This window comes from Dermacentor andersoni, chromosome 6, assembly GCF_023375885.2.
Source record: "Dermacentor andersoni chromosome 6, qqDerAnde1_hic_scaffold, whole genome shotgun sequence".
NCBI lineage: Eukaryota > Metazoa > Arthropoda > Arachnida > Ixodida > Ixodidae > Dermacentor > Dermacentor andersoni.
The window spans coordinates 54,837,721-54,901,885 of NC_092819.1; the positions used below are offsets into that span (position 1 = coordinate 54,837,721).

General features: G+C 48.0%; 1 protein-coding gene across 1 annotated transcript; it reads right to left on the bottom strand.

Annotated features, from left to right (window-relative positions):
- Nucleotides 1–15,977: 15,977 nt before the first annotated feature.
- On the bottom strand, nt 15,978–43,113 carry LOC140219062 (uncharacterized). Its single transcript, XM_072288928.1, has 2 exons — nt 39,963–43,113; nt 15,978–16,088 (listed from the first exon to the last, which is right to left on the bottom strand). Exons 1-2 carry the CDS (start codon nt 41,748–41,750, stop codon nt 15,978–15,980), a joined length of 1,899 nt encoding a protein of 632 aa, XP_072145029.1. The 5' UTR covers nt 41,751–43,113.
- Between the last annotated feature and the right edge of the window lie 21,052 nt (nt 43,114–64,165).

A 64,165-nucleotide genomic window follows, 5' to 3' on the forward strand; every position in this document is an offset into this window, starting at 1 on the left:
CCGGACCAAGGTTGCGGTCAGACTTGCGACGTGGCGGAGGGTGCTGAGAATCTCCGGATCCTGACAGCCCGCCACTAAAGACTGAACGTGGCAACATTTAACACGCGCACCCTTTCGAGTGAGGCTAGCTTAGCAGGACTCCTTGAGGGATTATCAGGCATTGCTTGGAATATTATTGACCTTAGTGAGGTTAGGAGAACTGGTGAGGCTTATACACTGCTTACTAACGGCCACGTTCTCTGCTACAGAGGTCTTCCAGATAAGAGAGAATATGAGGTAAGACCTCTAATCCATAAGGACATAGCAGGCAACATTGATGAACTCTACAGCATTAATGAGAGGGCAGCAGTCGTCGTAATCAAACTGAACAGCAGGCATAATAAAGGTAGTGCAAGCTCCAGTCATGATGACGAAGAAATAGAACAGTTGTATGTAGATGTTGAATTAGCAATGAGAAAGGTGCAAGCTCAAGGAAAAGCAGGGCGGGGAACAAGCAATCGGCAACTACGGCATCGATTCTAGGAACGCTAGAGGAGAGTTGTTGGTAGAATTCGCAGACAGGAATAAGCTCCGAATAATTAATACCTTCTTCAGGAAGCGTAGCAACAGAAAGTGGACCTGGAAAAGTCCTAATGGTGAAACAAAAAATGAAATAGATTTCATACTTTCTGCCGATCCCAGCATAGAATACTGTAGAAGTGTCAGGTAAGGTAAAGTGCAATGATCATAGGCCAGTGAGGTCAAGGATTCACCTCAACTCGAAGAAAGGAAGAGTAAAATTGGTCAAGAAGAAACAGGCCAATTTATACCCATTAAGGATAAAAACCGACGAATTCAGGTTGGTGTTCGCAAATAAATATGCAGATTTAGAACAGGAAGTTAAACATGACGTAGAGGCAGTAGATGAAACCTTAACTATATAGGCTGATTTTAGAAGGAGCTCAAGTGGGAGGTAAGGCACCAAGGCAATAAGTAGATAAGCTCTGCCAAGTAACAAAGAAGCTAATAAAGAAATGACAAAGCATGAACGCGTCTAACTCAAAAGACCAGATAGAATTCGCGGTACTGACAAAACAAATCAACAAGAAGAAAGCAAGGGATATTCGAAGTTATAAAGCAGGAAAGATTGAGGAAGCAGTAAAAAATGACGGCAGCATGAAACCACCGAGAATAAAACTTGGCATAGTGCAAGGTAAGATGTATGCACTGAAAAATAAGCAGGGCGTTGTCATCAGTTATTTAGATGATGCAGTAAAATCAGCAGAAGAATATTATACTGACCTTTGCAGTACCCAGGTCAGCGACGCTACCTACATTCGAAGTAGTGATGAACAAGATACAGAGGCTTCTTAGATAACTAGCGATGAAGTTAGAAAGGCCCGGCAAGACATGACCTGGGGAAAGCAGCAAGATAAGATGGAATAACAGTCGATTTAATCAAAGATCTCCGGAGGGGATAACACGCTTGAAAAGTTTGCGGCTCTTTATGCCTCACGACATCAACTATACCAGAGAGCTGGAAGAATGCCAACATTTTATTAATTCATAAGGTGGGAGATGTTAAATAATTGAAGAATTATAGGCCCATTAGCTTTATTTCAGCACTGTATAATATATTCACCAAGATAACTTCTAATATAATCAGGACAACACTTGACTTCAATCCACTAAGAGAACAGGCCTGCTTCGGGAACGGATATTCTACAGTGGATCACATCCATGTCATCAATCACGTAATTGAGAAATTTGCGGAGTATCATCAACCTCTCTATATGGCTTTCATAGATTATGAAAAGGAATTTAATTCAGTAGAGATACCAGCAGTCATAAAGGCATTGCGTATGAAGGAGTACAGGAGGGATACATGAATATATTGGGAAATATCTACAAGAATTCCACAGCTACCTTCGTTCTCTACAAGAAAAGTAGAAAGTTCCCTATCAAGGAAGAGATCAGGAAAGGAGACACAATTTCTCCAATGCTATTCACTACATGCTTAGAAGTATTCAAGCTATTAGACTGGGAAGGCTTAGGAGTGAGGATCAATGGCTGATACCTCAGCAACCTACGGATTGCAGATGACATTGTACTGTTCAGCAACGCTGATGACGAATGACAACAAATAAATGAGGACTTTAACTGAGAAAGTGTGAGTGGGAATAAAGAACTATATGCAAAAGACAAAGGTAATGTTCAATAGACTGGCAAGGGAACAAGAATTCAGAATCGCCAGTCAGCCTGTAGAGTCTTCACAGGAGTACGTTTATCTAGGTAAATTACTCATAGGGAACCCTGGTCATGAGAAGGGAATTTACAGAAGGATAAGAGTGGGTTAGAGCGCACACGGCAGGCGTTACCAAATCCTGACTGTGAGCATACCATTGTTGTTGAAAAGTGTACAATCATTGCATTCTACCCGTGGTAACATATGGGGCAGAAACTTGCAGGCTAACAAAGAAGCTCGAGAACAACTTAAGGACCACGCAAAGAGCGCTGGAACAAGAAATGTCAAGCGTTACGTTAAGAGACAGGAAGAGAGCTGTGTGAATCAGAGAGCAAATGTGGATTGCCGATTAATCAGAGAGCAAATGTGGATTGCCGATATTCTAGCCGACATTAAGAAAAAAGAATTGGAGCTAGACAGGCCATGTAAGGCGTATGGGAGATAACCGGTAGACCACTAGAGTTACGGAATGGGTGCCAAAGCAAGGAAAGTGCGTAGTCGAGCGAGGACTGCAGAAAACTAGGTGGGATGATGAAATTAGGAAACTTGCAGGGGCAAATTTGAATGAGCTAGCGCAAGACAGGAATAATTGGACATCGCAGGGAGATCTCCAAACACCCTTCGTTCCGCAGTGGACATAAATATAAGCTGACGATGATGATGATAATTACTACACTAGCTGTTACGACTGGCCTGACGTGCATTTTCGGCTCTAATGAAATAGTATAGTTCTAGTATAATAGCATGTGAACTGCTTTGTGAAGGTGGGCCTAAATGAATCGAGCGGCTCGGTATTTATCCACGTAGCTACCACATGAATTCAACAGGCATCGAGGTCAAGAGATAGAGAGAGAGAGAAATCGAAGGGAGGAATGGCAGGGGGGTTAACCATACGCATGTCCAGTTTTCCACCCTGCACTGGGGTAAGGGGATATAGGGATGGCAAGAGAGAGAGGCGGAGAGTGAGGGCATAATTTTGCGCAAATTTGAAGGTTCGCAGCGAGTCTACATACGGTCAACGAAACCTGTTGATTTGAGGTACTGCAATAACGCCTTCGTGGCTTTCTGTGCCATCGATGTCTACAGCCATTGTCCGAGGATCTTCATTTCCGAATGTGTAGAGTCCAGCTGGTTCAATGCTGTCCGGAGCGCTTCGAGGTCAAGGAAGCAATGGGATGAATGGACTTTTTTTTTGCTAATTATAGTGTCTAGTCTTGAGTGGATTACTTGCAGAAAAGGCATGGTCATCAGCTGACAAAAAATAAAATGCAAGGAAGTAAGGTTAAACAGAAAACGTTCAGTGACTCTACAGGCGACCTCAATAATTTTGTTTAGGAACAGTATGATCCTCGTGAATTTGGTTCTTGATTCTTCTTGTACATTTCCTGTTTTCCTTTCTTCTTTATTTCTCATTTCTCTCACCTCTTTCGTAATCTTTAGTTGTATTCTACTTTCTTTTTTTTTTCCTTGTTTCTGTTGTCATTCGTACATAGTCTTCTATTTAATGAGTGCGACACTCCGGAAATTGATCTAACGATGTTTCCTGGAGCGACCACGCAACTACTTATTTATTCGTACCGCCTGGTGTCGTGGTCAAGCTCGTACGAGGAAAAGCTCGCGTGGAGGGCGGAGGCCGGGGGGGGGGGGGGTGAGGATTGCGAAATATGCACCGTCATCTCCCCGTGTGACCAACTGCGGCGTCCGGCGCAGCAACCCCTTTTCATTACGATTCGGTTGGGATTGATTCTCGAGTTCCTGCATGCGTCATCCCAACTCCTGGCTCGCAAAACCGGGCGTGCGGTGGCTGCACGCAGCATACACGGCATATAGGGCATTGGCGCTCCTATACTTGCGTTCCGGGTTCCGTGGCAACATAAGCCGGGGGCAATTTATTTCCCCTTTACCCTAATCTCATCGCGAAGTTCCGAGAAAAGACGGGATTCGCGCTGCTGCTGGCACGGCCTCGGGATTACGACGTGGTTGCCCACTATTTATAAGACAAGGTGATGAGCTCGTTCGTCCGGAGCGGCCGGACGAGGTCGGTTCTCCGTGTGACACGTTCCCGGCAAGGCCAATTCTGGCCGGCTCTAGACTCAACGGAGTCAAAAGTGGTCAACGTGACGTAGTCTGCGCGATAACATTTAACTTGGATTCTGTAGTTATTGTAAGACTGTCGCGTGTACATTGCGAGTTGTGTTGAGCAATGTTATTCGTAAGCTTTACACATCGTGTTTATTTCCACTGTCTCCTTTTGTTGCCTGTCAACCTCGACCCTTGGTCCCTGAGGATAGAGCAGGGTATACAACAATACAACAAGATTGCTCAGGCCGAGTTCTCGGCTTTTCTCGCCTAATGAATCTATATTTTCTTCTAGTCTTTCCAAGAACTATGACACCCGCCGTGGTTCCTTAGTGGCAGCTCAACACCACATGTGGTGTTGGGCTGCTAATCACGAAGTCGCGGGATCGAATCCCGGCCACGGCGGCCGCATTTCGATGGGGGCGAAATGCAAAAATACCCGGGTACTTAGATTTAGATGCACGTTACAAAGCCCCAGGAGGTCCAAATTTCTGGAGTGCCGCACTACGGCGTGCCTCATAATCAGATTGTCGTTTTGGCACGTAAAACCATATAATTTATTTTTTTTGAGAGCTATGAGCAGACTGCCTTTAAACTTGTCATCCGATGTTTCGTTACGTCCGTGTGGCAGGGCTCCCTCGTCTCAAACCGCGACTGAACTTGTAAACTTGGGACGATCTCTGTTTGCAGGAGCTTTTGCCAGCTTGGTGCATCCAGACATAGTTCATATGGTCCAGCACACCACGGTCTTTCTATGGACCTTCATTCGGACATTTCTTATTTGTGCTTACACGTGATCATAGCGATTGAAAAATTGTTTTATCGTGTAGGTCCACAAAAATGAAGTCGCATGGGCTGAAGCTAAAGCTCCGCTATGCAATTGTTACCGAGAAGTCACCTGAGCGCATTCACACAATGAAGGTCAACGCGTTATTTCGAGAGTTTGGCATCTGATCTAAACAGCACCATGGTTTGCATGTCGGAGAGATTCTACGTTGCCTTCGTATATCCTGTTGTTGAACTTGTTGAACAACATCCTTTTAAAGACTGCCAGACATTAAAAATGGTCACTCATTGTCCGGACAAGTGGTAGTTTGTGAGTGGCCGAAGAATTTTCGCTTGCAAAGTGTACTATCATAGCGGTTTAGAAATCGTTGATGAATTTATTCATGTTACTAGGGCAAACGGCACCAGGAAAACTTCGACGCGTGATTGAACGTTTCGTGACACCAGCAGTTCGGCTAATTTTCAGCGGTGGCAAACGGTGGCATGCTTGTGATACGAGAGCACGTATCCGATCACGCCGTCTCCTGTGTCGCTCATGTTTACAGTGATGGACGTGTGACTATGTCCTACCATTACGCGAGAAGGTCTTCATATGAAAATTTCTATTCGTAGCGCTGCCCGAATTGTTTAACTCTTTTCCAATATTTTACTCGCTTAGAGAACTTTAAGCTGAGGTCGTGCTGAGCGAAAAACCCCATAACCTGAAGACGATATTGCCACTCAGCAGGCGCTGGAAAATGATGTCGCGAGCATGCCGACAGAGTGCTGTAATCGCGTGGCGAAGGTATCTCGTTGTAATGTCGGCATCAAACACGAGGCCATGTCTTTATCGCAGACTTTGCAGTGGTATATCCTCACGAGATGATTGCTCTATAAGACTAGCGGTGTAGCCCTGCGAGTGCTACCGCGACGTCTGAACAGGTCCGCGCATCTTGTTATTTTAACTAGTTTTTTTTTTTGTGTGTGTGTGTGTGTGTGTGCATTTTTTTCCTTAACAAGAATTAGTGCACAGATAAGCAAGAAAGTAAACGAAATTGCGAGAATGAGCGCGGACTATCAAGTTAGTTCATGACGTCACGATAGTATTCGCAGCCGCACTGAATGAGGTGCGCTGTAGCCGGCACAGAAGAAGCATTGTGTGCTACGTGACGTGTATGCATTCTGTCACGAAGGGCTATCTTATCGGACGTGTCAACCCTGCATAGACGTCCGGGCGAAAGTGACTACCATATGTTGATTGATTTGATTGACTGAGTTCGACATCCCTAGAGAACACAAGGCGTCGCATGCGAATGCCTCCGGACAACATTTCGTCATCCGGGTTCATTTTTCTTCTTAACTTTTTTTTTACCGTGCATCAACTATCGGTACGCCATCGTCGTGTTTCACCTTCATCGGCTGGAATGCGGTCTCCGCGGCCGCTAACCGAACCCACCAACTCCGGGCTCAGCGCCAACACGTCATAATAGCCACCGAACCACTGCGGAGAGCTCTCTTCCTAGTTCACTTATATGGGCTGTCATGTGACGTGCCTTCTGGAGAATTTTGGACACACACACAAACACGGGGTCTCTTTGTGCACTGCGGAGCCCGCGCGCGTCAGTGCCTCTGCTTCCGTCACACGAAACACAGACACGCCTGTCCTGGCAGGGCTTCCAGTCGCGGACGCGGCCCGCACGCTTATGTGGCACGTAAATAATACGAACGACGCGGAATGGCCTTAACGTGTACAGTGCGAGCGAGAGATCCGTATAGCTCTGCCGTCTCCGCCGCGGGATGCTCTGTCGCGCGCGCGTGCTTGCGCCCGGGGCGCGAAGCCTCCCACGTCGACGAGGGTGCATCGCACACACCCACCCGCTGCGCGCGTGCGTGCGAGACGCCCCCCCCTCCCCCCCCCCCCCCAAAAAAAAAGGAATGGATAACTAAGAAGAGGGCGCCTCGTTCATTTATCTCCACGTTTACCGCGTCCTGCGCGATATTCCTTTGCTGACGCGCCTCTTCCGTTATACGCGGGCAGCGGAGAGAGACTGTTGCTGCCGCCGGTCGTGGAGGATGTGTGAGCCTCATGCAGTGTGCGAAAAGCCCGCTGGCTTCCGTGGAGTTCGCGTGGCGCTCGCGTGGAGTCAGGTCATTACCACCGGCGAACACGCGCCGCCGTTCACTTTCGTACGGCAAGCGTGACTCGGAGGCGCGCGGGAGCTCGAGGTTCTAGCGCGAGTCACGCACGCTTCGGAGTTTTTTCTTCTTTTTTTTAATACGCCGCAGATCTGCCTGGCCCTCGTGGTGTGGCCACCCAATGTTGCCGTGTTCGCGCCATGTAGGGGGTCATTTACTTCGCTGTTTACTTGCAAACACCGCTACACGGGCACACATGCGGAGAAATTCCGCTGAAACTCGCTTTCACTTCGTGCTGACTACATACATGTGCCTGCATGCAAGCTGTGACAGAGCTTGCATGTAGACATGCTTGCTTTGACAGAGCTTCCTTGCTAACGCTGACTTCGGCCGCTCTGTGCACTCCCCCTCCTTCCTGCAACCCCCCCCCCACACTTTTTTTTATCCCGACTGAGTTTGGTCGTGTCGGGCTGTGTTATTAACCTGAATGTGTGGGTGTGCTTGCGCATGTGTGCATACGTATGAGCGCGCGAGCGTGCGTTTTTCAGGGCTAATTTGTGCGTTGGACGTGTTTGCATACGTGTGTGTATACGTGCTTCGAGCCCTGCTGGGCCTGCCGAGAATCACTAGTATTCCAGCGTACTTGTGAGCTGCAGGCCTAAGTACAACGAGAAAGAGCGATATATAGAGAGAGGAAGGATTGCGAAAAAGAATTAGTGAATGCGTCAGGGGCTAAAACCTAGTCTGTGACTGTCCGAATGCTGATATTTATGACAGCGAAGCTTTATAACTGGGTTGAAAGAGTCAGTAACTGCGCACACATATACGAGGGTCTTGGCAACCTCTCGTTGCTCTTCAAAGCTATGGCGGAACTTTGGCCTGAAGCAAGAACATGCAGAGTTAGAAGTGCTGTCGCTTCTTCCCCTTTTTTTGTTTCAACCTTCTTGCTGGCCATATATATTTGAGGCTGTTCGAAGTGGCTTTTAGTGACAATTATGTTCCGTAGGTTGTTAAGAGGTAGCTTTAGCTCGGGACCAACCCCGATTCCGCGTACAATTGATGCAGCAATGCTTTTTAGGAGAAAGCCCTAAGACTGATTTGAATGAAACGTGTTACATTTTAGGGAAAAAGTTCAATTCTGGTGACTGTATGAAACAGTATTTTTGTCTAGGACGCTGAATTCTTTGCAAGAATAATACAAGAAATTGAAATTATCCAGCAGATATGGAAGCACTAAGTTTACTATTCTGTAACGCTGCTGCAAGAACAAATATTGCGCACTTCTGTAAGCCTCGTCCGTCAGAGCAACCAAAGTGGACAAATTTGGGCACGCGAATGTACAGAGTTTAAGTGAATTCGATGCAACGTATTTATGAGGATCCTGCATACGTCTAACTCACGTATTGGCGGCACATATCGGAACGCTTCGTAGTACATCAATTTTGTCCGCTTTAGATGTAATATTAGGTGCAATTCACCAACTTGTGATATCGTTCTTCATTAGCCAGTTACAGAATTGCATACGTGGTGGTTTAGCCTGTTGGAAATTTTGTGCTTTTCAACAACTCTTAATTAAAAGAAAAAACGATGACGTAAGACAAAATTCAGCTTCCAACAGTCACTAGACATTTCTTAAAATGCAACAAACCTCAGCCAATTCGGTGCAGTGGTTGTCGAGAAAACGTTTTCTCTGTTCCCATGTAGGTAGGAACCTGCAGAGCGAACCTGTTCGTACATATATGCGTCTCAGAGTGCGAGCTTCACATGCCACGTCGCCTAATTGGCAAACGCGATTGCTCACGACTGCACCGAATTCGACTAAATGTCGCTAATACAAAGATACTTTCTATTTAGAATTAAGCGGATATCATCGCCAGTGTATACTATAACGTGAAATTTGACTGGAATACCTGATCCGCTTGATCCGCTCTTGCAACGTGTTCCTATCGGGAAGTACCGCGGCCCTGTAATGCATTGAACGTATACATCGGAAGTATTCCGTCTTGTGCCACGACACGTACACTTCGTCCGCGGACTGTGACACCGCCTGGGTCCCACGCCCGACGAAGGCGATTTGAATCTTTCTGAGAGACCACTGGTCTCATTAGACAGTTCGATCAGTTTACGTGTTGTGTGTATAGTGATGTGGGGTCTTGGGCTTGTTGTGTGTCTGAGACGTGCACTGTATCATTTCATGTTTCACCATTCCCATCTGGAGTATAGCAAGCTAGCCAGGCGTGGCGCGAGGTAAATGTCACCAATTTTCATTAAAGCGCCTCTCTGGCTCCTATTTATGTATGTATTTATTTATTTATTTATTTATTTATTTATTTATTTATTTATTTATTTATTTATTTATTTATTTCAGTACTATAAAGGTCCGAAGGCTTTACATAGACGAGTGGGTATCTTTTTATACACAAACATCTTCAAACATGGCGTTCTTGAAAGCGGTGGCATCAGTAATCGCATCAATGGAAGGAGGGAGAGGATTCCATTCGTTGCTCGTGCGTGGTATAAAGGAATGGGAAAAAAAACTGTTGATATGGCCTGTGGGAACTCCTACAATGGATTCGTGGTCACCGCGAGAAGAAACGTAGGTGGGAGGCAGAGGTAGCTGTGCTTTAGGAAAGGGGGGGTTAGTAAAATAAATCTTATGAAACAAGCGCAAACGAGGGGACGTGTGGCGTGATTCGAGACTACGAAGACCAAACATTTATTTCATAGAAGATACACTGGCTTCACATGAGTAATTGGATACAACAAAACGCGCGGAAAGGTTTTGGAGACTTTCGAGAGCATACGATTAGGTAGCAGCGGATGGATCCCAGACAGAACTGGCATATTCTCGAGCTTGGATCTCGCCATGGATATATAAAGTATAGTAGCTTCACATGGGTTCAGGGGCGGAACGGAAATTTCGGCGCAAATAGCCAGGCATGCAGCTGGCACTCCTAATTACAAAATCAAAATGCATATTCCAAGATAGTGTAATGTGTATCCTGAGCTATTTATAAAAGGAAACGACTGCTAGAGATGTGTCGTTGAAGGTGCAAGTGGCAGGCTAGATTGAGTTAAGAATGCGCGATACTCTCATTGCTTTGCACTTTGAAATATTGAGACTCATGGACATTTGATCACACCGAGACGAGAGCTTATTTATGTCACTTTGCAAAGTAAAAAAAAAAAAGAACACTGTAAGGTTAATTAATTTACCAATACAAGACGCAGTCATCAGCGAATGCAAAGGAATCACCTTCTCCCTCCAGATGGTTGGCAAATTACGATCCTGCAATGACTGCACAAAAAGTGCTGCAAGAAATATGGAGGAGAAAAATCTTTGGGTTTAGAGCGTCAACGCAAGCGGAAGCAGGTAGCTTTATATTTTCAATCAGGCTTTCAACACCCGTGCATTCAACGAATATAAGATCCTTAGGCAAGAAATCAAATTCAGGAAGAAATGGTTCGACATCAGCGGTGGCACGTGAAAATGATAAAGCAAATACATCGCTGGATATCTTGCAGCAGTCGCTGTTACCAACAGTTTGACCACCTGCGTCACAAAGCTTAAGGGCAGATAACGTCTTGCCACTGACCACACGCCAGAATTTCTGGGGATTATGTTGAAGAAGAGCTGGGAGTGTGCTTCCAAAAAACGCATCTTTCTCAAGAGCGGTGGCAGTTTTGTACTGTGGCGCTCTTGTACGCAGACCAGCGTTTCACGGTCGTTGCCTTTTTCACGTTGCGAAAACGCCTTTTCTTTTTATTCAATAAACGTTTCAAACTAGCATTAAACCATGGTGCCCCTGATCGAGAATAAAGTATATTTTTAGGAAAGTGATAATAAATGAAATGAAATTAAATGAAATGAAATGAAATATACCTATTGACTAGAACCAGTACTTGCCGTTTGAAAAGACACCAGTTTAATTGAACTGCCCCAGCATCAAAATCTGGCCCGTAGTCAGTTAATAAAGATTCAAGACCTTTATTAATTGGGACAAAATCAGCCCTAATAACTCTGCTAGACTTCGTCGCAGAGGAAAGGGCACACTTGATATTGCAATGAATAGGATTGTGGTCACTTACACTTGGGAGCAACATTATCAGATGAAAAGATATCAGATGAGCTCGTAAATGTCAAATCTAGTACACTAGATGAGTGTTCGGTTGAACGAATTGGTTGAGGAACAAGCTGACGAAGGTTTGAAATCAAAACACGTATTAAAAAAAAAGAAAAGAAAGCGATGTGCACTCAGAAGAACTTCGGAAAACACTGGGAGGATCAGATCTCTCATAGACGTATACGAACGAGCCATGCAGCGCAGCGTTCACCCGCTCCCCCGCCAATCAGCTGCCCCAGCCGTCGTCTGCACCTGCCTATTCCAAGCATACTGCTTGCTCTGCGGTGCTGCATCCCCCGAAAGGGCAAGCGGCGCCATCACGCACACTCGCCATATCGGAACCAAGCATACTTCGTTTCCCCGTGGAGTCATTCTCACGGGCATTTCCGACATTTCCTCCCCCTCCCCCATCCTTTCCTAATCCCGGTTCTCCATCTCATCTCTCCATCCTCCGCTTGCTATACGCAGCTAGTTCAGCGGCTGCATGCATGCTGCCGTCGCGGCGGCAAAAGTCCGGCCATTATTTACGCCCCCCAGCGAACGCTCGCCTCCTAATTGCTGGCACCGTTCCGCGCACTCGATTCCTAGGTGGGCCCGTCAGTCTCATCGTCGCCGCGCAACCGGCGGCCAACGCGGCGTGACTACACACGGCGCGCGCGCGCGCCGCACGAATATAATATCTCCGCTGGAAATCGGCCCCGCCCGGGAAAGCAAGCATCGCCTCTCGCACCCGGGGCCTGCAGGCGCAGCACCCTCCCGTTCGTCGCCCGCTGCCCGAACAACGCGATGCTGCTCCGCAGCACGTTGAGGGTCTCGCGTCGGGTCTGCCGGCTTCGTTTGTTCCCCATTTGGCACCGAACCACGACGACGACGACTACTCGAAGCGTGTCGCCCTGTGCGGTCCTCGCGTCAAACCGTCCGTGTGCGCCACGTTTTTATCGTTTCTCCTTTCTTGCTTCCTTCCGTTCTTCTTTCGTAGAGCGTCGAGGGATTGTATCTCTCCGTGCGAGTGGTCTTGGTGCGTGTGTGTGCGTTTATGTGCGTCCTATGTCTGTTTATGTGTGTAGAGCGGGAGCCCCGGAAGGAAGGGAGGGCGAGGTTGTTGGGGTGGAGGGGTGTGGGTGCAGGGGGTGGGGGGATTGTTGCAGCAGGTACACAACAGGGTGTGGTTGCGGGCGCAGCTGCGGATGCGTTTCGGTTAACTCGAATGCGCGCGCGTGCGCGGCAAGATAGACACACGTACCAACGGCAGACCGCGGCGTCTCGCGACACGCCATCCACGTTCTATGAATAGCCTTCTTTTCTCCCACCGCGGGTGCCTTTCCGAGGCGAACGCGGATAGCGCGAGTATCTGACTAATCATTCGAAAGAGCGCGCTGCGCGCGGAAACAAAAGGACAGAGATTCGCCCCCGTCACGTTACTCCTCGGAGAGACTGTTGTGGGGGAAGCGCGACGGTGCGTATACGCCTCGGCGCCAAAAGAGACACGAGAGACCTCCTCCTCTCCATCTATGCCTCCCACCCCCCTCACGTCATCCTAGCAACCCTCATCGTTCCTTGCACTCGGCGCGTTGCCCCGCGAAGCGTGCATATGGTCGCGTCGCGTCCGACGCGTGCCACGCATTCGCGGGCGCCACGTGAGAAACGATCTGGACGAGTGACGCGACATCTATACTTGCACTTATCTGGAAACGAGCCACGCTGTCATCTGCCGTACATTATGGGAGCGCGTGAACGTCGTGTCGCACGGCCCATTCATGTACGTCGATGAGATCTGCGTAATACACGTATACAGCGCGTTTGCTGTGGTCGCAGTTCGGCTCGTAGAATTTCTTGTCCCTCTCTGGCCCATTTGTGAGACAATGCGATCGTTATACAGGGTGGGCTCGGGAGTTCTCCGAGCTGAAATGCGTCCCGCCCGTCAGCCTGTAGGTGCAAGAGCGACGGCCCTCTTTGTTGGCAAATCAGTTCGGCGGAAGCCCGCAAGGTTGAGAAATTATGTGCAGTGTTTGCCTGATGCTCGCGGGCTGCGTTGGTTGCGATCACCGCGCTCATTGTACAGTCGGTTTAAAGGAGGTCCTGTTATATATGTCATAAGTTCCAATGCCCTCGGCAATGAAAACAACCTAACGTAACCTAACCTAACCTGTACTCGCCATCCACATGGCTGGAGAGTCAGGAGCACCGTGGGAACCGTATACCACACAGCTGAACGGCTGTGAACGACTGAACGACAGCGGGTGTAGGCATGGAGTAACCGGAATACTTTTGCAATAAGCTGTACACGAAACAGAATACAATGCAAGACGAATCAAGCTACGAAGAAAAAACCGTGCGGACTGCTCATGACGAGAGCTTCGCAGCTGAAGGAGAATTTGTCCCTTTCCGGCGTTCGAACCGGTGCTGTACAGTCGGGTTGGTGACAGCTTCTCCCCTTTCGTAGCCATATTTGCCGTCTCACGGTTCTCCGAGGCAATCGCAACAAGCCTCTTGAATTTTTATGTCATTTTGTAGCCTTTCGACCTTGCCCCAGTACAGAACAAATGACTTGTTGTTCTAAGATCAATATATAGCTGCTAGCTGTCGAACTTCTCAATGAATCCAGTGCGTCGAAGCCACGTTGGCACCGTTTCCGATCAAAGCAAGCTCCTGTATTGCGTATGGATTGAACAACCATAATTCTTTATGTTATTCCGGTGGTATGCTAGTCTGGTTCCTAAAATTCTTCAGTGGTGTCGAATTCGTCCACGTTGGCACTTTGTAAGCCAATCAGAGAGGTCATAGCCGCCATGTGATCCAATCAGCGCTGTTGAGAAAGCGAGTTCGACAATATGGGTGTGCTTCACAGGCACAAAATAGATTTATTGAAGACCTATATAGCAGAGCGATAGATGCCGGTAGCGCGCTAGAGGTAGACTTAGAACCTAGGTGTCAGTAGCACATACCGACTCTGGGCTGTTGCCGAAGAACCGGTAAGTTGAACCTAATAACGAGAAAAAGAAATGCAAAATAATGTGAACTATATTTGTGAATAGGTATACGAGAATTGATAGGCAGATTTTAGCTTATAATTTCAATAGAATGAAGGAATAAATGAAAAACAATACAGCTAATTGTAATCGATTTTGTAGAAAGATAACTGTCTAACTTTGGCGTCATCCTCTTCTCTGTGCCGAATTGGCGATGCTGCTGCTGTTGGCACTCATCTTCATTGCAATATACTCTGTAAAAAAAGGGGCATTTTCTTCTTTCTTGCCGTCGCTTCTCCTCCCTCCGCGTGATGTTCCTCTTATTTCCAACTGGTAATCTGGGTTTAGCGCTTACAACACCAAACATTTTGTTCCTAGGTGCCTGTCAATTAAGCAGAAGCCATGGGTTGACGATTACTGCTCTGCTTAAGTTCAGTGAAGCGTCCGGAAGGTGATGCTGCTAGGGCACCGACCGTGGGACACTTTATTTTTTTTTCTAAGTTTATGTACAGGTCTTCACAAAATGTGTGTTATCATTTAGTTGCCTATTGCTTCGTTTTGAATGTTCGCATTTCACCTTTTTCGTTTGCTGTTGGGTGTACGTTTCAATCCATCCAGTGGGCCCAATACCCCTCATGGGTATGAGCCATGTTTTGAGGCGGAGGCGGCGGCGGCGGCGGCGGCAACGACGACGACGACGACGACGACACAGGACAGGATAAGTAAACTTTATTGAAATAATAATCAGCATAATCGCTAATGTTCGGCGCCTCTAGTCCATGGCTCCGCTGGCTCTTGCCGTCTTTGCTCTCTGGATCAGCTTGAGCTGGTCGTTGAGGGCCGAGCTGGTCAGCAGGGCCTCCCATTGCTCCCTCGTGGTGTTCGTGTCATGGTGTTCTATGTTGTGTAGCGTGCACTCCCACGTAATGTGGTATAGGGCCCTGTAGGCTGTGGCCCCGCACCATGGACGGGCATTCGTCCCTGTAGGCTGTGGGGTGTATGCGATGTATCGTGTGTGGGTTCCTGTAAGTGCCTGTCTGGAGCCTATGCCAGGTAGCGGCATCCTCTGTCTTTAGTTTTCGATGGGATAGTAGATATCGCAAGCGACTCCCTCTGTGGTAGTTCAGGATGAACGAATCCTCAAGCTACTTTGTCGGCGTGTACCCGTGATGCCAGTGTGGCCCAGTATTCAGGTGACGGTTTGGTTGGTGATGTCCTCAGTGTCCTCCTTGAGTACTCGGGCCACGACTTGTGCAGCAGGTCTTCCGGCAGGCCTGCTGGGAATCCGTAAGGATCGTCAGTGGTTTGTTTACGTGTTGGCCTGCGCGGATGTTTAACGCAATGGCCAGCTCTTCGGCTTCCGCGCTCGTGCAGAGGCGGGCCGATGCACCAGAGGTAACGTGGCCTCGGCGGTCGCAGACCACTGCCCCTGCGTCCTTTTTCTTCGTCCTATACATGTCGGCAACCGTAAAACGGGTCGTGGTATGGAACCTGAATATTTTCTTCATGTGCTGAGCCATCGCTCTTCCCCCGCCGGAGTGTAGGTTAGGGTCCACGTCGCGTGGTATCGGGGCAAAGTGATACCTGTCCTGGACGTGACGAGGTATCGAGCAGGTTTCTTGGGTTCGTGTTGTTGTAGCTTGGAAGCGCAATAACAACAAAAGGAGTTAGCCTGCCGACTCAATCTGTTGAAACAAGCGAGTCACGGTAGAGCTTGAGGCGGTTGAGGTGAACACTGTCGTGTCCAGGAGGTGACGTCAGCGGTTCGATGATGTAGTCACCGGCGACGTACTAAGTGTAACAATGCGACAATGTTCCGCAAAGCGGGGAACAAGTTTCGAAGAGAGGCCAGCAGGGTGCTTGAAAGCTGAGCGCGTCAGACTAAACCTCCTTTAGAGTAGGCAGGTGGTAGAGCGTGGGCGCCGTAGGACCTGTATGTACAGCGCTGCTGCTCGGAGGTGGTAAAATGGCGTGCTCAGTGTCGGCATACTTAGGCACGACGTGCAGCTGTGGAGGACACTCACGTACACTCTGAAGAATGTCGGGGCTGTAGGGCAGTGTGATAGGGTACCCAGCACCTCCACCAATTCTAATGAAATTTGTTGAAGACTTATACATAGCTGTGGGTTGCATGCTGTCTTCTAACTTTAGCGTCAGCCCCGGCTTTGTGTCATTGGCGATGCTGCTGCTGTTGGCGCTAGTCTTTCTTTTTATCACACAGGGTTTAGGATGTCTCGCCCCCTCCCTCTCCCGGCTCTGGATTGACTAAACCCCAAAGGCGCATATATATCAGAGAGTGCGCTAGGTTGGTTTAATAGTTAGTCCCATTAGAAATTGAATGACCCAGAACAGAAGATAGGCCAGGAATAAGGGTGTCGAAAAAAGTACACTCCTGAAAAAAAAAAGAAGAAAAAAGGTAGTAAGAAGGTAGTAACCGCGGCAGTTATCACCACCTTCGAGGGGCCTTTACTAAATTTTCACTACATATTTACTAACATGAGTGATCCATGCAAGTGCATGGAGGCTAAGTTATTAACCCTACTACCTCTTCTTGGACGTTGTATATATTAAGCCCTATCGTGACAGTCTTATGCAAAATATAGATAAGCTATGTTTTGCATATATTGGATTAACAGTTATGGGCTATACGCCGTCACGCACTCATGTGCATATAGCGCCCCACATAAAGTTAGGTTTGTAGCTTCGATTATTTATCCTAACACATAGCTACTCACCGGCACTAGCTGTGCTTCCCCAAGGTAGAGGTATAAATACTCCCGGAATGTATTTACGACGTACGTGTTGCGTAATGCCGTCGTTGTTGTTCTGTATGTGGGCTGTATGTAAACTCTTGTCGTTCACTATTCGTTCACGAATTTCTGCGCAGTTACCCGACAATACCATAATGCATCTATTCTTGACCATACTGTATCATAACGAATGAATGTAACAAAAAGGAATGCGGTTTCCATTTGTTTACCCAGTTATGATTTTACAATGGCATCTACCTTATATGATAGCCTAAATGGCGCTTATACACAAAATAATCCCGACTGTATCGCTGGTAATCATCTTGCAGTTGTGTTGGTAGGGGTTACAAAGTTTTGCAGTTGGTAAATGAGCATATCAGTAAAAGTCTGCAGTTTTTCCTTTTTTTTTGTGAGTCCCATTAGGGACGGTTGCTACCATTCTGAGCTAGTAAAGTTACTACTGCCACTATTACCACCTGCATTTGCTACCCAGGTAGTAAATATTGCGACAAAACATTTGCTGCGACCTTTTTTTTCCTAAGAGAGTAGGTTAATTAAAATACAAACGGAAGTTCAACGAGTATAGGAATGTGCATCGTGAAAAGCGCTCACGCATGCAGGTCTACGTAGCAATCATGCCGAAGAAGGCCGCGTAGGTGTTAATGACCCTCGTCAGGATTGAGCGGGCTCTGTTATGAGCTGCAAAAATGACAACGAATTGTCGGTATGGTCGCATACAAGGAATAGTTTAGAATACAGAATATAAAACTTTGTGAACAATGTCAACGTGCGATGGGCCGAAACGTCAAGTTTTCTTTCTTTCTTTTTTAATATAATTTTTCTCATCTCGGTCGGCGTAGGTATAGGGTAGGGTTAAATTGGGTCTAACGGGAAAGGTTGGAAACTACGGCTCAGGCTACTTCGTTTTACTTCTATACAATAAATTTTGTTTATTTGTCTTCTTTTTTCTTTCTTTCTTTTCGTGGAGGGTCTATGTCTTCAGGAGCGCTGTCACGTGTGCGCTTCGCCTTCGTAGCTTTTCTTCCTAATCGTCCCCCAAAAGTTGTCCCAGCGAGTACGTAGAATAACATTTGTTTTTCCTTCACGCAACAATCCCGCGCTCTATACCAGCTCTCCCATCGATCGCATTCACAGGGTGGTGACCTCCACGGGAACAGATTCCTCGTCGGCTTCGCCGCGGGCCACCAGTGCTGCGTCACTGCTCCGGAATGCTTTCCCTTCGCAGAAAACGCAGCGAGGCGAAGCAAACTTCGATCGCTCTTCTCCGACGCGCCAGGCACCCCCCTTCGGCTCGCGCTAATTTCACGGCCCCTCGCGTTATGGCACCGCTGCCAAGCAAGCCGCGGCCGAGGCCCGACGTTGTATGTATGTGTACCCGCGAGCGGAATTCCGGGCGTGACAGCCATCGGGAGCTGAAGGCAAGGCAGTCGGCCGCCCAACCGCGCGCATTTCGCGGGACGAACGGGTTGAGGCCGTGCGGCGCTGTCAGGGTCGAGGTGGGGGCCGCTCAAAACCAGAGATGGACGAGCGCGCTTTTGTTTATTTGTTTGTCTGTTCTTCACTGCTGGTTTGTTTGTGTTACGTGCACGCGCTAAGCCGGCTTCGGTGTCGGCGCGAGACATCGAAACCGCTTCACTGAGCGCTCGTTCTTTTTACTCGAGGGGTAATTTCTCTCTCTCACTCATTCAGTTACTCTCTTTCTCGCACCCCCTCTCTCTCTCTCTCTCTCTCTCTCTTAGGAGCATTGAGCGCGGGTTTGCCACTGACAAGTCGCGTTCCCGCTTCGCAATATGCCATTACGCGCGACTTCCTCCTTTTCGCCCTCTTTCACCGCGTTGCACTCGTGCGATGTGTCCGGAAGGCGAAAAGTGCGATGAGCCGGGACGGCGGGCTTTCGGGGAAACCAAAGGCGGAGGTGGGGGGGGGGGGGTGCGGCAAGTGGGGAGAGGCGTTCGGCGGTTGAGACTATTTTTGCCGGCTTGGTGAGGAAGCCATATAGTAGTAACGGCTTGCGCGGCGTTTCGAAGTCGCCGAAGAAGCCGCAGCGTTGGTGAGGCTGCTTAATAACGTTCAGCTCCATCCGGCTGGCAAAGGAACACGTCCTGTCGACGTGGATGGATCGACGGCCTATAGCCCAGTAATTTGTCCGCGTTTGTCGGCGTAATGTGGTGATACAGGAGGTGAACGCCGATTGAAGAGTTCACCTCCTGTATATATATATATATATATATATATATATATATATATAGCGCACTTTGACCCGTTCACTCAGGGTTATGTCACTCGCGCCTTAAGTCGAGTTGTGGGCTCTAGTTTGAGATCGAGCTAAACTTATCCTTTTGCGAGCGAGCCTGGGGAGGGTAGTCATTGTTTCTTTACTGTTGCTCTTTAAACTCAACTGATGGCTATGTGTCACCGTTCAAGCAATTTTGATGCCGTCACTATACCACGGTTTGCTCTAACTGCTTGTAGGAGCGAAAGTGCAGGTGATGTTTTGAACTGTGGCACTGACTCACTTTCCGTCAACGTTATTTTCCCGTCAACGTTATTTTACTGTCACGCAGCTTGGCGGGTGCGTTGCAACAGGACCGACAGTAGAAACACCGCGATGGCGTGGACAGGTGCGCGTCCATTATAATGCTGTGGCGATGGGTGTTATGTAACCGGAAAGTATTGTCGAAAGGAATGAATGCAGAATCTACGCCCGCGTACTGGCACCGTTTACATTTCTTTTCCTTTCGTGTGCTTTTGTGCATCGGTGCATGTGGACGTATCTATCATATATAGCTCCTCAGACACTTGATACACGAATACAGCTGAGAAAATTTCTCGATATTTTCTCAGCGTGTTTCGATCACCAATTTGTAGAGCAAACTCGTGCTCAATGTGTTCACTTTTAAGCACGGGAAAGTGCGGAGCGCGGGTGACTTTGTGCATGGACGTAGTGTATTTTTGAAAATGCCGTGATACAGTGGGGGTTCGCCGCACGATGACAAGCAGATAAATTTAAAGAAGGAAAGCGCATTCTAGAACTTTTTCTTTGGGATAAAGCTTTCATCGGAATTTCGACTCTCGTTTTACGACCCGTGAGCAGCGCGCTAGAACGGAATATCAGAACTTCCTAAATGTGCCACATTTGCAAACTCGAGCTTGGAGTCCATTACCCCCAAGAAGAAGACATGTCTTTTTATGGTCGTTCTTTTCGCAGCTTCCTGCGTGAAGGCGCTGGCTTCGCTCTTTTCCGTGTCTTTGAAGAAAAGAAAATTTATGGTCAAGGTCGGCCGTTAAAAAACAAAAAAGAAAAGAAAGCATGAGCTCTTCTCTTCCACACCATCTGAGACGCTTTCGCGGTCTCGCCCGTGTTCACGCCGTGGCATTTCTGACGTTTCCAGCGTTTAGGGGCAAAAGTGAGCACTTTAGACAAAGAAACGTCAGCGTCCTTCCTGTCCCACAATATTTTTTTTTTTTTGTTTTTCCATGAAGTGTTTCCTTTTCTTCCCCCAAAACGCTGGAAATGTCTCAAATGTCTAGCTTCCAAGTGGCGTCAGCCTTCTGCCCTAAGATGCGCCTTGCTTCTCCTCAAATGGTGTAGGCTTTCTTACTATATATATACATTCTGACGGGGCTTTCTAGCTTTGCGAAGCAGTGACGTGGACTTCGCACGTAACAACAGGCGCCGAGCTACGCGCGGGGAATACAATACAAATAGATATAAACAAGATGACGAGACAGGGGCTTAGTACTTGTGTTCGCACTATCTCACTCTCGACAACCCCCCCCCCCCCCCACCTCCCCTCCGTGCTTGGTGTTTCGGAGCTCCTCCGTAGACACGCACAAACAAAGGTTCTCGGCTTACGGCGGGGAGAATTTTTTTACCGTGCAAAGTGGTGACGTAGGCTCCGCTCTCCTCGAGAAACAACACGCTCGGAGCAAAGCAAGAAGGAAAAGACAAAGAAGAAAGAAGGTGGTGGCAGCTGGGGCGCGCTGACGCTGCACTTCGACGTCCTTCGCACTCTCGTAGGGACAAGAATGGAAACATTGCCGTCGCAAACCATATACAGAGCGACTGTTTGACGCCGCGAGAAATGCGCGCCGCCGTCGGAAACTGGGGCTCCTCTCGCTGATATAGAAATGACGCAAGACGGTTGCTCCCTCCGCAGCAGACGTCGAGACGCCAAGGCAAGCGATAGGCGATCGTATATCAGTCAATCTACAGGAGTCTAAGAAGGAACGAGGGAACAAAAAACGAGAAATAGACGTTGACCTCCAGGCTGCCTACTGCTAAGAACAAGAATGGGTCCGGAGTACGGGCAGGGGAGTTTAGCGATCCCAGGTTAGGTGAGCGGTTGTTTCCTTTTTGGATGTTCTTGGAGGAAGTGACGATGGCAGTGCTGCAGACAAGCGCGGGCAGTGATGCTTGCGAGAAGCAACACCGTTTGCCTGGTTGTAAACAGAGGAGTAAACATCGATGTTCAAGGCCCGTTCGCGTTCGTCGGAAGGGCGTTTCTATTTCCAGGACTGAGTCGCAAGTTTTACGTGCAAGCCGAGATGTCTTGATTTCCTGCCGTGAGGGTGACAGCAGCAATATTTTCTCATTGGCACTCGCAGTAATCCACCGTGCGCGTCTTTATATGCGCTGCAGAAATTCGTAAATTTCTTCCTTCTACATTTCGATTTGATGAAGAGATGTGAATATCAATTGTACACCTGACAGTGATAGATGAATTAGTTTTTGTTCACGAGCTTCACCGAAGGAAGCTCGCTCTATCTACAAAAACGACTAGAAAGCGAAGCAGTTTCATGTTGATATAAAATTCGACACGATAAACGTTCGCGTTTGGGCGCGTACATGAATGTTTAGAATGCGCTCACTCTCGTAATCCCTGCCAGATAACGGTAATTAGAGACGCTTTTCCCGGTCGGGCCTGTTCTTTGTATGATTTCGTGCCTTTTCCAGCGCGCTCAGTATAAATAAACTGGCCCAGCAATAAGCAATGATGGATATTAGGAAAGCACAAGCGGGCTTCTCCGCACAAAGAGGGTTGTTGTGGAGAAGTCAGCTTTCAAGGCGCCAGCTACACGCGTGCAGACGCTCTTGAAGTCGTGTTGAGGTTCGTGTACGCGCAGGCGCCGTCGTCTGTAAAACGGAGTGAAATCCTCTGCTGCGTATAGGGTAGTTAAATGTTAAAAGTCTAGGGTAGCTAAATGTTCTCTTCAATTGCTTACGTTTTCACTGCTGGAACACTTACGTGGACATGTGCACCAAATGTCCTGTCGCGTCCTTTAGCATGCACATCGATTCAAGCACGCTGACGCGAAATGCTTCTGCGGAAGCCCGCAAGCCGGAGGAAGGTTCACAAAAGAGGAAAGGGTCGGGTGGAAGACAATTTTTTTCCTTTCATGAACCTTCCTCCACCTTGCAGGCTTCCGTAGAATTGGTTTCCCGTGTTCCCTGTCCGTGTGCTTGAAAACATCGATTAGTTCGCCGTAGTGCTGCAACCTACTAGCCTCCTAATTAACTCAAATGGTAGAGCGACAGCTGCGGGGCGGGAGAGCGTTGGCTCCGGGTTCGATCCCTGGAGCAGGACGTATGTTTTTCTTCAACCGCGAAGCTTTCTTTCCGAAAAACCCCTATTGAGTTATTTACCTTTGTAGCTTCGTGGTATACAGACGGATGGATAAATTTTCTTTTTTGCTTTCACGCTCCCTGTGTGTACGTGTGTGCGTACGTTCTTATTTTCTCCCCTATTCACGTAATTTCTGTATATTCATTAGACAATCGGACGTTGCGTTAAAGCCAGCGACGAAAGTTTCCTGTATTTCCAATGTCATCAAATGAGTCGAGTCAAATCAAATCGGGCACGGCCTTGAACAACCTCCCGGCCTTTCCTTCTTAATCGTCCATACTGCCACGCAAACGCTTATCCAAGTCCGCTGTCATGGCCGAGGACGAAAATGCATCGTGATGCGCTCGTCGCCAGAGACACGTTATACGTGGCGTGAGTTATACGTGGCGGGAGTTATTATCTTGCACTGCCTTTTATTGTCAGATCAGCAGTGGAGGCTCTGAGGGCGTGCAGAACGTTGCGATAACGGACTCAATACCACAATCGGGACAGGTGCCCTCAAGCGAAGAATTAATAACAAAATTAGCGAAACTTCTTTTTTATTAGCTAATTATCGTACTACAATTAGTCGCGCGCGTAACGTTCACCTCTTCAAGTAATTCGATCGCGACGTGGCGGAATCGCGCCATCTAGCAAACGATGCATTTAATGAGTGTTTTCCAACTATAGTCCACTCGTGTGCACGCAGTGCAGCGGGAGCGCAAATTTCGTACCGACTGAGATAGATAGATAGATAGATAGATAGATAGATAGATAGATAGATAGATAGATAGATAGATAGATAGATAGATAGATAGATAGATAGATAGATAGATAGATAGATAGATAGATACATACATACGTGCATAGATAGATAGATAGATAGATAGATAGATAGATAGATAGATAGATAGATAGATAGATAGATAGATAGATAGATAGATAGATAGATAGATAGATAGATAGATAGATAGATAGATACATACATACATACGTGCATAGATAGATAGATAGATAGATAGATAGATAGATAGATAGATAGATAGATAGATAGATAGATAGATAGATAGATAGATAGATAGATAGATAGATAGATAGATAGATAGATAGATAGATACATACATACATGCATAGATAGATAGATAGATAGAGAGAGAGAGAGAGGCCGGGAGCAGTACGCTCGACAGGCGTATAGAATACGATTTGCGCGCAGGGACGAAGAGCGCAGCGGCTCATCAATCGACGAGCGGTGGGTGCGGAACGTCTTCCTCTTCGTCGTCGTTTCAATCGTCGTAAGTTTCTTCGACGCTCTCAGTCGGCACGACAGCGTGCTCGTTTTAGCCACCGCGCATTCGCCACCGCGCCACGGCTACGCGCGGCCTGCGTCCGCTCTATCAAGCACGACAGGAGCCGCGCCAGCGGGCGGCCCACACAAAAGCAAAGCCGCCTTCGTCGCCGCCATAAGTATATACGCTTAAAACGTGTACGACGACGCTATGCGGTATTTACGCCGGAGCGCTTTCTTTATAGTTTGGCGACCTGCGCGTGCGCGAGGGGATTCCCCCGCCTGACCTGAAAGTGTGCCGCGATATTATTTCGGGCGTAGCTCGAGTAATTGTATACGCCGACGCACTCCGCCCCGTGCATTGTCGCTCACGCGAAATTAGTAGGCTCTCCATCTCCGACTCTCCCCATCCCCCCTCCTCGCCCCTCAACGCACCACATCTCTCGCATTTTCGACTCGCTGTCACTTCCCGCTGAACCTCTCGCACCTTTCCATCGCTTAAGAGACAAACGAACGAGAAAGGAATTGAAACGAAACGCTTTCTCTCCTTTTCTGATGAAGTCGACCTATACGACGTCGTTGGCTGTTGCTTGGATTTTTTTTTATCCTTCGTGATGAACGCGTATGTTCTTGTACACACTTTCCTCGCCTCCCCCCCTCTCTCTCTTCATCCCAATACCCCTTCCTCCAGTGCAGGGTAGCAAACCGGACGTGCGTCTGGTTAACCTCCCTGCCCCTTTCCTCTCTCTCTCTCTCCGCACAATTCCCATTACAAGCGCGCGCGCGCCCTGGCGGCTATTCTGGTTTTCCACTCTCGAGGAAAAGACTGAGACGTGTGTCTTTGCCGGAACTAGCGGGCGGTTGCCCGGCGTCGCGCGGCGTTTTCTGAAGCAGCAGGAGAGGCGCATCTTGCCCAGGCTCGTCAGACATCGGGAGCCTCGATTCGCGCGCGCTGTCGCGGCAGCGGTAGGGCTGGTCCCGCGGAGCTAACGAAGCAACTGTCACGAAGAGTAATGAGGGGGGGCGACCGGCGAACAAAGCGCTGAGCGAGAGAAGGTAAGTAATTAGCCGGGAAAGAAGAAAAGGGACCCGGCGTGCACAATGATGCGACCGTTATATAATACGAGCGGAAGAAAGCAAGCAAGCAAGAAAGAAAGAGCTAAGGAAAGAACGAAGCGAGGAAATAAAGAAGAGTAGAGCTGGGAATGTCGGATAGCGGATCTCTTCCTTTGTCCTCGACGCCTCTTTTCCTCCCCTTTGTCGAAAACCTCGCTACGCGTTTTCCCAGCATTCAACCGTATACGTGTATATACGTGCTGTGTAGTGACGCTCGTTTGGCGGTGCCAAGTATGGCTAGAGTCTGTTTTTGGGTGGGGACAGGTGTTCCACATGAGGCGGTGGTATGTATGTAAGTGTCAGTGACCTCGAGATCACAAGCTGCGCCGACATTAAAGAACGCACAAGCGGCTTCAAAAGGGAGGCTGAAAAGAAACACTAAGTTTAGCTGAATTGCTAAATTATTTTTCCGTGGTACCGAATCGGTCGCTCTCGGCGGCACGTGAAAGCTTTTCGGCAAGCCCGAGACGAGGCGGAGAAGTAAGACGGCATGGCGACAACGTCCTTGCATTCACGTACGAGCTATCCGTGCCCAGGTGATAGGGGAAAAAATTGGCATCGAATCTATCGATCGAAATGAATTCGTATACGTTATAGCGCCTCCGATTTATATACACGTATAACACATCACAGATAGGAAAAATAAGCGCGCATACGAAGAGAGGTGGCCTATCGAGTATCAACAAGGGGCAGGTTCACGAAGGCTTTCACTCCTAAGTTCATGTTCTTCGCCATTCGCTGGCAGCTTCCGCTAATAGTACGTCAAATAACACGGTTCACTCGCACCTTCTCTTGAAAACAACTCCAGTGCCAAAGGATCTTAGTGAATACGGGCCAAGCTAACGCATGGCCATGTAAGTTCACGCATAATTCAATATGAGATTTTCGAAACTGAAATAAAAATATACTTTCGTGTAGAAGACAACAGTTTGCCACTAGAATACGTTCTTTCTTTCGCGAGTTATGTGAGAAACCTCACAGCTTTCTCCGTCTCTCTCAGCGCACGTTACTATAGACTGTTGCAGTCGCAGTGCGGAATTTTCTAACCTTTGTACGAGCATAGCATTAGCACCAAGAAAAAATTTTACTTTGAGCCAGTTACACAGGAGCAGGCGGCGTACGCGTACGCGTCCCGACCAGTTGTGTTCGACCGTTCCAATGTCGGCGTGAGGCACAACACAAACAAGTCCCCAGCCGCTTCCCAGAGAAGGGCGCTCGGGTCTGGACGCCACAGAACCCAGATGGTTAATCCATCCACGGTGGTGGCTGCCACGCGCGCGAGCGCAAGGAAAAAGTCTCTCGAATCGCGCCGGACAATCGGTTCGGAGCGTTCGGGTGAATCACCCCCCATAACGGACTCCGCGTGTCTGTGTGTCGGGATAGACGCCCGACAAAAGGGTGTCTCAGTCCGTTACCCCCGCAGTCCGAGAGCACACCGCCGCCGCCGCTGGGAAACCACCAACAATGCAGCCCGAATCCTGTGTACTAAATAAGGCAGAAGCGTCCCGAGGTACACACGTAGTGGAGGAAAAGGCCAGCCCCTCCTCTCCCTATATAAGCGCTCGCCGCAGCTTCCCACAGAGAGCGCGCCTTGCGCGGACAAACAAACAAAACGGGTTGGACAGACCGGTGGGAAAGGAAAAAGAAAGAAAGAAAGAAAGAAAGAAAGAGAAGGAAAGCAAGAAAGAAAGAAAGAAAGAAAGAAAGAAGAAAAGAAAGAAAGACGTAACGGGATGATGCAGGGGACGAACCAGTCAGTGGACGTGACTCAGTTAGTACTTGTGAAGCTCGGCGCCTTGCATTGTGTGTGCTCAAGAGAAAGGGAAAAAGGGGACTGAACTGGCAAGCACGTTGGAGAGCACGCGGTTTTTGTGCGCGCAATGCGTCTCTGCGCGGCAGCTATATGCGTTGCACGGCCGAAGGAGGCAGAGCTGGAGCGCCGGACGATGCTTCGCACTGATTAGTGCAGACAGGCTTACTGCTGACGAGAATTGTCGTGAAAGAAAAAAAAAAGAGAGAAAGATGCAGATGCAGGAAGAGGGGACGAACACCTTTTCCTCTGCGTGAGTCTCTCTCTCTCTCTCTCTCTCTCTCTCTCTCTCTCTTTCTCTCTCTCATTTTTTGTTGCGTTAATTCTAGTCGACAGTTGTGCAAGACCAACCAGTCTACCAGTTAGTCCATATTTAGACTATATTGCTGACTGCTAAATATGGGGGGGGGGGGGTTACAAAAGTAACAAGGCGACAGGTGGCTGGCTAACAACGAGGATGTCTGCAGTTCAAGAACGTTAGCTGTGCGAGAAACAACTGATATTGATAGTTAAGGACTCACGATTCGGTCAGTCGTTGAACTTTGTTGTACAACTGACCAAATCAAGGCGAACGTTCGATGCGATACTTTACTGGGAAATTTTGAACCAGACGACAGTGGATCCAAAGGAAACGTGTAACATGAGCTTAGAGATGCTTACGTATTCAGGTGCTTTCCAACGTAACGAAGCCCTCCAGTATTTCTTGAATATATGGAATTGAGTATCACGCTACAGAGCATTATATGAAATTCATGTTTATTTAAAGTCACGCAATGAGGGAACATCTTGAACTATAAAAAAACGACGACAGCCTTGCTAGTTGATGCAAAAATTCAGGTCATGACCGGAGGGATGTCCGTTACTTATCTGCTCTGTCGCTACATCCGTGTCATGCTTCAACGCGCAGAATGCAGGTCAATATATCTATTTTTTTCCCGCTGCAGCTGCTGTGAAAAGGTGCCTTGAATTTATTGCTTCTGGAGAAGCCGGTGACACAAAAGCTGCGCTCATTTCTAATGCCATCCAAGTGAACCAGTGAAGAATTGAGAAAAATCCGCATCTATAACGTACCGCGAGAATTCTAGATTTTCGTATTCTGAATCGAATGAATAAGGTAAGAGCCCTCGATATTCTGAACAAGATCAGCCCGTAACTCTCTATGTAGGCGCCGATATCCTCCTTCCAACCGAACCGGAATTTTCATGGAAACCAGAGAAAGTTGAACTACCCCTACCGGTTTTCACGAGGGGTTGCCAAAGCAGCGCATCCAGCATATTCAGCACTGAAGCAACTTGCTTACCTCAAAGCAGCTTCTGATGTATTATTAACGCCAACGACTCGGACAACGAGCCGTTTGGATGATATTCACCTCTCTCTCTCTCTCTACCGGGTTCAACGGGCATCTACTCATACATAAATGTTGTATCATTATCATCATTCATTCATTTTTTCACTGCAGAACGTAGCGAAATAGAGTAGCCGATGTTCTCCGTAGCACGATCTCTCCACAACTCATGCATAATAGAACAGAGCAGATACAAAGAGAGTGCTTTCCAACGCCCAAATTACTAGGAGCGTATCCCCGCAGCCCACGAGACGGCGATCTAGTTTGACGTGGCAGAAGCGATGGCGCAAAGCCACGTCACTTGTCTACGCCTATCACGTTCGACAGGTGACGCCTGTAGCCGACCCGAAGCGACGTGCACTCCTCGGAACATCGCTCCTCGTGCCTGCCTCGCTGGCGCGACACGTTCGGAGGCGAGTCAGTATTGACAGGGTCGTGAACGAAACGTGACGTCTCGGATGCGACACGGTGTACGATCGCATCAAGAAGCGTCTCTGCAAGGGGGGTCCGAGTACGTCGCCTTACTTTTTGAATGGCTCAGAGTAGGAGTACACGTGAAGTACGAGGTAGCTTCGTGTGTGCAGGACCAAACGTGTCAGCGGCCAGCACATATGGACCCGTGATTGACCAGGCTGGCGTGTGTATCTATACAGCCGTGAAACTCGGAAGCGTTTTATGTTTAGGCTATATACTCAAGGAGAGTGGGTTGGTAGGCTAGTTGGTAAGACATATTATTTTGTGAACCTAAACTGCGCTAGGGACGAAACACGAGACAGGCTAGGGACGAGAGGTAGATGAAGACAGGACGAACGCAGACTAACAACTGGTTTATTGAAATCGCAAATCACCAGTTGTTAGTCTGCGTTCGTCCCGTCTTCTTCTACCTCCGTGTCTCGTCCCCAGCGCAGTTTAACCTAACAAAATATAGGCTCTATACCTTTATATCTAACCTGGTCCAGCAGATGTATTGGGGCTCAGGTCACACATTACGCTCGTTCGAATCGTAATACACTTTCAGCTTGGTACACGTCTAATTTTCTCGATATGCCCTGAAGTTACTTATAGCACGTTTCAATCCTGCTTTGGTATTCTTAGTTCTTGAGATTACCATCTGCTTTCTCTAGGCGTCCACAACAATTAGAATCGGCACCTGAAAAAGGGTATAGAAAATATTCACTGGAGGTCCTCTGGCATCCTTAAGTCATTGGGCTGGCTTTTCTGAACTTCGGCGATTTCTTTTTTTGTTTTTTTTTTATCTAGCCGCAATGTACAATGTAGAATACTGGTTTGAAAAGGAAAGCGCATATAATAACAAACGTCTCTGTGCTCCCGAGTAGACCATCTCTGAAAAGAAATAATTAACCTGCTTATGTGTTCTGTATACCCTGCGCTCTGTTTAATAGAAATCGAATACGTTTTCAATGTTTCCTGCTTCCTCCTCCTATTACGAAGTGGTATAACCTTTCTGTATAAATTTCTGCGCGCACTTTAGTTCGTTCTTTTCCATTCTAAATAATCTGATCAATTCTTGATACAATCTGAATTTGACAAGTTTTAATCCGCCTGCTGTAATTATTAGATTTTTAGTAATTCTTAATCCTTTTGTTACTGCTCTGGTTCTCAATAATGATGTGAACAATAAGGGAATCATTTAGTAAAGCAATGAAGGGGGCTAGTTGGTGAACGTTCATGATTATATTGCGCTTAGTGTTGCACTGACAATCTTAAGTGAAGGACAGGACGTGTACGTATGTAGCGCAATCTACCAACTGTTTAATACTGTTAAAGAACGCGCTTATATACAAGGAGATATGGCGCGGGGGGGGAGGAAAATATAAAAAATATATGACAAGGTGACGACATGTGATCATACTTTGGGCCAAGCATACATCGTTCACTTTCACCCGTTCGCCTTGGCAAACTCGACCTCAGCTTCAATAAGCGCGATAGACGGAGTGCTTACGCACATCTCTTTTTCTTTAGCTATCGCAAGCGCCTCCCATATTTCTCGCTCCGTTTTTGTTTTTGATGTGCCAATGACTGTGGTGCTTTCTAGTAGCGGAGCGCATTTGCATTGTTTGCAGTGTGCAGCCAAATTGCTAGGTGCTGTGAACGAACGGGTGCAAGTGAACGACGTATGCCTGACCCAAAGCATGATCACATGTCGTCACCTTGTCGTATCTTTTTATATCACCCCCCCCCCCCCCCCACACGCCATATTTCCTTGTATATAAGCGCGTTCCTTAACAGTATTAAGCAGTTGGTAGTTTGCGCTAAGTACGTCCTGTCCTTCACTTAAGATCGTCAGTCTAACACTAAGCGTATAATCATGGAGTGAATCATATAATAACATCTTGCCTTTCTTTTGAAAGGCTTGTGTGCCTTTTTGAGGCTGAGTTCCGTATTCCCAAAACTTTTTTATAAGTGGAAGTGTTTTTTTAATGGCCATTGCTCGGACGCCAATCACTCGTGGCAATTATCGGCGTAATTAAGGAATTGATTGCTGTGGTGATAGCAAATCGTTAACGGCACCTTGCACGAGAAAAGTTTTTTAAATAAAGGGCACTGTATTTCAGTTATCATTGTCGCTACGCCCCCCCCCCCCCCCCCCCCGAATAAATGGCTCTGCGCGCGCGCGCTGCGAGCACTGCTCGAACCAATTATTATTATTATTTTTTGTAAAGAAAAGAGGGCGGTGTCCCATTTTTTTAGCGCATTTCACCGACGCCGAGGCGGACGCGTACGCCGAAAACGGCAGCGCACCGCCTTTCTGGCCGGCCCTGTGAAATATTGATTGGCCGCGCCGCACGCTTCGGCTGCCAATGTCGATGCGCCGTCCCCTAACTCCTCTCCCGCTCTTTCTTTCCTCTCACATTCCGCGCTTCTCCCCATTTCCCCCCTCGGCGTTCCCGATTCCCCAGCCCTCCCCCGGATTCTTTCATCCATCCTTCGCTCCTGCTTTATTTTTGAGGACCCACGACGGGGATATCGATCGATGAACGGGAGCGACAGCTATGGGATGCAGGAGGCAGACAGGCCGCCCGGAGAGGAGGCGAGAGATTGCTAAACACCCTCCCTCCCCAGCCAGCCTCCTCGCCCGGTCACCGGGCGCGTTCCCCCAGATGCGTCCCCCCTCCTCCTCAATCCCTTCTCCTTTCTCTCTTCCTTTTCGAGATGGGTTGCTCGCGAGTCGCAAGCTCACTGCCACGTGGATCTGTCAGTCGATATTACATCGCGCCTCCCTTTTTTTTTATTCTCTGTGCGTTTCCCCCTCTACCGCTTCGCTTGGCTTCCTCTTCTTGCTTTCCTCGACCACTCCGCGTGCGCCGTCTCGAGCTGTTTCTCCCGAATTCCCCATTCCCATCGCCAAGTTCAACGTGTATATATATATATATATATATATATATATATATATATATATATATATACAAGGAGCGGCCCTTTCACTCATATGGACTCTTTGTTCCCGGCTGCGTTCTTTCACGTATTCTTTTGTCTTTTCTCTGTCTCGTATTCTCCCGATAACTCCTGTCAGCTTTCGCATCGAGAGTGTCTAGCTAAGTTGTATAGCGTGGTAGCTGTGTACCCTCTGTCGAGCAGAGGGGATCTGAGAAGTTCCCTAAGAGAGAGGCCTATTGGCTTTCTTCGTCCTTGCTACCCTCCCCTCCCTTGACTCGAAGATGGTAAGGGTCCGTAAGTATATTCTTTCTTTCCCTTCCCTTTGCCCATTTGTGTTCTTCGGTGATATTTGATTTTGCTTTTAGGCTTGCTTTTTTTTAATGAACGAGTAGAGAAGAACTTTCGACTGAGCCGGTTCGGTGATCATGAATGACGGTGAGCATCGCAAACAGATGGTGCCAATGGAAGGACAGTGAGAACACCTTAGAAAAGGACTATAGCGCTTATGTTATTTTTTCTTATAGCGTGTTCTCTTCCCTTATATCCCATGTACCAAATTATTTGTATCAGCACGCACGCTTCATCCTTAATAACATGCGAAAACAGCAAGGTTGAAAGAACAGGACACGATAGAAACGGGAACTGAGGTAATGGGTGCGGGAGGCTGCTTAAGCGTAAGTGAAAGGAGAAAAAAAAAAGATCTGGCCCTGTGATCAAGAAAAAAGTTCTTACGCCAGAACTGTTCGTACACGAACTGTACGAGCTGTTCGTACGCATTATTCCTAGGACCATGCATTATATACCATGTTTATGTGCATATATGTATATATTGAGACCATTTTTTTTCTTTTTCACATTTTGTTCACTAGTGCTTTGCGGTGTGCCTTTTACCTTTGACTTGTGTTGTACCCCCTTTTGCTGTGTGTGTGGCACCCTTAATCTTGTACCCCACTCCTGCGATAACCCTCTTAGGGTTGCAGTATGTATAAATAAATAAATCAAAAATAAATAAATAAAACTGTCAGCTGATTGTGTTGTTGGATGCACCAGCGAACGCGGTCGGCCAAAGGCAAGCAGCTCTTACGAAACAAAAAATTCGCAAGGTGTTCTGTTCGTAAGAACCAATTGCCTCTGGCCGATCACCTTCGCCGATGGTGTGTCCAACAGCACGATCAGCTGGTAGTTGCTCTTACGAACATTCCTGGCGCAAGCACGTTTTGTGAGCACAGGCCCTGGTAGCAGAAAGATGAGCAGAAGTCTAAAACATTAAAAAAGATGCTGAGTTTATATGCTGAAAGTGGGACACGAAAGGAACAACACGAGGTTATCATCAATAAAGCGCCATGGTTCCGCTTATGCTAGTCCAATCCGTCCCATTTGTTTGAGTTGCTCGTCGCGTTCATGACTGGAGCAGGTTGAGCACGCGATGTTGGCTACAATACATTCCTAAAGGCAACACCTTACAAGTTATAAAGGTAGTATAAATAATACATTTCCTCAAACACCTCGTAAACCATTGCTAATCTGATGCTTCAGGGAGACGTTGCGCGCTCAGAAAGGAGGTGTAGTCTGCAGTGCTTGACGCCATATGTCAACCCTAATCTTCGGTATAATGCTAACTCGTAATGTGACAGGAACAGAGAGAGAGAGAGAGGGGGCTCTGCAATATACGGCTTAGTATTCTACCCTTCATCACAGTTGACACGTAACGTCAAAACCCTGCAGACTATACTTTTTATTTAAGTTCAGATGTCTTCCTGACGCGTAACAACAGCCACCCTCTTAGGATAATTGCACGGATAAGTCCCAGACATACCATATTTATTTCTAGCTATAGCTGGTGCGTTTCTAGCTCTCCGGGTGCGTCGATGTGTACGGTTACTGCGCGTCTGTATGGGGAGGAGCGCCCGTCACGCTTCCCGTCGCCTCCCCCCCCCCCCCCCCCTTTTGAATTCTTGTTACTCTTTCATCTTCGATGAAGGCAGTCGCTCCTAGTTTGCTGAACTGGGAGTGGCGCGCGGCGCATTTTAAACAGGAAAAAAAGGGGGGGGGGGGGGGGGGTGTCAGGCAGCCAAGTGCGTCGGAGTCGCTGGCGTTGCGTTTGTTACGCCGGCGCCGGATTGGACGTCGGCGAGTTAATATATGCACGCGCTATGCAGATGGCAACGCCGCTTCGCGAGCGAAGGGGAAAACAAACGAAGAGGGAGCATGCGTCGGCCAGAATGTAAAATAACGGAACGTAGACAAACGCCGGTGAGGGTAGGGATGCGTGGAGGGGGGGGCAGAAGCGAGCGTCGCCTGAAAGGTGGCTTCTTGCCAGCAGTGAAGGTTTCTGGCTTTGGTGCGCATAGTAATGCGTTAGCGTTAGGAGTGTCGAAGTGGAAAAAAGTATGTGTGTGAAGTGGGGGAGGCCGGTCAGTCACGTGGTAGAGGATAGAGAGAGCATGGGAGAGCTTAGAAGAACGTATATATATATATATATATATATATAATACAGGGTGATCATTTTTAAGTTACGTGGAATTTTTAAATATAGGATGTTGCAGATAACTTAATTCTAGTCCGCGAGCTGGATTAATCAGAGCGGCGGACATCACTTGCGAGAGAAATCGAAACGCATATGCAACTAATTAAAAACAATCCACTAATTTTCTTTTAAGTTAATTACTGTACGGCAAATATTGCAGTTTACGAAGTGTAGCCGAAGAGTTGTTCGCGAAGCGCAGTTGTCCCCTCTTTTGTGTCAGTACCCCGTAATTGAATATATACACGAATGAAAGCATGTTTTTAGATAAGTTTTAGATTTATAAATTAAGCGTAATTCCCTTTATCTTCAGTGTTCTCGCACGTGCGCGTTCACATATTCAGTGTCCCTCTTTTTTCGTTCCCTTCTCCTCGTGGCTATATAATCAGCCACCCGTAATTTCAATAAACAGTTGCAAGTAGCGCCTTGTCCTGTCTGTATTTCTTCTTGTGTGCCGTCACCATTGGCACTTCACCTATTGAAAGCTATGCACCAACTAGCCCCACAACGTGTTTTACAGCCAATACGGGCCCTGTTTGTTCACAGATGTCTGCTCAAATACGCTCTTTTCACTCCAAATCACGCCTCTCAACGACCTTTACCGCATGGTACTAACGCACCGATGCAAAACAAATATTTAAAAAAGAAACTGTTTTAGCGCGGGGCGTCGCAGTCGAGTAACGGCCTGTACAATACGGCTTTCTAATCCAAGCAGGATACATATATTCGCAACAATAACATTTCTTACTCTATAGAACCATTCGTAAGAATTGATGCTAGCCAATAAGTGATGTCAGGCATATCATTAGCGAATTAGCAACCAGCTTACGAAGACTAGCACTGACCAGCGAAAGGCTTTGTGAATTTGGCTCCTGTAACAGTGTCCTCAGGGCACGAAGATTTAATACAAGCCTAATATCTGGGGCCCGTATGTCCATAAAAAACATCTCACGTTAGAGTTGTTCGAGAGAAATACATCAGAAAATCCTGGTGTTGGACATATCATTCGCGAAGGCGCCAATGGCAAATTGCCATTGGCAAAGAATACTGATATACGACAAATGATATCGCACAAAAGAAATGCTTTCTAAATTGGGATTTTTGTACGTCCCCGAAAATTTTAGAGTGAGAAGCGCTGTTTTCTGTTACCCCGCATTTGGCCTATATGGGCCTGTATTATTCCTTTCTTTCTTTCTTTCTTTCTTTGTTTCTTTCTTTCTCTCTTTCTTTCTTATTTTCTTTCTTTCTTTCTCTCTTGCCTTCTTTCTTTCTTTCTTTCTCTCTTTCTTTCTTTCTTTTCGGGGTGAATGGTCCGTTCCGCTTTCTTCTGAGACGGCACCGCCGCAAGGGCCCGAAATGGCGGTAGTGCCATTCATGCATCCCCGTTTCAACCTGTCATCGAGGCTGCTCCGTGAATTAAGCGTCCTTCTTTCGCCCCGCCTAGTGTGTTGGGGTGTGTGTGTGGTGGGGGGGGGGGGGAGAGAGCTTGCACCTTTTGTGGCCTCCCTGTAAGGTCGCTCTGATTGTTCGTGTGCTTAAGTGTCACGAATCGGGCCACGTGCGGTGTGTATAGAGAGGGGGTTCACTCCCCCCCCCATGTCAGAGGGGCAACCGTTTCTGTATTATGTGGGGTCACGGACCGCGCGGTTTTCGGTGACGCGTCGCGGCAGAGGCCAGGCGGGCGAGTGCCGATTCCGGGAAGTCGGTATTGTGCGCAAGGGGTTGGCAGTCTGCCGACGGTCGCACGAGTCTGCACAGTCCTGCCTGGAAAGGGACCGCTGTACGCGGTATCGTGGGTCTGCCGCCCGAGTGCCTGACTAATTGGAGGCGCCGGCGAGGTTAAGAAGGGCTTAGCAAACTTGACCCCGTGCCGCATATACGGAGAAGGAATCTATTCTTCTACGCGTCCGGAACGAAATCGCCAGCCGTGTTGTTGGGTGCGACTGCCTGTGGGGTGTCGAAGGTCAGCTTACAGTGCACGCTGTAGGGGTGCGGTGTACACGTGAAGAGTGCATTCGGACGGCGGCGTCTTGTAAACACGCACTCGGAGAACTTTGTCTTGTAGACAATAAGTTTGAAGGACAAGGAGGGCCATCCGTCTCCCACACGACCAAACTTTGAGTACAGCGGCACTACGTGGTGTCGATGCCCCTGCTTCCGAGACATTTGCGGCCTAGACGCCGTTGGGATTTGAGGCGGTCTAGCGATAACTTGTTCGGGCCTGGCGTGTTTTGCTGAGCCCGTCACTAACTACGAAGAAACGAGAGGGCAACGGAGTTTTGGGGAAAAAGGAAAAGAGCTTTGTTTTCCAATATGTTTATTTTTAAGAGTAAGCCCATCCCTCTGGGTTGTGGCTTAACAAACGGTTGACTCTGATTGGCAACTGAACCTGTGGGACGGGCCAACGGCCCTACCGCCTTTTTTTTCTTTGTATATTTGGGCTATAAAAATCGGGACGACATGCTGTCCCTCAGACTGGGCTGAAATCAGGATTGCTGATAGATCAGTGAGCCTCCGTACTATGTACGTTAAAACGAGTCTGGGCTCTAACAGTCATTGAGACAGTCGATGAGTGAGACTTTGTTTCTCAATTGTTCATGTTTGTAATGTATTTGTTTTACCTGCCATGTATATAGAAAAGTTCAACTATAAATATTTCTTGTACATCTGATCTGCATCATTTCCTGCCTGCGTTTGATCAACAACTGCCGATCATCGTCCGAGAAGCTTCAAGTTCCAGTAATGTTTCGTTCGTTCTCTGTCCTCGCTTCACCGCTGGAACTTGAAGCTTCTCGGACGATGATCGGCAGTTGTTGATCAAACGCAGGCAGGAAATGATGCAGATCAGATGTACAAGAAATATTTATAGTTGAACTTTTCTATATACATGGCAGGTAAAACAAATACATTACAAACATGAACAATTGAGAAACAAAGTCTCACTCATCGACTGTCTCAATGACTGTTAGAGCCCAGACTCGTTTTAACGTACATAGTACGGAGGCTCACTGATCTATCAGCAATCCTGATTTCAGCCCAGTCTGAGGGACAGCATGTCGTCCCGATTTTTATAGCCCAAATATACAAAGAAAAAAAAGGCGGTAGGGCCGTTGGCCCGTCCCACAGGTTCAGTTGCCAATCAGAGTCAACCGTTTGTTAAGCCACAACCCAGAGGGATGGGCTTACTCTTAAAAATAAACATATTGGAAAACAAAGCTCTTTTCCTTTTTCCCCAAAACTCCGTTGCCCTCTCGTTTCTTCGTAGTTAGTGACGGGCTCAGCAAAACACGCCAGGCCCGAACAAGTTATCGCTAGACCGCCTCAAATCCCAACGGCGTCTAGGCCGCAAATGTCTCGGAAGCAGGGGCATCGACACCACGTAGTGCCGCTGTACTCAAAGTTTGGTCGTGTGGGAGACGGATGGCCCTCCTTGTCCTTCAAACTTATTGTCTACAAGACAAAGTTCTCCGAGTGCGTGTTTACAAGACGCCGCCGTCCGAATGCACTCTTCACGTGTACACCGCACCCCTACAGCGTGCACTGTAAGCTGACCTTCGACACCCCACAGGCAGTCGCACCCAACAACACGGCTGGCGATTTCGTTCCGGACGCGTAGAAGAATAGATTCCTTCTCCGTATATGCGGCACGGGGTCAAGTTTGCTAAGCCCTTCTTAACCTCGCCGGCGCCTCCAATTAGTCAGGCACTCGGGCGGCAGACCCACGATACCGCGTACAGCGGTCCCTTTCCAGGCAGGACTGTGCAGACTCGTGCGACCGTCGGCAGACTGCCAACCCCTTGCGCACAATACCGACTTCCCGGAATCGGCACTCGCCCGCCTGGCCTCTGCCGCGACGCGTCACCGAAAACCGCGCGGTCCGTGACCCCACATAATACAGAAACGGTTGCCCCTCTGACATGGGGGGGGGAGTGAACCCCCTCTCTATACACACCGCACGTGGCCCGATTCGTGACACTTAAGCACACGAACAATCAGAGCGACCTTACACGTCCCTCCTAAAGAGTATACTGGGCTCACAATGTTCCCAGCTATACTACAAGAGCCAAAGGGCGCTGTATCCTAGAATTTAGGCTCTGAAAGTTCCGTCAAAGAAAATTGACATATTCTGCCCAACACGGGTGCTGCGGAGTCCGTAAGGAACAGGAAAATGAACTGAAAGGACCGAGAAAAAAAACAATTTTCTCACAGCGATAAAAGAAAAGGGCGAAAGATCAACACATTCATGGCAGTGAGCATGCAAAAGAAATACTCATGTATGTACAGTAACACTCCAACGCACTGCACGGCACAACAGCAGAAAAGTGACATATGCAGGTTATATACATATATAGTATGTCCAGTCTTATAACCCTCACACACATGGACGACAACAACCACAAAAAGTTTGATCAAGGCTGAACTGTCCCACGCACACGTCCTTCGGGTGAACGGGAACATTCACGCCTGTCCCAGCTGGCATGGCTGTTTTTGTCTATCCTTTCTTTTCTGCTCTTTACTCGATTGGCTCCCATGAACGATTCGAGAGCCTTGATAATGCATCAGCATTGGCGTTACATGTTCCTTTCCGGTGACGCACCGTTACATTGTAGCGCTGTAGTGAAAGCGCCCATCTTGCTAACTTGGCCCCCTGCGGGGTGCTGGTTGTCAAATATGACAATGGGTTATGATCAGAGACAACATTCACCACTGCTCCGAAAAGCCAGTAGTCGAATTTCTTGAGTGCCCAAATAATAACAAAGGCTTCTCTCTCTATAGTCGACCAGCGCGCCTGTGTCGGGTTAAAGCGATGGCTAGCAAAAGCGATTGGCTTTTCTTTTCCGTCCGCTGACATTTGAGCTAAACAGGCACCGGCCGCCGTCGCCGACGCATCAGTGAATAGCCAGTACGGCTGATGAGGCTCAGGAGTGTTCATGGCGACAGCCTGACAGAGAGCTAATTTCAGACTGTCGAACGCGCACTGCGCTTCTTCCGACCGTGGAATTGAATTAGGAACCCCTCGCCTTGTCAAAGCTGTAAGCGGACTAGCCACGTCGGCGTAGTTTGAGACATAGTCGCGATAATACCCACAAAGCCCCAACAGACTTCGCAACTCTTCTTTTAATAGTTCGGGAACTCTGTAAGGAAACGTCCTCTTTGGTTTACATCCTTCCTCCAGCTCGATGCGGTGCCGCCCTACTTGGGCCCTCCCAGGCTTTCCGTCAAAGACACAATGATGTTTCTCAAATACCGCCTCGACTTCCATGCGCGCATCAGACACCAAATGAGCTAGCTTGTCTTCAGTCATTGCGTGCTCGCTCGCTGAAGTGCATACAGCTTGTGGCGCATATTCCACCTGACCAAATTCTCCGTCTTCCTCGAACACTACCCCCGCATGATTCACTCTAGCGTAGTACGGCCTGAGTCGGTTAGCGTCCACTACCGAAGTCTTTCTGTCATTTATTTGCAAGCGATACGCCCAAAGAACAAATGGGATGAGCTTGTCCCAGTTTCTTCGGTCCCGCTCCATTACATGATACAGCATATTTTTGAGGACTCTGTTCCATCTCTCAACTACTCCGTTACTCTCAGGGTGTTCGGCAGTGGAGAACCTGGGTGAACAGCCCAGTTTTTCTAACATTAACCGTGTCAGTTGAGATTTAAAGTTAGTATCTTGGTCTGAACAGATCGTTTCCGGCACTCCAGTACGACTGAAAATTTCCAGTAAAGCCTCGCATGTGTCCCTCGCTGTCAGGGATCGGAGCGTGACTACCTCATTGCGTCTTTCTTCTGGTAGGACCAGTTGTCTGACTTTGACTCCCGCTGGAGAATCCCAATGGTACAAAAGTCTGTCTGACACGAACATGCCAGCTTTGTCGTTTCCCGCATCATTCCAGGCCCTTTTTAGGCTTTCGTCGGCAAGCTGAGCCGCTCGAAATTCCTCCCGCTGACTGGGCACCCCAGTGACATCTGGTATGAAACTATTCTCTTGCAATTTAGGGATTTCATCTGTCGTTTCTTCGCAACTTAGACCGCAGTCTGGTTCAGTGTTATCGACCATTTCGACTGATCGGACCCCAACGGAATTGGCTACCCGCGGAATATTTTCTCGTCCAAACTCCTCTTTTTCCTGCGCCTGTAGTAGTTCCCAATCTTCCTTTGACAGCAGGCAGTCAACCCCCTCTGCAAGTTCGTCTGTAACCGCGCACACCAGATCGATCCTCTGCGGTTGTATCGAAGCCCCCAGGCGATGCATGCCTACGGGCAGCGTAGCTAGGTTAGCTCGAACACTGTTTCCGAATGCCGACTCGAGTCTTATTGTTCTTGATGACTCCTGTAAAACGACGGGCAACATACTTTTACGGACGACCGTTATCTCACTACCTGTGTCCAACACAGCTTCCGTTGCTATATCCCCGCACATGATAGGGATAATGTCCAGCTTTGATCTCCCTGAACTAGCATTTTGAGCTAAGACTTGTACTCTAGCACTTAGCACCCTTTCTTGCTCTGGTGGAGGTTCTTCACTTACAACAGCAACCTTCTGTACCCTTTGTTTTTGCACAGTCGGCGCCTTCCCCTGCGGTTCTTTATCTGAAGCTTTTGGGCAGTCTCTGGCTAGGTGACCCTGTATATGACACACGTGGCATTTTAAATTTGTCCTCTGCGGGCCAGCTAGTTTTGCGTGCTGCGGCAATGAGGCTGTTGCGGCTGGCTTAGTTGCTCGTCCTTTCCCTTTAGCTTGCTCGAAAGTCTCGAGCACTTTCGCCACCTCCACTGGCTTAAACCAATCTTCGCCCTCCCGCAAAAGAACATATTCAAGGGCTTCTGAGCCTATACTGGCTTTCATACGGTCAGCGACCATAAGCTCCGTCATAGCTTCTTTTGTGTTTGCATTTCGAGATTGAAGGTAATAGGCCAAGTAGGTTCTAGTGCGGGACGCGAACTGAGCCCAAGTTTCCTCCTTTCGTTTAGATGCCTTTTCAAACCTCTCCAAGTATTTAGCTGGCGTAAGCTTAAGTTCATCTAATACCGCCTTCTTTACAGTCTCATAATCTGTACATTCCTCGTCGTTGAGGCTACGCAACAGATAACGGACCCGCTCGGTCAGCGCAGGCATGATCAAATGTACCCGGCTGTGTTCTGGTACTTGAAAAGATGAAAACAACTTTTCAACCTCATCAAACCATATCGGAACGTCAGCGTCACACGGCAACCGGTATGCCTTAAGCACTTTAGCACATTGTGATATTCCATCCGTGCTGGCACGGCGGAGATCACTTCCTTCCGACACCGAAGGCGGCCTGCCCGACTGCTCAAGCTCCACTCTCCGTAGAGCAATGCGCTCGCACTCTAGCTGTAGGCGCACCTTTTCTAGCTCCATCTCCAGGCGTCTCACCGCCATGGCCTCTGGATCTGTCGTGCTCGGAGCCTGCGAAGCGCCTTGCGTCTCACTATCCATTTCAGTATCCGACGTCTCAGACTCGGTCTCTCCGACGCGTTGTAGTTCCTGCCGTCTCTGACCCTCTCTTTGTTCAGATGCCGTATCAATGTTTACGTCAGCCTCAATCAAATTTGCTGTTCTGCGCGTGAACACCATTAACCTCACTGAACAACAGCCATGCCAACCTAGACAAAACGCAAGGAATCCCGCTCACCCGTTGCTGCTGGGGGCGCCGCCTGACGTCCTCGTCCAGATGAATTGCAACCGTTGCGGAATTGGCTGGTGGCCCTCTGTTGCCTTGCGCCTGGCTCGCTGCTCGTTGTGGGGCTTGCCGATCCTGTCGTGCTGCGCCAGTAATGTTTCGTTCGTTCTCTGTCCTCGCTTCACCGCTGGAACTTGAAGCTTCTCGGACGATGATCGGCAGTTGTTGATCAAACGCAGGCAGGAAATGATGCAGATCAGATGTACAAGAAATATTTATAGTTGAACTTTTCTATATACATGGCAGGTAAAACAAATACATTACAAACATGAACAATTGAGAAACAAAGTCTCACTCATCGACTGTCTCAATGACTGTTAGAGCCCAGACTCGTTTTAACGTACATAGTACGGAGGCTCACTGATCTATCAGCAATCCTGATTTCAGCCCAGTCTGAGGGACAGCATGTCGTCCCGATTTTTATAGCCCAAATATACAAAGAAAAAAAAGGCGGTAGGGCCGTTGGCCCGTCCCACAGGTTCAGTTGCCAATCAGAGTCAACCGTTTGTTAAGCCACAACCCAGAGGGATGGGCTTACTCTTAAAAATAAACATATTGGAAAACAAAGCTCTTTTCCTTTTTCCCCAAAACTCCGTTGCCCTCTCGTTTCTTCGTAGTTAGTGACGGGCTCAGCAAAACACGCCAGGCCCGAACAAGTTATCGCTAGACCGCCTCAAATCCCAACGGCGTCTAGGCCGCAAATGTCTCGGAAGCAGGGGCATCGACACCACGTAGTGCCGCTGTACTCAAAGTTTGGTCGTGTGGGAGACGGATGGCCCTCCTTGTCCTTCAAACTTATTGTCTACAAGACAAAGTTCTCCGAGTGCGTGTTTACAAGACGCCGCCGTCCGAATGCACTCTTCACGTGTACACCGCACCCCTACAGCGTGCACTGTAAGCTGACCTTCGACACCCCACAGGCAGTCGCACCCAACAACACGGCTGGCGATTTCGTTCCGGACGCGTAGAAGAATAGATTCCTTCTCCGTATATGCGGCACGGGGTCAAGTTTGCTAAGCCCTTCTTAACCTCGCCGGCGCCTCCAATTAGTCAGGCACTCGGGCGGCAGACCCACGATACCGCGTACAGCGGTCCCTTTCCAGGCAGGACTGTGCAGACTCGTGCGACCGTCGGCAGACTGCCAACCCCTTGCGCACAATACCGACTTCCCGGAATCGGCACTCGCCCGCCTGGCCTCTGCCGCGACGCGTCACCGAAAACCGCGCGGTCCGTGACCCCACATAATACAGAAACGGTTGCCCCTCTGACATGGGGGGGGGAGTGAACCCCCTCTCTATACACACCGCACGTGGCCCGATTCGTGACACTTAAGCACACGAACAATCAGAGCGACCTTACACTCCCCTTGCGTAAGAATTGCGCGCACAATGCACTTGCGCACGTAACAGGTATACCCTGTAGTGCAAGGTGCGGTGGATTGTTGCTGCTGCGAGGGCGCATGCTTCTTTTGTAGACGCCGAGTCACGGCTTCTTGACTTCCCTCGGCTCGCGTGCTTGCTCCTTGCGTGAACATTGTCCCGTCGCTTGTCAGTGGTCGTATACAGGCGTTCGTGGTTTTGTGAGAGAACGCTGCTGTCGCAGTGAGTGAAAAATTGCTGAAATATTCTGTTTTTCTGTATGCTTAAGCGTCAAATGGCTCGTTGAGCGAAATGAGGTGGTGTCTGTCGTCTGTAGCGGCTAAACGGCAGGATAAATTCCTCATTGGCTGCGACGCTGCGTCACGAACGCGCCAAGACGGAACATGCAGGTTTATGTATGTATGTATGTATGTATGTATGTATGTATGTATGTATGTATGTATGTATGTATGTATGTATGTATGTATGTATGTATGTATGTATGTATGTATGTATGTATGTATGTATGTATGTATGTATGTATGTATGTATGTATGTATGTATGTATGTATGTATGTATGTATGTATGTATGTATGTATGTATGTATGTATGTATGTATGTGCAACTTACGGAGGTCTGCTCCGGGCCACTAGCAGTTCCACTGTGCTCCTTGAAGAGGCAGGAGGTGTTCCGATTGAGCTCCTGAACAACACTATGCAATGTGGTGACCGCGGTTTAAACCACGGATCCGGGACCTGGCAGAGGTGTGACGCAATGCTAACGCATTTCTCTCGCATTTGCCGCTAAATCGCCACAGAAATTTTTGTTTTTAGCCATTTCAAATTCACGCATGTCCACTGCTCAAGTAATTATTTGGCCGCAGTTATAGTTAAGCGGCATAATAACTGCAAAACAAAAAGCGTTACGAGTTAATTACCGAGGAAGTGACACTCCACCAACCAAATTAACTTTTCCGTACGTAAGAGATCGGTATGTATAAGCATGTATTTCTCCCGCATTTTGTTATTATTTATCTCTACACTTCACTTACCGCAACCCGTAATTCTGCTTCATGCCGTGCACTAGCAGAGTGGCTACAAATTTTGGCCCCTGCATGGATGCAAATTCCATGATCGCAGTATGCGTATATACATACACGTTTCTTCACTGGGTGTTTCCCTCTTGGTTGCATTTCGGAAAAATCCGCACGAATTTAGTGGTAAGAAACTATAAGTCCATAGATGTCCAATAAAGGGCTTTTTTTTCTTTTTAGTGAAGGTCAGTGGTTCTATAAGGTGGGATAAATAAGAGGAGGAAGAAAAAGCCACGTCTCCTCGTTTCGCCACTGGGGAGCGCAACTTCCAAGCAGGAATCAAAGGGGATGGCAATCATCATCATCATCATCATCATCATCATCACCACCACCACCACCACCACCACCACCGCGACTCAAACTTAGTTTCCTTCCTGAAAGAAGACAGGCCGCTGGCGCGCATTCGCGAATGTTTGCTCAAACGAACATCGCGCGAAACACTGGAACGTTTAGTAGAGTAGTTTGCTGGGCCAGTTGGTGCATGGTGAACATATAACGGTTTTCAGCAAGTACAGACGCGAGCACAAGAAGTACAAGCGGACAGGATACCAGCGTTGTCCTGTGCGTTTCTACTTCTTGTGCTCGCGTCCGTACTTGGTGGAAACCGTTATATGTTCACTGGAACGTTTACTGTGCCCTCTATTTCGCCAGTTAACGCGTCTTCGCGTTACGGGCGAAAGGTGCAACTTATTTTTTTCTTTCTGCAACGCATCCGCATATCTGAACGTCGCAAACGATAATAACGCAGTTCTGCGTCATGTGCGTTTACAGCGAAACCTCGGTTCGCGATGAAACAACTGTGTTGAAACGATGTTCGCGATGACGCACAGCCGTATACAAGGTTCGGTATCGAAAGTCTTGCGTATACTTCGCGCCGGCATCTGTCACCGACGGATAATCTACTCTGCTGGCTTTACTCGGGAAAACCTAGAATTTATGCCACACGAATGAGATTTCGGTTTAGTAACGCCGACCTACGCTCGCATTTGCACCTTTCAATCGCATGCTCATCCCGCCCCACCCATGCAGCGGATATGGCTGAACATTGGTTCGTACAGGATTTCGTTCCTCCACTGTGAACAGTCATTTCATTTATTTCATTTATTTTCACCTTAAAGGCCCGGAGGCATTACATAAGGGAGGGCTTTAATCCTTGTAACAATGTTAGAAGAAATGTACAGAACAGTAAAGAAACAACAATAAACAAATACAAGCCAGGAACAATTGCGAAAAATAAGAGGAACATCGTGTTAGAGTAAGGGTAAGTAGGATCAGTAATTAAGCAGTGTGGTTATTTGACATTTGGCGGAACGTTTTACGGTCAGTGCATGACACGATATCTTCTGGGAGATGGTTCCAGTGGGTTATAGCGTCGGGGAAGAATGGTGTGTTCATGGCAGATGATCGGGTGTTAATGTTTGCTATGGGAGGACTGTGGCTTAAGCGAGAGGATCAGGTAACATCACTCCATAATATAGAAACAACGCATCTGGTATACGCTGGTAACTTCGAATTCCGAACAGTTAGTTAACTTCACCTGTTACATAGAAGCATCCTTCCCAACACTTCATTCACATAGAAAAAGAAAAAGATAAAAAGAAACGACATGGCATCACCGAGCAAACTGCACTCGTATACCTGATGGCGGTTACGGTGCTATATATACTCAGCGACCATGCTTGAATGATACTCGCATTTTGTTTTTTTACGTTTGTGTATCCCCTGCGAAGCTTTGCGTTGATGATCCACCAGCAGGCGGCAACCGCGGTGTGACCAATGTCACCAGCCGTCTCAACAACTGCGAACTGTAACGGTCACTCGGAAACACTCCCCCGCTACGCGATCGATGCTTAGTAAACAATCGGCACACACACACACACACACATATAGAAAAAGAGGTAAGTCGAAGAGAGGATGCCGTATGCGCGAAAATATACGCACACACAAAATCAGCGGCGACCGACCCTGCAAGGTTACAATTTGCAGAATGGTGGTCGACGACCCCCAACCCCTCCACCCCCGGCATACCCTGCGTCTAGTACTCTCGGTTCGCGAACTGTTCTTTGCATCCCCATTCAACTGGGTCCGCGGGAGCGCATACAAGAGGGTGGTGCTCAAAGGTACAGCACAGGCGGATCGGGCTATTGAGGAAACACAGTGCGTAGCCGAAGGAAAGAGAGAGGGAGTGAAAGAGCAGGAAGATGTGAAGCTTCCCGCGTACAGTCTACACGGCTGCCCCGTTTGTTGCCTACTTTTCCTCGCTCTCTTTTACGTTTTATTTGTCTCATTTTTCTCTTTCTGGACCAGCTGGACATCTGGGGGGAGCCGGCGGAAGCGCAGTGCAACAACAGTTCCTCCCGAACGGAAGCGAAGCGCGATTGCTAACCAAACCCTTTTCCGTTGTAAACCGTCCCCCCCCCTCCCCCCTCCGCCGTAACCCGCCATGCATCCCCCTTTCTCTCTCCGTTCCCTCCTGTTCCCCCTTCAACTGCCCCGCCGTCATCAGCGGTGCACACAAGAGGCCACTGGCAGGCCGAAATTTGGCCGCTTCTGAGAACGAGCGCTGCTGGTACAGTCCATTAGGCACGTGCTAGAAGCCCTACTGCCGTCAACACATGCGGCCAGGCCGTCACCGAAGCGGGCCTTTGCTGAAGAACGGAACGCCGACCATTTCCCCACGGCTATGCCGGCGACTGGACAACATCTGCCGCGGCCTGGTTGACCCATACTAACATATAACATGGCGTATATCTGCCCATAGGCCTCAGAAAAAGTTCTCACGCTAGCACTTTTCGTAAGAGCAGACGCCAGCCAATCGCGAGTGTTATTGGACGACCAAATGGAAGAAACAACACTTACGTACGAAAAATTTTTGCAAGTTCGGCCACTGTTTCTGTGCCGGAACTGACTGGTCCCGTTACAGTTACCGCGCATTTGACACACGCCTAGTAGTCTGATGTGAAGCACTCGACGTGCGCCTGGCACAGGACGATCAATGGTCAGGATGTAAGACCAACCCGTGACGTCGTTGTGTTATGATCTGCGAGGAAGGTGGTGAGCATAGGTCACGGCGGACACATTTATCAGCGGGTCGTTCTTAAGGAATCTAGAAGCGCTGCCCCAGTATCGCGTGGGACAAAGTTTCCGGTTTTCATTAATTGTTCTCTCTCTGTCTTTGTAATCGATACACCCTAGAGGCTCTACTTATGGTACAATGTCCCATCCTCACATATTGAGCAATGCACAGCTACAAAGAAATACCGATCAAAGAGCTGTAAGGTTTTCATTTTTTGGACGGCTTCGGAAATCTTAGTGATGAAGAAAGGTCGGCTGGCTTCCTGGTTCAACCGTGCTATATGGGCTTAATTGTACGCGACAGGTTGTTGTAGATGTGGTGATGGTGGTGAGTTGTAGCAACAGGCGGGATATGACTGGCGATCGAGGCTGGCAATTGCTCCACCCGACCGTTTCTTACAGAATCATTGCGGTGTTTTCACCACATGTCCATCAGACAAGTCTCTCTTTAGAATGCGATAAGGACACGTGAACTTTCATCACGGGTTATGACTGATCCTTTGGGCAACACAAGCTGTTTCAGGCACACATGCGGAAGGTCCTTTTCTTGCTATAGCTTTCCAGAAGAGCGTCCCTTTCATCTTGGGAATTGGCAATGTCTTTAGTTTGTGCAGGTGCAGCAGCTATTGCCACGCCTTCTACAACTGTCGGCGAAGCTATACAGTTCAGATGGCCAGACCACACATATCTCAGAGAGGGAATAATGCAGCTGCGCAGCGATCTTCGACTGCTTTGAGAGGGCCATGTGTGCATAATTGGAGGCGACTCGGGTAAGTCGTGTTCAAATATTGCACGACTAGTGACTTGGCTTCTGCAGCTGGAATGCAGCTCTTTGAATGCAGTCGTGGTATTCTTAAGTTACATGTGAGATCCTCGAATGTCCATGGTGGGAATACCTAGTCCCTCTGTCCCAAGCAGCGTAATCCTAAGGCTCGAACCGTGTTCAGTGCTGCATAAAAATGTGAGCGTGGCATGTCGCCTACACGTCTTAAGAAGGCTTTGCCGGGCGAACACTCACTCAAACGTAGTGGCTGGTTCATGAGAGTCTGGGAAGCCTGAAGTCGCAAGGGCGTGACTCAGCTTAGTAAAACACTTTTTCGTTCGATGCAGATTGAGGGACTCGCGAGCTTAGCCGAAGGCCTTTTCTATGTGTGGTTTCTGAGCGCTCGCATTGCCCATCTGAGGGTGATATCAGAGGTAGCTGGTATAGGATCCGACTTGTAACCAACGCTGTACGTAGCCGTAGCATCTACTCCAGGTGGTTGGCCCAGCGTATGCCAGCGACTCGCTTGACCACATGAAGCCTCTGTGACGATGACGCTACGACATAGTCAACACAGCGGCGCCAGAGGAGCTTGTCGCTCAAGTTATAATGCCAAGAAATCACACGTTGGCGACTTGTCGAATCTGGTATCCGTTGAAATTCTGCTTCAAGCATGTAGATTTTCTCCTAATTCCAGGAAACAGTATGAATGATGATTTCTCCGCTGATAACGATAAGCGTTACCAAGTGGCCCTGAATGGCATTTACTGCTCCCTGGGCTATTCGTGCGAGGCGACGATGCTGGTAGCCGGAGACCCATATGCAGATATCATCGGCATATATTGACATCTTTGCTGGTGCCCGATGGTTTAGTATTCTTGGGAGACTAGCCACGGCTCTGTTAAATAATAAGGCAGATAAAACACTCCCCAGTAGTACGCCACCAAATATACCACTTTCAACGCTCAAAGTGTCGCCAAAACGAACTATGAGGCGGCGATAATTGAGAAACTTAAGTATGAAGTGCAAGCGATGACCCGTGACGTCTATAGCTTGTAACTGGCTGATGATCGCTGTTTGAGACACGTAGTCGTAAGTCTTGGAGACATCCATAAAACCAGCAAGTGGCGACAGGCCGCCTGCATTGTAATGTTCTATGCGACATTGTAATGTTCTATGCACATTGTCCTGAGCACTTAGACGCTGCCGAAATTCATTCATGCGCGACGATAGTATCCGAGCCTGCTCGACGTACCAAGCGAGTTTTGTGCACGGTATCTATTCCATTCGCTTCGCTGCACGGGAGGTCAGCGATACTGGTCTGTACGAGTTCAGAGTGACTGTATTTTTTTTCCAGGCTTCAGAACCGGTACCACCCATGCTACATTCCTTAAATGCGAGATGTGGGCCCTTTGGCCCACATCTCGTTAAAAAAGTTCAGCGGTACACGTCGTCTATCAACCGGTAGGTTAGTCCGCATCTGATTGCTGATAAGGTCAGCTTCCACCGCACACCGACGTCGGACACTCTCTCAGCGTGAAAGGAACATCCATCAGAGAGGAAGCCAGTGGCGGAGGCGGGTTGGTTGTGCCCGCTGACCGGCCGGAACAGTATACTTGAGCAAAGGATGCGCAAGACAAACAAGCGACATGCCTAACTTCAATGCTATGGCTTCAAATGGCTCGATTGGTCGAACCTTTCCAGCAGGGTTATTAACGACCCACCATATCCTTGGTACTGGCGGGAAGACCGAGAGGCTTCCACAAAATGCTGCTCATTGATCTCTTCCTAGTTTCCTTGTGTAACAGCGAATCACTGCGTTAATTCTGTTATACTGTTATATATTATCTTCATTGGTGGGTTTCCCTTCGTCCCCCTCAGCCTTCGTTCGGCTCCTCTACGGGCAGCGCGTATATTTTGAGGTTTAATCTGGAGCGGGAAAGAGGTTGGGTAGCTTCAACTCAGAGCTAATCTCATGCTATGTAGCATATGAGCAAGCAGTTCTCCAGAAGATTCGCTTAGACCATCCCTGTACGTATCCCAATGCGTCACAGGGCGGGATCTTCGGCCGGTGGTTCGAAATCCCGCAATGTTGTCGAAAACAAGAAAATGATCGCTGCCTACTATGTCTTTGCTCCTTGTTGATGATGCAAGAATATCCGCTGAGTGTAATGTCGAGTGAGCGTTCGTCGCACAGTCTCTCTCAGTATCTAAAGCACTGACAATTCGTTTCCCAGGAACATCAATCACCGTGTCACCCCAGAGAGTATGGTGCGCGTTAAAGTCCCCGAATATAATTCTCGGAGCAGGGCAGCGGCTGAAAAGGTCTCTTATGAATTCTCCCATCGAGACCTTTCTAATGAGAGCTCACACACACGGGCGCCACGCTAAGGCTTCGGTTTCCTAACCGCACTTGCACAGCAGTGACCTCCAAAGCACTGCTGTAAAGGTCATGAACTGGCAGGACGAAATGCGGCATTTCAGGTCTAACATATAGCCTAGCGCTTCCGTTCGGAAATGTCGGAATACCTTGCTTTTTGCACTTGTCTGCAGTATTCCATGTACCCGCCGCTGTAGGGGCACGCTAAAGAACCCTAGGTGGTCGAATTTATTCCATGTTGCTTCTCTATGGCGTCTCTTAGTCCGTGTATGCTATCTGGACGATAAAACCCGTTAGTCAATCATCAGTATGCCATGGACCAATAGTGACGTTTCTTACGGCGTTATATACATTTCAAGGCGTTATACACTTTCGAAAAATGCCGCGCTTGCAGGCAATGCAATTCCTAAGACTTCTTCAGAGCCAACGTAAACTCTGATTAGATCCATCAGTGCCAGAGATAGCGGTGACAAAGCTTTAGAATCCCTGCTGACGGAGTATGAAAAAAAAAGAAAAACCATGCAAGTTTCACAACCTCGAATGGGTCAATAACTGCGGGTCACTGAATGAGTCATATGTTGCACTCACATGAGCAATGAGTGGGTCACATATTCTGCCATGCACCCCTTCGCATAACTAGCCAAGTCTAATCACACGACTGAACGAATTTTTACAAAGAGAGATTGACACATTTAATTGATAGTTCTAGACCTGTTTGGGGAAGTTGGGAAGGAGGAGAGAGATGAAGAGAGAGAGAGATAGAGAGATCCAAATTTTAATGATAGGCTAGAAATCTTGAAGAGAAATGGGGTCAAGTGGGGTTCACTATGGAAGGTTCGTATGCGAAGCTCTCAAGGTTGGTCCTCCCTTTGACAGGGTAAGTTAGACGTGATTATTACTAAGTTCAGAAGAGTGAAACGACGTTAACACACACAGAACACACACATAAAATATACCGCAGATATCAGGGTTCATGGTAAGTGGGGTACCAGCTCAAGCACTCCTCCCTCACAAAAGCCGCTTTAATAAGACTGCAGATTGTCTAAAGACTTCTTGTAATCTTATTGCCAACTGCGGGGGGTGCAGTGCGATTCATCAGCATAATCATGAGCAATGTATGCTAAAACCAAAAGAAAGCTGTCGGAGCGAAGATTCAAAAGTTTGCCGAAAATTGCGTGCACTCTTGCTAGCCCATTAAGTAGCGCATTTTTTGTTACATTCCTCTACAGTTGTTAAACAACAACGAACAACTTCATGCAAGAAACTAGTGCAAGTTCAATTTATAGCAAGTATAGTAACAAGGCTGCAGTTTGTTCTAACAAACTAAAAAGAAAGAAAGTAAAGAAACCACGCCAGCGTGGTCGGAAGCGGCCACTTAACTATCTTAACGTACACGCTCTGAGTGACAGCTTTAACTGTACGGGACTGACGCGAGCCGGGCACAAATCCAGGAATGCGAATACTTGGAATTCCCGCTCCTGCGCGTAACTCGACGCCTTGTGGGAGAAACGAGGTTGGCTCGCGTTTGGAATCTTGATGCAAGAAGCATCTGCCGAGCTGAAGCGGGTAGATGCGACATAGTTAAAACGGGTCTGAGGCTTTCAGAATGTGACACGTTAATGATGACACTACCTGCGATGGACCGAGTGTGTATATTCAAGGTTTCGGAGCGTTCTGAAAGTTCCGCATTTTTACGTAACCAGGTAGCTAAGAGCACCGAGAGCGACGCGATGTTGCAGCACAAGCGCTTCAGAAAGCAGTCAAAACCTCGAATTCGGATGTGCTGCGTTCGCTCACACGTCCGTGTTTCGCGTTACGCCGACGACGTCAGCCGTCGTCATAGCGTCGTCGACGCGTCAAGCCACTGGTTTGTCCCCGCCTTCACTGTCATAATAGGTTGTGTCCAAATCCACGCCTCGGCGACGGTTCTCTCCCGGGCCAACGGACGCCGATCTCGAAGACCATGCTTTTGCTAATTTCATGTGACAGAAGTGATTGCGGATGCCGGAAACACGTCATGACCACCCCGTTTTGGGCACGCACCACCCTTATAAAGCGAGGAAAAACGAAACTTCACCCCAACAGCCAGCGGCATTCGAACTCCTATCCCTGCGGCAATGTGCAGTTGGGAGCTAGATACGCTAATCGGTGCCACGGCCTTGCTATTCTGCGCATCAAAACGGCAGGTTCTGCACTTTTCTTGCGCTGGGACAAGTGTCACTAAAGCACTCCCAACAGTTTCATCATCATAATCATCATCATCGTCATCATCATCGTCATCATCATAACCTTTTATGTGCACTTCCAGGACGTACCAGAGTAAGTAAAAAAAATTGATAAGTACAAGGAAAACTGCATAAAAGCGCGGGCTCGCCTGCAAGCACGCACGCACGCACGCACGCGCACACGCACGCGCGCACACACACACACACACACACACACACACGCACACGCACACGCACACACACACACACACACACACACACACACACACACACACACACACGCACGCACGCACGCACGCACGCACACACACACACACACACACATGCGTGCACATACACACACACACACACGCACGCACACGCACGCACACACATGCACATAAACAAAATACTTCCTGTCCAAAGCAAGAAAGTATGCACCGGCGCGCATGTGCCCCAGCTCAAACCGAGTGTGCCCCGGTGACGGACGCCCGACCTGAAGGCACGCGAACAGCAAGAAACGGAATCCAATCGATGTCTGTGTAGCCTATATTATATCGAGAGCTGCAGGTTCCGCTCCCGTCGGTTGCGCTGGCGCGCTCGGTGCCTGCGTCGTCCGCGGGGGAGCTTGGAGAAATGACGCGTCATTCAGGCACGACGGTCGTTGCCATGGCGACAGTGTAGAGCCGCTGCGCCTGCCCATAATGAGATTCGCGCGGCCGAATGTCCTCCCTTGATTGGCCTCTGTTCCCAGCTCGGCTGGGCCTCTCCGTGGGCCGCTTTCCATTTATACCTCGCTCACTATTTTAAAAAAGCACTATAAAACGATTGGATTACGAGTGCGGGGATTTCAGGGGCTGGGAGCGGTGGCCTTTATGAAGCCTGTCGTCGAGGCTGCATAATCGGTAGGCATAATCGTGTACAGAGGTCGACAGCTGATGTTTCTGTTGTCGACAGCTTCGCTATAATATTCACTTTAATGTTGTATTGCTAATTCTTTCTTTATTTGTGGACTGAATGGAATGGACATCTTACAGACACAAGTGCAGAAAGGGAAAAAAGGATTCATGGAGTAATACAGTCGACCGGAAATGAGACGTGATCAGAAGATCAGAAAAGTAGTTTTGTTGTCTACACTATTTCTGTACCAACGATGGCGCGATCATCACGCTCTATTTATATCGCGCGGCGAACTACTAAAGCTGCATACTCAACGTAACTTGCCTGTTCACAGTGTTTCACATAGAAATTAAATCTGGCACATTTGTCCGCCCATCAAAGGGTCGCATTATCCCGCGATACAAGAAGCAGTACGAAACACAACTGATTTTGTTGAGTTGTTTTCCAGAACCTCATTTTGAAGCGGTATACATAAAAAGAAAGGAAAATAAAAAAAACGATTGAAAGAAGATAGAACGTAGACTCATTGTGTGGTTAGGGAAAGGTGCTAGTTCCTGGTTAGCGTCCAACGCAAATGGCCGCCAGTTGGCAACTGCTGCTTGTTGGTCTCGAGAAAGAGCAATGATAACAAAATATTGCAACTGCATGGCACCATCGGTGTCCACAATGGGACCTCGCGGTACAGCTTATCTCTTTCCGCGTCCGACGATCTTTCATACATAAGGTATGACCGATGGTCGCAGTCCAGGGCATCGGGTGGCCACCTCGGACGGAGCCGATAGCGATCGGCTCTCAGATTTCGCTGCTTTCACGGTCAGGCCTACCCGCCTCGCCGCGGCACCTCCTGGCCGCGCGTGCAACGTCAATATGTCGATGCTTATCGCCGCAACGCCCTCTGCCTGTCATTTTGCTGGCCAGTACGTGGTCTGCAACGCGACGGGACGAAGTGGCAAACCGCTTGTGCCAGGTGTGAACCCCAGAACGACCTAGAGAAAGGACAGATCTGGAGGAACGAAAAAGAAGAAAAGGTTCACGTTGTGTTCGTGGTGAGGACCTGCCGAACAGGCACCTCGGCATAAGCCTCTCGTCGTTCGTTATTGGGCTCGCCTAAGCTCGCTCGCAACAACAAAAAGTGCCGTAGGCCACAGAAAGTTTACGGGACACGGGGTTTTGCGAAATAAAAGCACGATTATCGTGGAGCGTGGGTCTGCATACCGTCGACTTTAAAATTTCTATCTGTAATAGATTTTGCCACCTACACACGGCGCTCCATTAAATAAGCAGCGCCGTGAGCCAACAGAGCAGAAATTGATATTTTTCCTCGTACCCGTGTCCCGTAAAATGTTATGGAGAATTCTACGTACCTCGAAATATTACGCCTGACTTGTCGACTTTAACGGTATATCATAAATGTTTCGGGCAATGTTTCTCATCTTCGTTCCCGCAACCACGAATTGGGAAACGGATCTTCACACGACACGAGATGAGAGAGAGAGAGAGACAGAGAGAGAAAGAAAGAAGCCAACATGTTAGGAACTTGCAACAGTGCAATCACATAAGAACGGTGCACGCAGTTTAAGCAGGTCGTATAGAGCATCTCGGTAACAAGCAAGGTAAAGAGAAATGCAATAGCACGAAAATAACCTTGTCAACTACAAGAGGAGATGCTATGGTTCAATCAGGGTGACTATACTCACAAAACACTCAAACAACTTTCTGCGGCAATCAAAAGAAAGCTACACAAACGGAGTGCGCGCGTAAGTACGAGCGCTCCTGAAACCAGTCAACCATTCTTATACGCGTTAGGTTACGCATATCATTTGCAACAGCAGGATAAAACAAACTAGACAACCTAGTGTTAAATTTCACTCATTCTGTTGACTTTTCCTTTCACTTCCGCGCACGGGCGAATGCAACACCGTCGCACGTGGATGCTATACGTTGAATCAGTATTGTGCTACGATGATTCAGTTCGATGAATCAGTGAACTGTTTCAGCGATGACCATTTCATTTGTGTTTTTTGTGAACAAGATCCCCCTATACGGGTACTGAGACGTCAATTTTGTCGTTTGTTGATCAGTGACATGATTTATAATTGCTATACTAATCAGTGTCTCTTGCAAGAAACCAAAAGCGCTGTCAAACGCTGCCGGAACGCTTGACACGCTAACGCACCCGCAGAAAGTCCGCCCCCGTAGCATTACCTTGATTGCGACAGAAGGTTGTCCATGAGTATTGGCGAGTTTAATGTAAGCGGATATATAGGCTTTGAAACGTCAACATTAACCTACGATCGAATCAATCAGCTATATCATGCGAATAAACTTCGGATGACCGCCTGAAAGAATCGATCGAGTCCAACTATTCTCGACCCGTACTTGCCGTTTGGTACGAATTTCGGGAATTACGTGTCCTTACTTCAAGTTGTGGACGTGATAAAAAACCTGGGCAATTGACCAGTCGGAAAGCAGTGGTGTACTTACGGCTGCGCTTGGTTTCACGCAAGCCTGCTCGGGTGTTCCACATGTTTACGGACAGCCGCACAGGTGAAGGCCTTTCGACCAGGTCCTTTCGTTAAAGAGAGAGAGAGAGAATAAAAAAAAAGCAGGAGGCGTGACTTCGTCATGTTCATTCATGAACATGAAGCCCGAGGCATCGCACGCCACACGCGCGCCGATATGACGTCTATTCGAATTGCGGGGCCGGAGTAAAATAAACTAGGCCGGCACGTGAGGCAGGACGCGCACTCGCAAGCATTGTCGAAAGTGTCGGCCGCCAAGTTGAGGAAAAAAAAATGGGGAAGAAAAGGTAAAAATAAAAAAGGTACAAATAAAAGTAAGGCGCACGTCCCCAACCATCAGACGAGCGCGTCAACATTTTCTTCGACCTCAATTGGTATTGGCGCCCGAGGCATCATCTGTCTTCCTCGGTCTTTGTCCGCGAGACCGTTATTGAAATATCGCCGGAAGGAGACGAGAGAATGCACGCGTTGAACTTCTACGGGGAAAAGCCGCTCCAGCAAAAAAAAAAAAAAAAAATAGTGCTAGAGAAGGCTTGAGAGAAGGAGAGAGAGAGAGAGAGCGTGTGTGTGAGAGTGATTTGGACTGGTTGGTTAGTGTTTCGGACGTCCATAGTTGTCCGACTGTGCGATTGACTACACGCGTTTTCTTTCCGAGGTACTAGTGTTTGTTTGTGAGCTTACAAAACAAGAACGGCAAGTCAAGAAAAAAAAAAGAGTAGGTGAGGAGGAGAAATAGATCGATGAAGAAGGCAGTACAGCTTGTTATACACCGCGGGAGGTCTCTCCGCGACGAACGTCAGGTCAGGCCTCCCCTTTCCACCTGGCGCCGTCGTCACGTGCACTTCCAAAGATAGAGAGAGAGGGAGAAGGGAGCCATCGGTCATGGCGGCGTCTGTTTATGAAATCATATCGGTGTAGATGGCACAACACAAGCGCCTCCTCGCGCCACCCTCCCCGCCCACCCACGCCTTTGGCCCCCTTCCTCGCTTTCAATTTTTTTTCCGCCCCCTTTGAGTTAGCGTATTCTTCAATTGAAGCGTAAGCACACAATAGAAGGCTATAGGCGAGGGCGGCCCGTTTCCCAGCCTTCCCATCCTACGTTATCATTTTTTTTTTTTTTGCAGTTCCGTCCCTCTTTTCCTCTCCGGAATTCACCTCCCCGTTCCTTTTCTTCACTATTATGACAAAGAAGAAAAAAATGTGGAGCTACTGTTCCCCCCAACGCCAGAGAACGACGAACGCCATTTTTTCGCTATGCCATATTTTGGCGGACATATTTTTTCTGCTTTGTCATACAGCGCTCGCTTGCTTTCTGTCGAACTTAATGGCGTGACGGGCGTGCGGAGGGGCGTGAGAGGGCACTGGCTTTGCTAGTGAGCTTTTTTCCTTTCTCATTTTTTGTTTGTTTCGACTGTGTGCAGGCGAGACGGGGCCGATGCCAGTTCGTGCCGTAAGCCGCGCTACCCCCCTTCTGTTGCGTGGGTGTTGCTCCTGCCGATGTTGATGCCGTTGTTGTTGTCCGAACCGAACGTGCGTCCCGTTAGCTGCGATGCCCGGGGGGCTAGCGGACTTCCGGTCTTGGAAAACGAACGGTTTTCTCTCATTGTGCTCCTCCTCGGTCTCTCCAGCTTGGCAGGGTTGCCAGGTTTGGCTAGCATCGTGCATATAGCCTCCTATTTCCATCGCTCGTGCCGAGCTGGCCATATTTTACAAGTGTTTTAGCTGTTACAAATTTCGTCCTGTTTACGACACGGCTGCCTTTTCGCTACTACGGACATTCTTATGAACTAGCAGGAAGCTTCCAATGATACTTGGTCTTGAATAAACACTTGTGTTTCGCGCTTTAGTAATACTGTACATCTTAAGCTATACTAAATATACTCTATATTATGCTCTACTGGTACGGGGGTCAAAACAAGATTCAACGTCCACTTTCGCACCCACATGGACTTGCACGGAGTACGGGTACTACGTGGTGATTATGTAGTCGTATATCGCTTACTTTTCGCGTCTGACATCTTGAACGGGCACATTAAAAACAAGATAATTGTTTCAGAGTGATGCGACTGGTTTTCGAGTTTGGCGCCTACAGCATGCCCGCACTGTGAATACTGTACGGAATGGGCCCGAGAAGCTCGCGCGCACATTACGCCAGCGTGTACACTAGCCGTTCCAAACTACTCGCTAAACTGGTGCTAACAAACGGTAATACAACAGAAGCACAGCACAACGAAATACAAGTCACCGCAAGCGTTAGGCTTACCACTGCAGATTTTTTGACCGCACGAACAACTCCTGAAGACCGCGCACGATGAAACCAACGTAATTCCTCACTAACGAGCTTCTACAGTTCAGCTCTTCTACTCCATAGACCCTAGAACCTTTACCCAGATCTCTATAGAGTCAAGAGTTCCATCCAATGTGCCAAAGTTAGTCAAGCCGACTCATCTCAGTCCAGTTTATCCGCCCGAAAAGAAGAAGACGAAGAAGACATTGTAATGATATGTTGAAAAGGAATCAAACATCAACATTTGGAGAGATTGTCCTAGTGACAGGCCTGGCATATACTACCAGTTGAGATGGTGAGGCATGAAAGAAAGAGACTGATCAAGATAAACACAAAATCAAAACACACACACCAACACATACACTAACACAAATGCACTAACGCAAGTGTGATTTGCGGAGTCTCGTCGAGGCCTGTATCCCGCAGAAATGCCACAAGCGCTTCTGCGGGGCGCAGTATAGGTTCCGGACGTTGTCACGGTCCAAGAACATCCCGCAGCTAAAGTCACGTGTCGTGTCGCATGTTTAAAGCGTTTCTCAAAACAGCCCTTGAGGTTCCGAAGAGACTATACGAATACGAATTAATCGATCTGAATCCTCCTCAACACCGCAGGTTGGACGAAATGGCATGATGGACAAATGAATTTCAAATAAACGGTGTCTTGTGTAGGCGACATTCAGACGAATGCGAGGAAGGATTGTTCGATCACGCCTATCAATACCACGTGGCATAGATAAACTACACCTAGGGTTGCAACGACTTTGTGGCTGGTGAAGCCCTGTGTCACCCCACGGGCTACGCCTAGAGCGCCAGGCGACAGCTGACACTAGCGTCAGCCGTCATTAGAATGGTAGGATGGTTAGCTTGGATGAATCATCGTATGCAGTGCCATGCCGCGTGGTAAGCTCTGACCTTGCCTGCTATATATGTCACAGTGGTCAGGAAGCCACTGAAGCACAACGCTGTGGCTTGACCTGCAGGTTACTGTGTGTAAACAGCTAATGTCAGTGACTATATAGCTGCTCTTTTAGGCGTAGTGACCCCAGGCATTACAGAGCCGCCCCTGATTCACTAAATATCACCCACTAACGCGCTGGCTGCTGCAAAATATAAGTGAGAGAAACTGCGCCCAGAGCAGCCAGCTCAGTGGCTGGGGTAGATATGATATGACGGAGATTCTCTGAGATAGTGGTCATCATTGCCGGGATTCATACTGCTGTGGCAGGCGGTGTATGCGTGACCAAGCCACCAGTGTAAATGTGACAGCGAGCACAGTGTGAGATGAGTTGTAGACGTGCTCCAGTGCAAGAGAGAGAGAGAGAGAGAAATGAAGAGGGAAAGGTAGGGAGGTTAACCAAGGACCTGCCCGGTTGGCTACCCTAGACTGGGGGAGGGGAAAAGGGAAGAAGAGATAAGGCGAGAAAAGAAAAATAATAGTCATTCACAGTCAGACGCAGAGGAATATCCACTGTCACAAGCGTTCATGTAATCCAGTGTCCTTCAAGAAACGCAGAAGGGTTTTTGTGGCCTTTTGCATGCAAGAACGCATATGCGAGGGTCCAAGGATCGTTTCTTCTGAGAGCGTTCTATTGTCTAGCAAGTTGAGTTTCGCTTGTAAAGTACGTCGTTGAGTGTCAAAGGATGGGCAATGACACAGAAGGTGCTCTAGCTATAGTCTCAGCGCACCCGCACAATTTGCACGCCGCACTGTTGGCCATTCCCATCAGGAATGAATAGCAATTTGTAAATGCGATCCCCAACCACATGCGACACAGTAAAGTTGTTTCGCGAAGGGAGAGTCCAGGTGGCAGGCGAAGTCGCAAGTTAGGGTCGAGAGAGTGCACGCGTGAGTTGGGGAAACTCGGTGAATTCCATTGTAAATGTGTGATGTGGCGAGCAAGTGATTGAAGTTGTCGCGCAGCATCACTTCTTGAAAGTGGTACAGGAACCCGCTGATGCTCTTGGTGAGCCGAACGCGCAGCTTCATCTACACTGTCGTTGTCGACAATTCTGCAATGGCTTGGCAACCATTGAAATACAATGTCGTGCCCTTTCTTAAGCGCGTGATGATGAACATGCCTTATTTTGTGCACTAGCTGCTCATGTAACCCATGACTTAGGGCGAGCTGCAGGGTTTGTAGGGCTGCTTTAGAATAGCAGAAAATGGCCCAACGATTTGGTGGCTGCTGGAGCACGTACTTGAGTACACCTTGAAGAGCCGCAAGCTCTGCTGCTGTCGACGCTGTATTGTGCCAATATTTAAACTGCAAACAGACGCCGTCTGATGGAACAACTACTGCTCCGGTAGAGCTGTTTGAATTGGCGGAACGGTCAGTGTAAATGTGTATGTGGTCAAAATAAGACTCGTTGAGGAGAAGCAGAGACAACTGCTTCAAGGCTAGCGGTGACAAGTCTGCCTTCTTAGCAATCACAGGAATTGAGTAGCACACGTGAATTTGCCGAAGACACCACAATGCCGATGTTGGACGTTTCGCAGGCTTGAAGCCACATGGTATCGAATCATGGTGTCTCGTCACAATACCACAAAATGTAGCTTGTGGTCGTCGCACTGGCAAATCGGCTAAATGGCTCCAGCGCAAAGTGCTAACGCTGGCTAAAGCCTAACTTTCTCAGCATTTTACCTTGGTTCCAGATGTAGTGGTGGAAATGTGCTAGATATTACTTCCAGGGTAAAACAGTACAGGTGGAACTCCGCTGATATTATGGAGGAAGCAAGCCTTGCACCTCTGAAGCACGAAGGGCAGGCAGCAAGTGGATGGTCACGTCCTGTCGCCATGTGCCGCCATTTGAGCGCGAAAGAGCAGCTGTAAGCGAAAAAGTGGCAGCGACAGACGCCAATTCGCTATCGATAGTCGATTTATTCTTGAGGAGTCCAATACATATTCCAAAGCGCTTTGGCTTGCATGCATTCAAAAAGCTTGTCGTTCGATTGAGGGAGGTCTTGGAGGTCAGGGAGATGACATCAGCACAGATCTTCGCAGAGCACTCATAAGAAGAGCCTTGAAAAGAAGACGCTCAACAGAGCATCCATTTCAACAGCTTGGAAGCGCACGGAAGACATTGAGGAACGAAGCGAGATTCTCCTTAAAGGTCGATACATGCGGCAACCAGGTCACGCTTTTGTCAAGTCACCCCCGCTGACTCGTGTTTTTTCAACGTAGAGTATAGAGTGTTTCAAACCTTAAGCATAGAGATATACATCGTGTTTTGTGAAGGCAATAGTGTCACACTTCTCTGGTGATGTTAATTTGATGTACCATTTAATTTGTAATCAATATTAAGGGCGTTCTTCCCCGAAGTTAAGTCCTGTTATATTATTATAGGTACCGGGTCACTGTGGATTACATTTAAGCGAAATGACCAATTCATTAGAACGAACACCTCTGAATGGGCCTATCATTTCTGTTCTCCGACTATTCACAAAGAAGAGCTATTGGCAACAAAGGTTAAAAACATTCTCTGCTTGGGTTCAGGAGAGTTCATTTTGTAATAAGGGGAGTTACTACGCTATAAACAGCAGAGTTAATTCTACTGTTTTTATTTAACTGCATTCGCGCACGATTATATAAAACAAAATTATTTAAGGTATTCCAGAAACCGCTTTGCATCGTTTCTGACGACCGTATAGCAAGCTTGTGCCCTGAACAATTTGAGATAAATGCGTGCCGACGCAATCGCCTCTGCATTGAAGGTGTCGGTGATGCGTGATGCTAGTCATTGTTCCGAAATGCCACCAAGCGAGTGTCGCATTAAAAGGATCTCAATTATTTTGAAACTTTCTCGACCGTAAAGAACCGCAAATAACTCAAGTTACCGTGCGCGTCTTGAGGATATATGAACAAATTGAACGTCTTATGTGCTTGTGGAGTGTTTAGGGCAGTGTTTGCATTTTAGCTATATGTCTTTGTTTGTTTTACCTTATAACGCATCCTAATTTCTTAAGTAATAATAATAATAATAGTAGTAGTAGTAGTAGTAGTAGTAGTAGTAGTAGTAGTAGTAGTAGTAGTAGTAGTAGTAGTAGTAGTAGTAGTAGTACAGTCGGCATCGACAAAGATTCGATAAGCATTTGAAGGAACCTCGAAAAACAAGAAAATCCTGGATTGCAATACGTATCTATAGTTGAGTGGTCTACGTTCAATCGGCGACTTTCAGAGCGCGTTGAGAGCGCTTGTAAGTTCGTTCAAGGCGTCAACAACACTTTAATATAAGCGCGCACAAATGGCGATAACGGCGCTACATTAACCTTATTTGATCCGCTTATTCTCGTCACGCTGCATTAAAGCTCCCTCGCACGACCTTAGTAGCACTTCCTGAACGCTCCGAGGCGTCCTGTCGAGTGCGCCATAAAAGCGATTCGTTCCTCCACAGTATAGAGCCCACGGCGGAGCCCCAAGGCGACGGAGCCAAGCGCGTGTTATGAGTGCGGTGAAATGCGGACACCCCCACGCGAGATGCAGCTATGGACTCAGTCCGGCTGGGCCAGTCATCGAACCCGGAGGCCGTTTCCTGGGAGACGGACCCCAGGCTGTGGCTTCCTCCTCCTCCTCCTCCTCCTTCATTCCTCCTCTGTTTCCAAGGGAGCCCGCTGTTACATCTTCGCGGCAACTCGTGTGCGTGTAGTTCCTCGTGCACTTATTTTTCAATGCTGGAAGCGCGTATGTCGCCTTCCGCGTGAACCTTTCATCGTCGACGATGCTGTTGTTTCATGTTGCGTTGTTGCAAAGGCAGGGCGGAAGAGGAATGGGATGAAATGGAGAGGAAAAAATGTGAGCACGCTTTAGTCGCGTTTCTGCGACGTTCGGTATTGCCTTGAATTGTGTGTTTGCGATCGAACCCGAGAGAGGGGCTTACAAGCCTAATAACTTATGAAAATAAAGATTTACGTTAATTAAAGAAAGTCATCGTTCAAATATCGTACTGAGAGAGAGAGAGAGAGAAAGCTCGCGCCCCAGAAGTTACATTTAAGTGAAGCTTTAGTTCAGGCCCAACTCCGATGCTGCTTATTCAAATACATGTAAAACGTAGAAACGCTTTTATGAGGTAACCACGGGGCCTATTTAAATGAAAGATGTTGTACTTGAGAGAGAAAGTTATATTCTAGTGACTGCTGGAAACAATATTTTTATTTATGACCTGACCTTTATTGAAATAAATTTTTAATAATTGCTAAGTTTGAAAAAGACAAAGTAGAAGCACGAAGTTTACGAATTCGTAGCTCTCCACCAGAAACAGATACCATAGTTCTTTAAGCTAAATTCGTTAGAGAATCCAAAGCGGACAAATTTGATATATCAATTTATATCTTACATGAATTTGCTACATTGCTTAAAAGTGTTTTGCAAAAGTCCTACTCACGTAAAAGTGGTACATTTGAAAGCCATCATAATATATCAATTTCCTCCGCTTTATATGTACTATTATATGCAATTCACAGAATTTTGATATCCGTTTTCATTGCTGAGTTACAGAGTTGCAAACTTGATAGTCTACGTTTTTTGAATATTTCTGACTTTCCACAATTTCTATTAAAACATCGACGGCCTAAATAAAGAATTCGCTACCGACAGTCACTGGATTTAAGCTTTTTTCTTTTGAACGCAACAAACCTCATCAAATTTGGTGCATTGGTTGCTAAGAAAAACAATTTCTACTTTCTCACGTATTTAGACAGGAGCCCCCGAGCTTCCACTTGAAAGATGGCA

Coding starts and splice junctions, on each gene's coding strand:
- LOC140219062 (XM_072288928.1), bottom strand. CDS start 41,750: ATGGTGTTCACGCGCAGAACAGCAAATTTGATTGAGGCTGACGTAAAC. Junction 16,089..39,962: donor ATTCTCCAGCGGGAGTCAAA/GTCAGACAACTG, acceptor TGTTACACTTAG/TACGTCGCCGGTGACTACAT.